A 72,089-nucleotide genomic window follows, 5' to 3' on the forward strand; every position below is an offset into this window, starting at 1 on the left:
TTTATTCTTTTCCTATGTATTCATACACCAATTATGGATATTTTGACCTTAAACATAATGTTATTAATATATTTATGAAATTTATATGCATTTTTCAATATATCCAAACATTTTCATATTTTTTTTTCATCCATATTCATGCATTTTCCAAGCATTTCCTTATTTGTATCTATATACAAGTGGTCCAATAAGAAACTTTAACCCTTGGGCCTTACCAAATAGAAATCAGAGCTACCACCCTTGTGGAATGGGTGCATATATATCAAACGAACACCAATAACAAACAATAAGAAAAGATGAAGCCAAGGAGATAAGGTGGGGAAGGAAGGTTTTCTAAGAAGTCTAGGAGATTTTTGAGTAAATTATTATTCTTATCAATTTTGGGAACATGAATCAGTATAAACCAAAATATTAAGGGTGAAAAAGGGAAAGAGGTCCTACGGAGGGGTAAGCTTTGAAGAGCAAGGAGAAGCCTCAATTGAGTTGATTCAGATCTCTTACCTACACCTACCAAAATGACACTTCATCTGTACTACATTAGGTAGGGTTCTTGTGGGTAGGAGATCCAAACTCATGGTGAATTCAGATCTCCTGTATAGCTATAGTGAGGCGGGTAGGAGATCCAAACTCCAATTGGGTAAGGGAAGAAAGACGCCATGTGACATGGCATGTTTTGTTTTAATATATACTAATAGATGTAATTAAATCACTAACAATTTTTTATGAGTTAAATTAGAAACAACCAGCACAATCAATTATTTTCCAATCTAGCTAAATCAAGTGTTTCATTTCTATAGATATAAATTGATCCAAAACCAAAAGAAATACTAAAAAGCAAGAAGAATCTTCATTCATACAAGAATGGGCTTGCCTACCATTTTCAAGCTTATACACTTATAATAAGAAGGGTAAATTTCTTAAACTACCTTTATGATTTAGCTAATTGATTAAGTGTATCCTTATTGTTTGAAAATTGACTAATGCTATCCCTACTGTTTCTGACAATTGACTAATACTTCCCTTACCATTAGTGTCCATTAACAAACAAAAAATATTATTTTACCCTTTATTCTTCTTCAAATTTTCAAAATAAAAGCTTCACTCTCCATTACTTCTAAACACGTTCAGCAACCCAAATTCAAGCCCTTAAAGGTCTATAATTCTCTTTGTTGATTTTTTCGTTTCTTCTCTTATTTCTGCTGAATTATCAATTTTACCATGTAATCGAGAACCCCTTTTGGTTCAATTACAGGTACTTAGTAGCATCTCTGAAAAGTTCATTAACGGTAGCCATGAAATGAGGCAAACGATCAAATATAAAAAATAAGTTGATGATTCCATGAAACATCAAAAGAAGAGTATTATTATGGGCAATAAATCAGGTTGAAAATCCTAACCAAAGAACAGAGGAAAACCACAGCTTGTCTAGGTGGGATCCGAAGACTACAAAGAAGCTAAATTCGGTAGAGGCTCTATTGCCGACTCCGATGAACACCCAGACGCTCATTACTTCATAGAAAAATGATTAAAAATGAAACCAAAAACTAAGAAAACGAATATGAGAAGATGCGTGATAATAGTATTGCCTTCGTGTAACCAGGGAACAGGGGATAAGAGTAATTTGGAAATGGTCGTCGGCGAGATGAAGGGGAAAGGGGAATGTTGGAAATGACTTGCGACCATTTCGACTAATGGATGGCCGCGTCGGAAGAGGGAGGGAGTGCCATCCATCGATGTGGCCATCGCCATCACCAACGGCAACGGTCGCTGCAACTACCGAGCGGCGGAGCGTGCGCAGGCGGGCAGAGATCTCTACCACCCTCCCCCTCCTTTTCTCTACTTTAGAAATCTGATCCTTTCAGATTGCATGTCCAAGCGCCGGTTTGGTTGGATGGACGAGAATGTAAAGGGCATGTCGTTCATGAGAAAATGTTGTTAGGTGCCGAAGCCAGATGTTAACGGGCATAGATTAGGAGCGAATGTTGTTAGGCATCAATAAAGAAGACGAGAGCCCGAAAGGCGCCAGCCTCAGCTGCCGGCCGCCGTGCCAGTAAAGCCTTCTCCACATTCCCTTGTTCAAAAGCAAGATACGATCTTGGGAAAGCCTTTCGAAGATATTAAAGCTCATTACATGTTCGGAAAGGAACTCGTCACTACCGGGTCTCTCGAAAGTTGGCCACCATACTGAATGTTCCTAAGGAGACTGAGAAAGGCGTGAAGAGTAGTCTACGTGTACGGCTACCTTTGTGGACTTTGGACTGGTTGGGCATGACTTCCTGGAGAACTTGGACGTGATGTGTGAAGCCCAAACCAAGCAACGCCTATATAAAGGATTCACCTCCAACCTAACAAGGTAAGAGAAATGATGTGCAATTTAGCTCTTGCAATTCTCTTATTTAGCTCTTTCGAAAAATTTCTGATTCACTAATTTAAGCATCGCATTTCCCACCCTAGGTAAAGAAACCCTGGCCACTTTGACATTGCCTCCTTACAGGTCTCTTTAGAAAAATAGATAGCTCATTAGTTTATTCAGCTTGGCATTTGAGTCACCTCCCTAACAAGTAAATTTTCCAACTCGACATCCGAGTCACCTCTTAGCAAGGAAATCTCCAGCTCGGCATTTGAGCTATCATCCAATAGGGAACTATCAAAACGCGCATAATCAATTGGCACCGTCTGTGGAAACTACGACAAAAGTTAAGTTCTCACATTCTAAAAAATTAAATTCTCACCTTCAAGATTTCTCAATTTTCATCTTTTAATTTATGATTCCATCAACCCAATTATATTTTTGAGCAGCACCAACATCAAGAACAAGAATCGATTATTGGAGGGCAGAGCATTCATGATAAACCTTGAGAACCCCCCTGTGACAATTAGTAGTAGCCACATTGAACTCAGCACTCCCAGTACCCTAGATAAATACACCACCACCTCATGTGAATGCCCCTTTCTTCGTTGTAAAGCCATCAACGATTCCCGTAGGGATTGAAGCACGACGGTTTTATGAGCTGAAGCAAGAATCTCCAGATGTGGGCACAGGACGAGTGGTGCATTCATATCACCGTAGAATAAATAGCAACAGAGCGACCTCGACAACCAGTAGTCTGACCGGAGTGAGGCCTTCGTGGTTCCTGCGGGAGTTGACGACCAACAGACTGTGGAGAAGCCCTATCAACCTCAACTCATTCTACATTTATTTTCAACAATAGTCAGCCTGGGTGAAGACTCATTAGTTTTGTTTTGCGAGTTTGCCTCTACAGGTCGGGCCCTTCGTAGCTCCCACGGGAGTTGGCGGCCAACGGATTGCACGGACGCCCTTGCAGGTCAAGCCTTCCAAGGCTCCTGTGCGAGCTGATGACCTATAATTAGCAGAGCTGCCCTCGCAGGTCGAGCTCCTTGTGGCTTAGTATGAGTAGATGATTAGCGGGTTGATGCAGTACAGCCGTGGCACCGAACTACCGGCCAATGCCGACAACAACATATGTATCAGCAACCATTACAAGGGGAGTAGAACATGAATGACTAGTTTGGGCAAGCTTCTGTGATCTGGCCCAAATTGTATCCCAGCCCGAATTGTGAAGCCTCACTACTAATCAAGCTCTGTATGGATTCTATGAGAGTTGGAAGCGAACTGGATGTGGAACTGGCCTCATAGGTCGGTTCCCGTGAGAGTAGGTGATCCACGGATAGCAGAGCCAACCCCTCTAGGTAAGCCCCCCATGACTCCGGTAGGAGTAGGCGACCAATAGTTCCAGGAGCAAGTTCAATACATGTACACCATGATCTCACGAGCACCTACCCAGGGAAGCCAATCCCAAGTGATGACATAGAAGTAACCACCTTTAAAACTCTGACAGAATGATTGTCCACCTCGGCAACCTGGTCAAACTGAGCTCTAAGGGAAATCCATACTGCTTTTAGCTAAGGCTCCCTCAAGCCGACATTGAAGCACATCGACAATAGGAAGACCAAACTCAGAAGGATGGCCCACCCGTTTATCTAGCTCGACAACACGCCTAAATCGATCTCAAAGGACATCAATATCTCACCATAAAAAAAAAGAGATAAAGGAAGGGAAGACTAGTTTGCTTTCAACACCATTATAGAATCATTGATCTCTTTATAGCCGACCTCTACCTCGGGTTCAAGCTCCTTATCAACCTTTTCGGCTACTTCTTCGAGAAACCGGCTCGAGGGATATTGCATCACATTCTACCTGAGTGGAGTGACCTGACGAGGTAGTCACATAGTTAGAACCCCCTCTTAAGGACTGCATGATGAGCTTCGGTCTTAAGGTACTTAGTCGGATTGCAGAACCCCTTGATGGTTGCATCCCTAATAAGGTAAATGTCCTCGGGGTACCAGTTCCACCTCTCCTTGAGCGGATGAATTCGCTCTCGTGCCTTGATAATTAAGATGACAAGGTTCCGCATAAGGCTGCATTCAAACACTTGGACTCTTCCGACCAAAGGAACAAATTGGACTGACGCCAACGGCTATGAGCTCATCAAATTGTCATTCTGGGCCAAAGGAACAATCTACTCCCTTCGTCGAGTTTCCCTCAACTTAGGAGTGTGGGTGGGGGGAGGGCAATTGATGAGGGTGGATTTAGCCCTCCAATGACATCATGACAAATGGCATCTCGAAACAGTTGGACGACACCTAGACACCACCTAGGCGATGACTTATTCTAGCCAAAGTGATGGAATTCTAGATCGCGATCCGACTTCACCACCGACTTAGCGACCTCGACCATAACTTAGGCTGTCTAGCAGCACCTTGTCTAGGACTGACCTATAGCACCTTGTCACCAGCCGAAGTGACCTCGATGCGAGGAGCGACCTCCCTTGAAGGCTTGCCAGCCTAATTGAGGTCCTGGTGGCGACTTGCGAAACGTGCTCGCCAACCAATTCTACATGCACAATCCGCCACTATCGGGTCTCTCAGAAGTTGGCCCCCATACCAAATTTTTCGAAGGAGATCGAGAAATGCATGAAGACTGGTCTATGTGTACAACTACCTCCGTGGAATTAGGATCGGTTGGGCACGACCTCTTGGAGAACTCGGACGCGATGCATGAAGCCCATGCCAAGCAACGCCTATATAAAGGCCTCACCTCCAACCTAACAAGGTAAGAGAAAAGCTATACAATTTATCTCTCGTAGCTTTCTTATTTAGCTCTCTCAAAAAATCTTCGATTCACTAACTTAAGCATCGGAGTGCCCACCTCGTGTAAAGAAACTTGGGGCACTCTGACATTGCCTCCTTATAGGTCTCTTTAGAAAAATAGATAGTTTGTTGGTTTATTCAGCTCGGCATTCGAGTCACCTCCACCCAACAAGTAAATTCTCTAACTTGACGTCCGAGTCACCTCTTAACAAGGAAATCTCTAGCTTAGTATCTGAGTTTCCATCCAATAGGGAGCTACAAAAACGTGCATCATCATTACCCAATGATGGTCCTAGCTACTGGGGTCTAGGGAGGGGTAGACTAAACATGTGGTGACACATGATATTTCCAACAGAGAATAATATCCCAAAAAATTGTCACATAAACCAATAGAATTTTTTTATAGATAAAAGATTCTTTTATTAAGAAATTACCAAACTATGTACATAAAGACATCATAAGAGGCCTGGTTGAATTTTGTGAATGAACAAATAAATAGCATTCTAATGGCTGGTTGAATTTTAGAACCAAGATTCTAAGATTCGAATTCTAGAATTGAACCCTGAAAATCCCATCTATTCAAATTCTAGAATGGAGCAAGTAGTATGCTTTATAGCATTTTCCTACTGATTATTTATGATGTTAGTTGTAATTGATGATTCACATTTTATTTATATAATTTATAACCATACAACTGGAGCTATTCTACATTTTCAATGTTACGTACTCTATAGTTTACACTTTTTGTATGGTCATTTGGTTAAACCATTAAATAAATTTCAATTAAAGCAATAGCCAGTAGAACTCTTTATATAAGTGTTTTTGACATCATTTTTTTGGTTCATGGTACTTAGGACTAGTGTTGAGACTATCGACCATAGCTTTCCCCTTGACCATTAGAAGTTGATCCGCCACCTGGAGATATCTCCTCTTGAGTAGTAGTAGTTAATTTGGCTACTCAGTATATAATGATGCATAATTGGTTTTAATGTTAGGTGATGGTTCAACATCATGAGTTAGAGATGGACTTAAGGTATATAGGTGGTGATTTCTCAACTGGTAATAACTGTTGCACTTGTGTTGGAACCTTTAGAGTGTCTGAGAATGTTGGAGGACATGGAATATGTATGAACTCAACTTTTCCATCACTTGTACAATTAATGATTGCATATCTTAGTGATGCAGTATGGGATTTGGACAAATTGAATAAACATTTACTAAGTTGGTTTTTAAAGACCCATCTTAGTTGGTATTTACCAAGATAGATTTATTGTAAGAGTTTTGTGTTTATTTATCTTGATTCACATTTACTAAGATAGTGTCATAACGGGATTTTCGAATTTGTCTTTAATTAGGAATTTCTTTTTGAAGAGATTTAGTAGTGTTCTAATAAGGAGAGTTCAATTAGATTAGGAAACTTCCTTATAAGAGGCATAAGGAAGTATATTTAAAGAGTATCTAGGCCAAAGATAAGGCACTTCTATTGATTTTTCATAATTACTTAATGAAGAATTGGTCTTCTTCTTTTTTGACTTTGGTTTTTTTTTTTTTTTGAAGTTTCTTTGAATGTGATTTATTTTCAAACTGCACCATTTAGTATAAAAGCATAAGTTTGATCATTCTTAGGATTATGACTCCTAAAAAGAAACAAGTGGCTCACATCATAGAGTAGTAACTCAACAACAAAACACAAAGAGAGGTGGCAGAATTGATAAGACAAGTTGATGCACTTGCTCGAGAGTTGAGATCGCTAGGTTATCGTTCTAAGACAGGGGATAATAGCTTTGATGCAAGTGCTTCCACTTGTTCTTTTTTATCATGAAGGCAAACATCCATATCAATTGTAGTTGTGGGTAGTGAACAAAAATGGTGAGAAATGAGTCTCAAGATTTATATCTCAAAGTTTTATAGAGGCTCCTACACTTGTTCTTTATCATCATTAAGGCAAACAACCAAGATAGTTGTAGTTGAGGGTGATGAATAGAAGTCGTGGAAAATAGATCTATAATTTGAATTCCCAAATTTTCATAGAGGTATAGATCCAAATGAATTCAAATATGATGAACTTATTGATTGGATTAATATTGTTGAGATTGTAACAAAGGTAGTTCTATTGATTTTTTTCTTAAGTATTTAGTTAATAATTGTTCTTCCTATTTATTTTGGCTTTAATTATTTTCTTTGAAGCTTATCTGGATGTGATTTGTATTCTAATTGTGCTACACAATCATTATAAGTAGTGAGATGAAGATAAAAAATCTTTAGAGTGGACAAAGATATTATCAAGATTGAAAAGAATTAGACCATCACTGCTCCTTTTTTATTAGATGATCCATCAACATATAAGATCTAGGTTGATAGCTTATTTAGACAAGATGAACCATCTATTGGGCTTTTCAACTACTATTAAAAGTACACTTTACAATAAAGTTTGTCAAGGCTTGTGTTTTGATGAGGGCCTAGGCTTAAACTTCACATTAAACTCACTAAGCTCAACAACCTACTTCATTAGTCTAGTCAACACCTCGAGCTTTTACAAAAATTGCCTAAGTGTCTAGTTAGTGAGTATAACAATGGGAGTTCAAATCAGTCCTCCACAAGATTCCCCCCACAACGTCCCACAGCACATCCCCGCCGTGTGTTGGGAACATCTCCCGATGATGACATCATCATTTCTGATGTCATCATCGAGAGATGTTCCCAACACACGGTGGGGATGTGCCGTGGGGGGCTGATTTGATCTCTAACAATGGAATGTATTAGAAAATAGGGTTGTATTTTTTTAGTTGAAATGATTAAGGCAAATGACAACTTCTCTATATTGGGGACCTAATTTTGAATGTACGGAGGATTCTATTGACATAGTAAACTGGCCTTTAAACTTCATCTTTATCTTGTACTACCACCAAATTGATGACTTCCTCTCTTGTTAATAGGTAGAGGTGCAACATGCCTCTTGGGTTCTGGTTGGGTTAGTAGAGGTGGTGAGCTAAGGTAATCTTTTAGTTCTTAAAAACTCTTTGCCACTCGTCCATCTACTAAAAGTCCTTTGCCTCTTGATACCTCAAAAGAATGATAAACGTTGGCCCACAAAATTGGACATAATTTGTTTAAAGTGACAACTTTTTTAGTGTGCCTCTCCATATCCTTCATAGTCTCGGGTGGTCCCATGTCCAAAATAGCCTGGATCTTCTCTAGGTTTGCCTTGATGCTAGGTTTGTTTTATGCGATTATTAACTCATATAATACGGTCTCAGTAAATCAAATATTCCAGTAAGGTTAGAAATATGAGATTGATGATCAGTTTATAATCACATAGAATGAATAAAATCAAATGGGGTAATCTTTTAGTTCTTAAAAACTCTCTCACACTCATCCATCTGCTAAAAGTACTTCTTTGCCTCTTGGTACCTCAGAAGAATGATAAACATTACCCCACAAAATTGGACATGAATTTATTTAAAGCCACAACTTTCTTGGTGTGCCTCTCCACATCCTTCATAGTCCAGGGTAGTTCACTACAAAGACTTTCAGAATAGCTAAGATCTTCTCTAGGTTTGCCTCGATGCCACAATGAGTTACCATGAACTCCAAAAATTTTCCTAAGATGACATTGAAGGCACACTTGCTTAGGTGGAGTCTCATATGATACTATCTTAGTAAATCAAATATTTTAGTAAGGTTAGAAATATGAGATTGAGTTAATAATTACATAGAACAAATAAAATCAATTGAGGCTCCATAAGGAAATAACATATAAAATTAAATTAAAAAGAATAAGAAATAAATAAATAATAAAAATATAATTAGGGGAATTCTCTCATGATGGTTTGTTTTTGATTTGTTTTGTTGATATTTTCTTAGTCAATTGAAGAATATTTTATTTGTGCTTGTGCTCATCAGAATCCCATGTAGGCCCCACCTATTGGACTTCAGCCAGTGCCTTGGGTCTTGGAGTCACTATTAAATCAAATATATTTTTGAAAACCATTCCTTGAGGTTCTATCACCTCTATTTTATTTTACTAATGGGTGGCGACTCCAAAACAGCCCAAGTGAGTTGTTTCCTAATGTTCACTTACGTACTAAGGTTCTCAATATATTAAGTTTAAGAGTTGGGAGGAAGTGAGTTCAGATAACTATTGTAGTATACTTATGTATATTTGTAAGGAACCGATTGAATGGGAACTTCCATTGATGTACCTAATGTGATCATTTTTGTTTTCTTTTCGTTTTAAAATTTCTTTTTGACTCTAAAATTTCTATGAGTGGACATATTTACATCAAATCATTGGAGGCTTGGGCTAATTTCAGGCTCAGAGTATATAGCTTGTTCTTTGTTTTCGATTCATTCCCTTTAATTACTTGCGAATAGTTTGTAATTTGTCTTATTTTTTCCTAACTTTGTGGTATTAACCTTAAATTAATTAGGAAATAATGGGCAATTTGATAATTTTACCACCCACTATGATTTTAGTTAATGGTGCTAAAATTGTGTATATTTTCCAAATCCAGGGTAATTGATTGTTACACTTGAAAGTTCAAGACCTTAGGCTATGTTTGGTTTAAAGGAAAAGGTAGGGAATGGAAGAGAAAGTCAGGGAAACCAATAAGGTTTGTAAAGGTTTCCCTACCTTTCCCTTACATGGTACTTATTTATAATTTACCATAATCTTTTATGGTCTCTGATGACCAAAATGATGAAATGTTTTGGTAAACCATAATATCATCATGAGATGAACCTTTTGATAGTTTTTTTTTTTTTTTTCTTTCTTTTAAGACTTTGAAGAGGGTTTTGGTGGTTTTTAAGGAACTGAAACGTATGGATGTAACTTGGGTGGGCTCAAACTGAGCCTGAACTGACAAAACAAGTAATTTTCTTGGGACTGGGCTTGGATATTTTTGGCCATCGGGGTTTGGGTTCAATTCAAAATTTTTTTGTTTTTTTTTTGTTTTTATTTTCTGACCTTATATGCATGCATACTTTCTATACGTATACATATTTGGTTAGATGCATATACCATGGCAGAAGTACTTGAGGATAGTGTTCATAAAGACATCTCTTGATAGCCTGATCGACCCGACAGGGTGGCTCAAGTGGAATGACGATTTTGCGTTAAGCACTTTGTATTATGGGGAGTTCTTGAACACCGGCCCTGGTGCAAGCACAAGTGGACGAATAAAGTGGGCAGGTTTTCACGTCATGAGCAAGGCTGACGCCCAAAAGTTCACCGTTGGGAGTTTCTTCGGTGGAAGCTCTTGAGTTGCAGCTGCCGGAGTTTATTAGCAACAAAAAGATGAACAGGGGTTCCATATGAAGAATGAAGGCTATAATAGGGTTTATTTTCAATTTTGGAGAGAGAGGACTAGGATTTCTTTAGGAAGAAGAAGAATGGGGTTTCAGTCGATTACCAAGAAGAGAAGGCGGAGAGATTTCTTTGGGTTTTCGATGCATTTTGCAGAAAAAGAGGAAGAGGGGCAGTTTTGTCATAAAAAGTGCATCAAAGGCATTTCCAATAACCCATTAAAAATATTCCAACTCTACTAACCCATTAAAAATATTCCAACTGTCACTGAGTCCTATCTAGCGTAACGATTGGCTAATGCCTTAATTAACCCATCCGTTAGATACTATTTTAAAGAAATACCTATTTTTATACAATAATTAAATATTTCTAAAAATAAAAATATAATAATTTTGGGTGGTCAGTATTCTGTAACTCTTTTTCCATGCATGAATTTGTTTTATTAGGCTTAGAGAATTAATTTGCATATAATTAAAGAGAGAATGGGAAATTTGCATATAATTAAAATTGATATTTTATTTTTATTTCTTTTCTAAACCTAGTAAAGCAAATTTATGCATGGAAAAAGAGTTACGGATAGAGGTGAGCAAAAAACGAAAAAACCAAACCGAAAATTGGTTAATCAAACTGGTTGGTTCGGTTTTAGTTTGGTGTTTGTAAAAAACTGAAGGTGCCAGTTTGGTTTTGGTTAACCAATTTAAAAAACCGGTGGTTAACTGAACTTATCGGTATATATGTTTTTCTATATATTTTCTATATATTTATGTATATTATATATATTTTACATACTATAAATTAATAAATATGCATTATATATAAAATATATATTTATAATATATTATATATTATTTATTATTTAAAATATAATATTATATATATTTATAATATTTATTATAATTATAATAAATATTATAAAGTCATAAAAACAGAAAAAAACCAACGACCAAACTGGTTAACCGATTAACCGACTAGTTTCGATTCGGTTCTGATTATTGGTTTTCCACTACCTATTTGATTCACAAAAAAGACCCACGATTCAGTTACCCGAACCACAAGCACCCCTAGTTACAGACCACCCAAAATTATTATATTTTTATTTTTTGAACTATTTAATGAATGCATAAAAATAGGTATTTCTTTAAAATAGTATATAACAAAGGTATTAATTAAGGCATTAGTCAATCGTTATACTAGATAGGACTTAGTGAGGCGGAATAGTTTTAATGGGTTAGTAGAGAGGGGAGTAGAGGGAAGTTAGTAGGAAATCCGGACTGTACGGTGGATGCACCTCATGTTTAATTGCCTTTTATGATATTACCTTGCAAAAGATGCCTTGTGTGTGCGATATTTTATAGAAGAGCTACTTTTTGTTGGGAATAGAGATCAAATTCTATTATTGCAAGTACAGAAGTATCTATTCACTAAGGGGGTGTTTTGTAGTGTAGATGAAAAGTTGGTAGGTATGTATTATTTCACATCACACCTTGTGGTAGAGACCAATTCATATCATACCAGAATCTATAATTGTTCTGGAATGTGAAATGTGGACAAATTGTACGACAGTCCACACTTTTTGATTTTATGTATCTTATATACATTTATGAATGATCTACATCAACATTGTAAGAAATGACCCAGAAATGGAACTATTCTGGCCACCGGTTTTCAGGTCGACGGTCCGACCATCCGGTTTGAATGAACGGCCTATTCTGACAAACAAATTAAAAGAATTCGTCCACGAAATAAACACAGTGTAATTTTCCCATAAAGAGGCATAATTTTATAATTTTACCTCGGAACATCCAGCTGATTTCCAAAACCATATAATTAGTTTAACATGGTCATTTCAAAATAGCAAGATGCTTTAAGAAAAACATTTGAAGAGACATGTACAGGAGCTTGTGGACAGAGGGGGTAGTGATTATTAATACAAGATATGCCTGGACTCAAGAAGCGACCAATTAATGCCAAAACACAAAGCACAGAGATAAATAAATGCATGCATGCATATGTTCCACAAGTGTTTCTTAAATTCTAGGAGAAAACATTGATCAAACTGTGTAATCCTGGTGGCTCCCTTTCCTCTGCTTTCTCTTACCTTTCATCCACTTGTATGTTAAGCGAATGCTATGGCTAAGAACGAGCAAGGTCATCAGGCCCAACCATGTGCTCACTGCTATTATCAATTGACGGTCCAGTTCTTTTAACACAGTACGTGGTGTCAAGGCTAATATCGAAAACAAGTAAGTTAAAGCCATTGATGTGACTGCAAGCCACATGATCACCATCAAAAACCACATAAAATACCTATGACTGAATGGTAATCCGCTTATCATAAATAAAATTATACTCAGAGAGGCAACGAAACTTGTTGTGTTGAAACGGAAAAGACGACGAAATGTTATATGGTCCTCGTGAGCCATTACAGACTTGCCTGCTTCAGGAATGCTTGGAGATGGAGCTAGTTCAGATGCATTACCACCATTATTTTTCAGCATGTCGTCTAGCGTCAAAACACCACCTGGGGGGTTTACTCCCACTTGAAAGGCCATGGTTGCAATCAATATCGCCACCACCATCAATGTGTTGCGCATATCTTCCATCCACGTTTTCTTCTTAAAAGTCTCATTATTTTCGGAGGTGTCTTGTTGTTCTGCCTGGTCGTCTGGATTCTTTCGGTCGACCAGGGGCTTATCACTTCGCCCTGTAAATCCAGTATCATATGGTGTTGGGAGTGTATCTCTGTCTCGTATTGATGCTGGAGGTATACTCCTAGCTCTTAAAGCTCCCACACTAAGAAGGGCCTCTTCGATTTCCACATCCTTCAGGTCTCTTGGACTTCTCATTAAAACATCCAAGGCCGTTAAGGAGTTGGCGTTCAAAGAGTTCACGTTAATTGCAGTTTTGCTAAGCAAAAATCTGATGGTCTGCACATTTGTCAACATAATATGGTTGAGATAAGGCTTGGACGAGGATGATGAATTATTTATCTGCTTAAGTAAAATTAACTAAAAAGTTAATCGGGTGAAGCAATGCTTTAATAATAGTAGTAGTAGTAATAATTTATTATTCTTATTATTCTTATTATTATAATTATTATTACTACTACTACTGCTACTATTATTATATCATAAATTTTTGCTATTTTATCTCTTTTTATATCATTTTATCATTTATTGACATCTTTTACACAATTTTACTATTTTTATCATTAAATGCTCTATTTTATATATTTAATTTTTATTACCATTATTGTTTTTTTGTTTTATTTTTTGTTATATTTATAATAGTTTTTACTATTTAATCATTTTTACATTATTTTTATTTTTATTGATACTATTTATTGATTTTTATCATATTTTATATTTTGTTTTATTTTTGTAATATTTTTACAATATCCTATTACTTTAATCATTTTATTTTACTTTTATTTACATAATGACTTTCAAGGGTAAATTTGTAAAATACAAACTTCTTAGACGTCACAGCATTCAAATTACTGAACAATCCCACCATATTCAGATGTTTGCAAAAGCAGAAAAGCAAAATTTCCTCCAAATGCTTTTAGAGCTTTTTCGAGGGTTTATTTGCTTTTCAAACTTTAGACTTTAGTTTACTGAACACCACCTAAGAAACCCAAAATCAGGTTAACATATAAATAGTAGAATTTCCCTTATCTGAAAGGAAGCCCACAACTTTTTTTCTCATGCGAAACAAGACATGCGACAACAAAAAACACTGATTAGATGAATGTTTTTATCAAGGACAATTTGATTGGGTTTGATGGATTAGTAAGACGTATTAATTGAATTGGATCAATGGAGATTTAGTGGTCTAAATTGCAAAGTATTTATTGGATTGGATTTATATTGGATTTGGTCACATTGAACCAATATTTGGTCCATTAACAGAAGATAAAGGGTACAGATGTTAATTAATGGATTAGATTGGTCCAAACATTGAATTGGATCAGTCCAAAATGGTTCAAAATATTCATCAAATTGAATTGGACCTAGTCTATAATGACTCATATTGGACCAGGTTGGGTTAAAACCAATATGTAGTTCATTGACAATCCTATCTCCACAACTCATGTCTATTTACTAACATGCATCTTTTCCCTAAAATACTTCTCGGGTGGGAATGATGACCGAGTGAGAGGACTCTTTGATTTTGGGTTAAGTCTTGAGTGAGTAAGAAGATTACTTACAATGAAAGGATGTGGTGTTGTTAGTTGTGACCAAGGACTAAAGTATCAATATTGAGTATCGAATCATACAACTTGGATATGGATACCGATATACTTTGGAAATGCATGGATACTAATGAAAATTATGAAAGTGCTTGAAAATGCTAGGAAAGCATATATAAATTTCATAAATATATTAATAACACTAAATTTAAAATCAAATAACTACAAATAATGAATAAATACGTAGACAATGTATTACTTTAACAGTATATATGAACAACTATATTATAATTAATATGTTGAGATGCATAAATGTCATATAATTACTTCTCCCTTTCTTTCCCTCCCGTCTTCTTCACACTGTTGGTTGCTAGGTGGACGTGGAAATAGGTTGAATTGTGAGATAAGTATTTATGTATTAGCCTTTGTATTTATCCAATATGGTTATATTAAATTAGGGCTATAATTGTCATTTCCGCAAATATAAGTATTTATAGGATAAGTGATTCAACAAACACTTGAACCTCCAGAGGTTTGACCTAAAATACTTATACCTACCCTCTCACTTTTCACACGACTTAAACCTCCCTTGTCAGAATAGGGGTGGCATTATATTTAACTGTATTAATGAAAAGACCATTTTGGCCTTCGAAATTCTTTAAATTTATAAAGAAAACCACCGAACTGAATAACGGAGCGTTTTTTTTTTTTTTTGACAAAACTAGCAAACATTGACTGTATTCTGAATCACTTCACCGTCTATTTTGTAATATCACTTCATCGTCCACTCTTTGTATTCTGAATCTCTGTATACACAGATAGTGGATGTTGACGTTAATCTGGAACCTGTTTGGCGGTACAGGAAGTGCAGACCTAATATGCTATAAAAGGACCAACAGCCATAGTGAGTACCCAGGGGAACAGAGTTCTGAATTCCCCAGTTTTGTAAGCAAAAAGAGGAACTCTGATCAATTGCTACCAGAGGGGGGATCTCGATCTTGTGCATCGATAGTTGTTCATACGCAAGCAAAGGGGCAATGAGGGGTTTACAAAAAAATTTGGACGGAAGACTATGGAAGGGAACTTTTTGTCTGATTACGTCACTCTACAGCGAGGTTGTCTGATTACGTCACTCTACGCAACTTTTAGGGTTTAATATCGTAATATATTTAAAAAAAATTAAAAAATAGGTTAAATTTTAAAAAATAATATCAACAAAACACAAAAATACTATTCATCTTCTTGCCATTTATTCACCAGAGCCGCCATCCGCCGCTGCGCAGAGGTGGTAGTGGCGGCAGCAGCGGATAGAGGAATGACCACCGGCGCCGCCGCCACATCTGCCTCCGGCCACCTCTAGCAACGTTGCCGAAGGTAAAGGCAGAGGTGAGCGGAGGCGGCAACGAGCGGCGGCGGCGGACGGTGAACAAACAGTAATTAAGAAGAATAATGTTTTGAAAAATTAACCTATTTTTGAAAATTTTTTAAATATATTACTTTTTTTTTATATTAAACCCCAAAATTGCCCTAAACATAAAAAGGAGTGTTACGCACTCTGAGCAATATTATTGATCTCGGAAGAAATTAAACGTCATAGATGTCTAACCAAAATCAAACCAAAGTTAGGGAAGCATGAAAGTCTTACATCAATCTGCCGATCAGCGACTGCAAGATGCAGGATTGTTTTGCCATCATCATCTTTGGAGTTCACGAACTCATAATCATCACCAGTTGAGTTCACCAACAGCTTTAGGGCGTCCAAGCGATCATTCTTGACGCAGAGGTGCAGGATGGTCTGCCGACGATCCACAAGCATCCGGGTCGCTTGGGGTCTCATCCGAACCAGCTCTTTTACCACCTCCACTCGGCCCTGAATCGCTGCCAGATGGAGAGGGGTGTTGCCATCCCGATCCCGAGCAAAACAAACTTCTGGATTGGCAATGAGCAGCTCTCTTACAAGCTGAAGATGCCCATTTGCGGAGGCCAAGTGAAGGGGTGTTTGTCGCCGTCGGATGTCAGGCTGGGTAGCAAGCCGAGGCTCGCAGCAGAGAAGCTCTCTACCGAAATCGACGTGACCCAGCACAGATGCTATGTGCAGAGCAGTTTCAGTGGGACAAGCCACACTGGCTCTATGGAGAATGAGCTCGTCCTCTTCAAGCAATCCGTGCAAGGAGTTCACACTCCCTTCCAAGGCTGCTTTCCGAAGCCTCTGCATTCTCTGCATCTCAAAAAGCTCTATCTCATCTCTCTTGATTTCCATTCTAACTATATATGTGATTAATTAATCAAACAAGTACTCACTATGAACCCACAATTGCCTTCTGCCTGCTCCAAATATATACTACTTCGGTGAGCTCATTGGGGATTTTTAAATAGGGTTATGAACACGAGATAAGTAATTATGATTGCGTCAACCAGCAGGTATCACCATCAGGTTTCATCCCGGATTTGAAGGTTCATCCTCACCCTCATCCCGAATTTGTATATTCACTGTACAGTTAGGATTTAGAAGTTTTAGAAAGCTCTGCATTTCCTTTTTAGATTAGGAAAGACATGATCGAATTTGTATATATATCATAAGATATCAATGAAAATGAGGGATATAAGGTTTTCGAAATTTTTCATGGTATCAGAGCCAGCATTACTGTTCGCTGCGCGACCGACGGTTATTGGCTGCAGATCTTGTTCCGACCACAACCTATTATCGACGACTCTGAGTCCCAGTTCCTAGAGGAGCTCCATCCGAAGCATTTATCTTCCCCTCGCTTTTTGTATCGCCTGTCTCACCTCCGTCGACACCTTGTCCAGCGCCGCAGGCTCTGTTACCTCGTCGAGTTTCCTCGTGTTCACCACCGTCGCCGGTTTCTTATTCGAGCTCGCGTCGAACTTCTTCACCGTCTGAACCGCTGCTCCGGAACGCAAGGCCTGGTTCATGACTTTGGGATCTCAAGGGCCAGGGCATTGGGCTTGGATTTGTGCAGGACGGCTGGTTCCCAGTCCTGAGTAAGGGCTCCAGAAACTCTGCTTGGCATCCTTGAGTTGATGGATAAAGAAAAGGCGACGATTTCTGATACCAGCACTAAAGTGCGAGTGAGGCAGGGGAGTGCTCTGTTATTTATTTCATTTTTTTAGACTCTCCACAGAGTAGGCCTCTTCCCATCTTCTTGGTTTTCGTTCTTTGCTACTTCGTTGATTGACTCTGGTGGCTTCTTCCCATCTTCTTGGTTTTCGTTCTCTACTGCTTCGCTGATTGACTATGGCATCTTCTGTGGTTTTTCTTCGTTTGTTTTAAGTTGCTCGAACTCCCGCAGCCATCTTTCCACAGTTTGTTCAGGTTTCAGTCTACTTTGTTCGCTCGAACTCCCGCTGCCATAGTAAGGAAGCTTCTTGGTCCTTCCGCTTCGACGACGCCTAGTTTTCGCTCGGCGTTGCGGGATCGGAGGAAACCAGACAGGAGCTCGGGTTTGACTCGGAATCGGCGGAATCACTTGTTCTGATTTCTTCGTGAGTCTCATTAGGATCGTCCATCTACGTGTTTCTTGCAATAATTAAGCAGCTCGGACGAATCTTGCTGACCGGCTACCATGGCTGCCAACAACGAAAGGATCGGTGAGAGCTCAAGTAAGTCTGAATGGGGGGGAGACAGACCCCGCGGTACGTCGGCCTGGCATGGAGCAGGTCGAGGAAAAGGGGGTGGACCCTTTGGTGGACGTGACCGAGGTTCAGCAAAAACTCATGCTGCTCAGTCATTGGTAGGGCATGAGGTGGCTGCTAATGCAGCCGTAACTGACGGAGACAGGACCGGACTGAACGGGCTTAATAACGAGTAATGGCAAACTCTTGTAAGAATGCTTGATGCTTACAAAACCCGGACTAATGAAAAACTCTCTGGTAAGACTTACTCCACTGAATGGATTGTTGACTCTAGGGCGTCACATCACATGACAGGGAATTTAAATGTGCTCGTCGACACCTATGATGTTGCACCTTGTCCTGTTAGGTTACCCAACGGTGCACACACCGAGGCCGTGAAAGAAGGCACCGTTGAACTTGGAAATAATTTTAAATTGCTGCACGTATTATATGTCCCAAAACTCATATGTAATTTATTGTCAGTAGGTCGGTTACTTCGTGACAAAGATTATATTGTGACGTTTACTAATAAGTTGTGTGTGATACAGGACCGCATCTCGAGGACTCTGATTGGTGTGGGTGAACAGCTTGATGGGGTCTATGTCTTCAAGGGTGTGGCGCCGGTTCGAGTTTACAAGACAGATGGAATTGGGTCATGCGATTTGTGGCATTGGAGATTGGGACACCCTCTTATCAAACGGTTAGCTTACTTCTTAATCTCAGTAATAGTAAGAACAAAACCTGTGATGTTTGTTTGAAGGCAAAACAAACTAGAGATGTTTTTATTCAAAGCAGCAATAAGGTGATTGATTGTTTTGCATTAATTCATTGTGACCTATGGGGTGCTTATAGAGTACCTACATCTTGTGGTGCGGTATATTTTCTAACAATTGTTGATGATTATTCTCGAGCGGTTTGGATTTATTTGCTGGCTGAAAAAAGTGAAGTTGGTAGAACATTCAAAAATTTTTGTGTCATGATTGAACGACAATTTAATAAGAAGGTTAAGGTGGTAAGAAGTGATAATGGAACATAGTTTAAATCCTTGAAGTCATATTTTGACGAGCAAGGAATTTTATTTCAAACTTCCTGCGTTGGGACACCACAACAAAATGGTCGTGTGAAGAGAAAGCATCGTCATATTTTGAATGTAGCTAGAGCACTCAGGTTTCAAGCACATATTCCGATCAATTTCTGGGGTGAGTGTGTTTTGATTGCAGGATAATAGATTAACCGGACAGCTTGGATCCTTCTTGGTGGTAAAACACCTTACGAGATGCTATTTGGACAAAGTCCTTCTTACAAACAGCTCCGAGTTTTTGGTTGCTTATGTTTCTCGCATACTAGGGACCGTGACAAGTTTGCCTCTAGGAGTAGGAAATGTGTCTTTGTTGGGTACCCTTTTGGGAAAAAGGGGTGGAAATTGTATAACCTTGAGTCTGGTGATTACTTTGCCTCACGAGACGTGGTGTTTAGTGAGGCCAAGTTTCCCTTTGCCACTCCGGAACATCAACCCTCTGTAACCAGTCCTCCCGTAGCCAAAGAAATAATTGGGTTGCCTTGGGCCACTCCTCTTGACATGGTATCTGAGTCACCTCATATAGAAGTCAGGGGGAGCGACATGATTGATGAAGGACATCCGAACACGGGTAATGATGAGGAGGCAGGTCCCCTTTATGAGACAAGGAGCCATACAGATTACAAAAATAATGAAACTCCAGCTGCTCCTCAGCCCACCACGGAGGTATTTGGCCGCAGACATCGAGAAAAGCGGACCCCCAGCTATTTACAGGACTTTGTCACACACTCAGCTCGTCGCTTAGACTCCTCCGCTGTTTCTCTTGCATCATCTCAGTGCTCAGGTACTCCTTATCCCATAACTCATTATATGACGTATGATAATTTTTCTGTGAAACACAGACATTTCTTGGCAGCTGTTACTACAGACCGAGAACCTACTCATTTCTCTGAGGCAATGACTGATGCTCTGTGGCGCGAGACTATGTGCCAAGAGATACAGGCTTTGGAAGACAATGAGACGTGGACCTTGGAAGACCTCCCACCTGGAAAAACGGCAATCGGGTGTAAATGGGTCTACAAAATCAAGTACAACTCTGATGGATCCATTGAAAGATTTAAAGCACGGTTGGTAGTCCTGGGCAACACTCAAGTTGAAGGTCTTGATTACAACGAGACCTTTGCCCCTGTGGCTAAAATGGTCACAATTCAAACCTTCTTAGCAGTTGTTGCGGCCCAACATTGGGAATTGCATCAGATGTATGTGCACAATACTTTTCTGCATGGTGATCTCCATGAGGAGGTCTATATGAAACCTCCTCCAGGTTTTTCGGCCTCTGGAACTGGAAAGGTATGCAAACTCTGGAAATCGTTGTATGGTCTACGGCAAGCCCCCCGGAACAGGTTCTCTAAATTAGGTACTGCCTTGAAAACTTTTGGGTTTGAACAGTCCTATTTCGATTATTCCTTATTTACATATCGCAAGAATGGGGTTGTCTTGCACGTCCTGGTTTATGTTGATGACTTAATCGTTGGTGGGAATAACCCAAAGTTCATACGCAAATTTAAACAGTATATGAACCGGTGTTTTCGCATGAAGGACTTGGGTGATCTTAAATGTTTTTTGGGCATCGAAGTGACTCGCGGATCATCGGGGATATTTCGTTGCCAAAGAAAATATCCACTTGATATTATTACAGAATCTGGCTTATTGGGATCCAAACCTGCTCACCTTCCTATTACTCAGAATCATAAACTTGCCCTTGCTGACAGAGCACTCCTGGATGACCCTGAACGATATCGACGTCTTGTGGGCCGTTTGATTTATTTAACCATTACACGGCCAGAGCTCAGTTATTGCATTCATGTCCTGGCTCAATTTATGCAGTGTCATCGTGTTGATCATTGGGATGCGGCATTTATGTGTGGTTTGTTATCTAAAAGGACGTCCTGGTCAAGGAATATTTTTGCACTCTAATAGTGATATGCAATTGTATGCCTATTGTGATTCTGACTAGGCGAGTTGTCCTCTAACTCGTCGCTCTCTTACTGGGTATTTTGTCATGTTTGGACATTCCCCTATCTCCTGGAAGACTAAGAAACAATATATTGTCTCCCGTTCCTCTACCGAGGCTGAATACGGTCAGTGGCTACTGCCAGTTGTGAGTTGAAGTGGCCAAAAGGTCGGCTGTCGTCTTTGGGTATATCTCATCCTCAACCTATACGCTTGTTTTGTGACAATCAAGCTGCTCTACACATTTTCGCAAACCCTATCTTCCATGAGCGAACCAAACATATTGAAGTTGATTGTCATTTCATTCGCAATGAGCTGCAAGCCGGCACCATTGCGCCTTCCTATGTCCGTACCGGTGAACAAGTTGATGACATTTTCACAAAGGCTCTCGGACAAAAATAGTTTGATTTTTTCCTTCCCAAGCTGGGCACTCGCAATCCTCATCGCTTTCATCCTGGATTTGAAATCTCATCCTCATCCTCATCCTGGATTTGTATATTCCCTGTACAGTTAGGATTTTAGAAGTTTTAGAAAGCTCTGTATTTCCTTTTTAGATTAGGAAATGCAGGATCGAATTTGTATATATATCATAAGATATCAATGAAAACGGGGGATCTAAGGCTTCCAAAATTTTTCATTTTCTTTGTTGTTGTTTTTATAAATAAATTAAAATCATTGATATAGAACAGATATGAAATACGTGAAAAATTCTTCAAAGAAAAGCGTACAAGTCGAATTTTAGGAAGAAAAATTCTTCATTAAACAATTAAAAGAAAATCAATAACAAAGAATTGCCTTATCCTTCCCCTATCTATTCTTTATATAAGCATAAGTCAGAAATCAAAGAACGTGTTTTTTGGTTTTAGATTAATTGCTATATATAGATTCCATTTCTATTGATAATAAATTAATTAATTATCTTAGAATAATTAATCAACTATTTAATTATTTTTATTAGGTAAGATACATTTTTCCAAAGCAATAATATAATGTTTACATTTGTTTTTAATCCCTTCTGTCATTAAATTGAATATAGGTTATCCGGTATTCCTATGTATCACAAGGACCCTGATAATAAACTTATAAATATTAACTTTATTATTTAAAAATTAAGCTTAGATGCATAATTAATGATACCGTGTACTTTGCATAATGGTGGCTCAACTAACAGATTACTTTATTGTATGAGCACAGAGGTTCCCACGCAACATATGATACAATAAGATTAAATCAACTTCTGTTGCCACAAGGTTTTAAAGGATTGATAGGATAGCAAAATTTAAATTGCATGTTGAGGGTTTCTGTTAATAGATACTTCTCTTCGACCTTATTAACAGAAACCCTCAACATGCAATTTAAATTTTGATGCACTTGTACAAAATTTAAATTTTTTGTTTTCACAATTCATTTCACCCTACTGAGAATTAATAACTTCCATTCATGGCTGGTTTTGAATGTAGACATCGATGAATGCAAGGAAGACAATAACTGCACACATGTGTGCACAAATACAGTGGGAAGTTACAATTGTTCGTGCCCCAAGGGGACTCACGGCGACGGCTTCAAGGGAGGATCTGGTACTGGTTGCATTAAAAACCAAAGCCGAGTGATTGAGATTGCTTTAGGTAATATTAATTATATTTTTCCAGTTCCATTTATAATTTATCTTAATTAAACTAACCGATCAAATTTATTTAATAAAATCCCGCTGTAAGCCTGTGACCACGTTGAAGCCAAAAATGTTTGTTCTTAAGTGAGCAAGTTGACTTGACCAAAAATGTGTGTTCTCAAGTCTCCAATAAGAATCTGGATTTCCTCCTCACATAATGGTCTTCACACCCACCTCGTAGCACTTGCAGCGGTAAACATACCAATGAATCACCTCTTATTAATAAAATAAAAATTTTATTTAAAAAAAAGATGACAAAGACGGGAAAAGGATAGCCATGCTCGTCCAGCCACGCATATAGAACACCAGTTGTTTTGTGGTCATCATGGATTATCTATATGCGCAGCTGGATGAGCTTGATCAGCAATGTGTTGTGGCCAGCAGATCCGAACTCCAAAAAGGACCCAGCCTGCTGGCCAAAAACAATAACACTCGCCTAGGTATAGAGAGCACCACTTCACCCACCAAACCCCTAAACACCAAAAAATGTCAAAAATGATGCAAACAATTATTTAAACAAACAGAAGCTCCCAGGACCAATACAAGCCAAACTAGCGACATCCCAAACCGCAATAACAATTGCAAAACCTTGCCACCTCTACTCCTTCCTCATGCACTCTTAGCACCCTGATTTCATTTTCTTAATTAAAACATCTACATAAACGTCCAAGAGACTTATCTAACTGTAGCCTGCTGGCACTCTTCCAATCTTGTAAGCATTCCCAATGGGGTCAAGGCAGGGATGGAGTAGTGTCTTGACTTATGGGGGCAACATACAATGAAAGGTGCCCCATCCCATGCATCGCACAGGCCCCCGCTAGTATGTTTTTAAAGGGGTCAATCTCATTTTCTACATATTTTACATACTAGTAAATGTGTAAGTGCATTTGCACGTGGCAGTATCTTTAAGACAAAACTATTTATAATTCATGGACAGTTTCTAAAGGGTTATAACATATAAGTGGGTAGTTACTGAACTGTTATGAGCGGGCAGTTTCTGATGTGAGAGTAAAAGACATATGCCCTCTTTATGCCAATTGTGTGCTTAGACAAGAGGGGTAGAAAACGTCCAAGAATATTCTAGAAAAAAGGGGAATTCGCTCATTATAGGTAGTATAGATTTTTCATCCATGTTTGTATTTTTATTATTTGATTGTGATGTCATAGGTTCAACCATTTCATCTGTTGGAAAAATAAAATGACTTGTTGACTTACCATTTTGGAGGGAAAATGTTTCTATTTTGAAATTGTTTGTTTTTCAATTGAAACACATGGTTAGGGGTATCAATGGGACCAGATTTGGTTTTGTCCCAGTCCGATTCAAAATCAATTTGAATGACAATCCTATAAGACATATTGAATTGGACGAGTCCTGACTTAATGGTCCAAAGTGTTTATTGGATTGGATTGGATCTAGTCCATCTGTAATGGATTTATATTGAATTTGGTCAAATTGAACCAGCAATATCTAGTCCACTGACAGAAGATATATAATTAGAGTACGGGTGTCAAAGGACCAAATTTGGGTTTGGGTTAGACCCAATCTAAAATACACCCAGTTTAAACAGATTCAACAGTCCAAACATTGAATTGGGCCAGTCCATAACGATCCAAAGTATTCATCAGATTGGATTGGACTGATCCATTTGCAATAGATTCATAGTGGACCAAATTGGATGGGATCAATATGCGATCCATTGACAGCCCTACACATGGCCAATCAATAGGCCCCTCTTTGTTGGTCTAGATTGTCATTTAAAAAATCTCCACGCTTGACCTGATTTCCTATACATAAATTAAATAATACTATAATTTTTACTTATCTATAAATTGGTTTGTTTATATGCAGTTGGAGGATCCTGCGTGTTGTTGTTCCTTATCATTGGTGTTACATGGAGCTGCTGGGTTTTTCAAAAACGTAAACTCAAACAGAAATTCTTCCAAGAAAATGGAGGTGTATTTTTAAATCAATTACTTGCTTTGCATGGAGACGATAGAGAGAGAAAGTTAAGGATATTTACTTCAGAGGAACTTAGAAAAGCAACTAACAATTACAATGAGAGCCGAATCATTGGTAAAGGAGGTTATGGCACGGTTTACAAAGGGACGTTACCAAACGAGAGAGATATTGCCATTAAAATATCCAAAGAGACAAACAAGATCCAAGTTAAAGAATTCATAAATGAGATTGTCATTCTTGCTCGTCTCAATCACGAAAATGTGGTGAAGCTATTAGGCTGTTGTTTAGAAACCCCTGTTCCAATTTTAGTTTATGAGTTTATTACAAGGGGGACCTTGTTTCACCGAATCCATGGCGATGGGAGACAAAAGTTTGTGCTCTCATGGGAGGATCGATTAAGAATAGCGGCAGAAACTGCAGGAGCACTTGCATATCTGCATTCAGCAGGTGATCCGCCAATCATTCATGGAGATGTCAAGTCTATGAACATACTCTTAGATGATAAATTCACTGCAAAAGTATCAGATTTTGGTGCTTCAAGATTGGTCCCCCTGAATCAAATGCAGTTATCTACGCTTGTACAAGGAACTTTTGGGTACATAGATCCAGAATATATGCAAACAAGGCAGTTATTCGACAAGAGTGATGTTTATAGCTTTGGTGCAGTCCTTGTGGAGCTATTAACAGGAAAGAAGATTTATTCTGATGACAGGCCTGAAGAACGGAAAAATATGGCAAAGTATTTTGTTTTGTCAATGAAACAGAACCGTCTCTTTGATGTCCTAGAAGATGAAGTGATGCATGGAGGAAATCATACACAACTTCAAGGAGTTGCTAATCTTGCAGAACAATGCCTACGATTGAACGGGGAAGAGAGGCCAACAATGAGAGAAGTTGCAGTGGAGTTAGACTACTTACGAGGACGTGGAGTTGGTAAGCACTCATGGGTGAAAGAGAACTATGATGAAGAATCTGTGCACTTGTTGGTCGAATCTTCTTTGGACTCTCAAATTGAAAGTTCTACCAGGGGAATTGACAGCTTAAAGAATCAAGTTATATTATCCCTAGATGGTGCGAGATAATTTGCTATAGTAGTTTGGATCTACTACACCACCGTTTTCCTCAATTTTCTCCTATACTTCCATTCAATCTGATATATATAGGTGTCTCCTTACACGTGTGTAAATATTCATTCATGTGAAACACACATGTCATGACACATGATCTGCAACACAGTAAATGGAAGCATATATAGAAGAATAGTGTATGAAAAAGGTGAGTGCAGGAGAAGTGTAGTGTTAGTGTTGTTTTTTTCCTTATTGTTATCTTCTTATGTTTTTGTATGTTCTTCTTTTGAGTTCAGTGTCAATGTTAGTGTTAGGAAATAAATTAAGAATAGGAGACGAGTAGTGTGTTAGTGTTGTGTTTTCCCTTATTGTTATCTTTGTTCTTGGATCTTACTTTTCAGTTCACTGTCAATGTTAGTATTAGGGTTGTGTTTTTCCTTATTGTTTATCTTTTTATGTTGTTCTTCTTTTCAGTTCTTTTTTAGTTTTTGTGTCATTAGTGATCACTTTTTATGTCCAACCGTATTGTGTTTCCAACAATAAATATATCTCAATTTTTAATATTGGTGATTATTTAAAGGAATGTTTTAAGAAGCAATCTTGAAATTCAACAACTTTTCCCTATAGGCTCAGTTTGGAAGGAGTACGAGTACAAATATGGGTATGTCAGACATTTTAATGCCCCTTTTTAGAGAATTCTAATAAAGGGGGTCTACTTGCAACTATGTTAGTTCAGGGGAGGTGATTGCACTCATCAAACTTGAGGGGGGGGGTTTCAGCAATTTACCCTTATTTTAATTTTATTTTCGTTATATATATATGTATATATATATAGATAGATAGATAGATAGATAGATAGATCGATAGATCGATAGATCGATAGATCAATTTTTAGTGTGGGCTAACCCAAGTGCATCAAATTTCAGTGTGGTTTGGACTCAGGCTGAATAGTTTGGGCTTGATCTCGGGCTTTAGGCCCAATTCTTAGGGTTGGGCCTAAGTAGAGCTAAAACCCAACCTAGCCTACCCGACTTGCACCCCTACTCACCGAACATTGAAACCCTCAACATGCAATTTAAATTTTGCTATCCTATCAATCCTTTAAAACCTTGTGGCAACAGAAGTTGATTTAATCTTATTGTATCATATGTTGCGTGGGAACCTCTGTGCTCATACAATAAAGTAATCTGTTAGTTGAGCCACCATTATGCAAAGTACACGGTATCATTAATTATGCATCTAAGCTTAATTTTTAAATAATTAAGTTAATATTTATAAATTTATTATCAGGGTCCTTGTGATACATAGGAATACCGGATAGCCTATATTCAATTTAATGACAGAAGGGATTAAAAACAAATGTAAACATTATATTATTGCTTTGGAAAAATGTATCTTACCTAATAAAAATAATTAAATAGTTGATTAATTATTCTAAGATAATTAATTAATTTATTATCAATAGAAATGGAATCTATATATAGAAATTAATCTAAAACCAAAAAACACGTTCTTTGATTTCTGACTTCAAAAACATATTTTCAATTGGTTATTTAAAATTATATTTCATCAATCATATAAGGATCTATGCTTATATAAAGAGTAGATAGGGGAAGGATAAGGCAATTCTTTGTTATTGATTTTCTTTTAATTGTTTAATGAAGAATTTTTCTTCCTAAAATTCGACTTGTTTAATTGTGCACATCCATCTGATGCAATTTCCAATGTTGGGCCGCAACAACTGCTAAGAAGGTTCGAATTGTGACCATTTTAGCCATGGGGGGCAAAGGTCTCGTTGTAATCAAGACCTTCAACTTGAGTGTTGCCCTGGACTACCAACCGTGCTTTAAATCTTTCAATGGATCCATTAGAGTTGTACATGATTTTGTAGACCCATTTACACTCGATTGCCGTTTTTCCAGGTGGGAGGTCTTCCAAGGTCCACGTCTCATTGTCTTCCAAAGCCTGTATCTCTTGGCACATAGTCTCGCACCACAGAGCATCAGTGATTGCCTCAGAGAAATGAGTAGGTTCTCGGCCTGCAGTAACAACTGCCAAGAAATGTCTGTGTTTCACAGAAAAATTATCATACGTCATATAATGAGTTATGGGATAAGGAGTACCTGAGCATTGAGATGATGCAGGAGAAACAGCAGAGGAGTCTAAGCGACGAGCTGAGTGTGTGACAAAGTTCTGTAAATAGCTGGGGGTCCGCTTTTCTCGATGTCCGCGGCCTAATAACTCCGTGGTGGGCTGAGGAGCAGCTGGAGTTTCATTATCTCTGTAATCTGTATGGCTCCTTGTCTCATCAAGGGGACCTGCCTCCTCATCATTACCCGTGTTCGGATGTCCTTCATCGATCGTGTCGCTCCCTCTGACTTCTATATGAGGTGACTCAGATACCATGTCAAGAGGAGTGGCCCAAGGCAACCCAATATTTTCTTTGGCTACGGGAGGACTGGTTATAGAGGGTTGATGTTTCGGAGTGGCAAAGGTAAACTCGGCCTCACTAAACACCACGTCTCGTGAGATGAAGTAATCACCAGACTCAAGGTCATACAATTCCCACCCCGTTTTCCCAAAAGGGTACCCAACAAAGACACATTTCCTACACCTAGCGGCAAACTTGTCACGGTCCCTAGTATGCGAGAAACATAAGCAACCAAAAACTAGGAGCTGTTTGTAAGAAGGACTTTGTCCAAATAGCATCTCGTAAGGTGTTTTACCACCAAGAAGGATCCAAGTTGTCCAGTTAATCAAGTATCCTGCAATCAAAATACACTCACCCCAGAAATTGATCGGAATATGTGCTTGAAACCTGAGTGCTCTAGCTACATTCAAAATATGACGATGCTTTCTCTCCACACGACCATTTTGTTGTGGTGTCCCAACGCAGGAAGTTTGAAATAAAATTCCTTGCTCGTCAAAATATGACTTCAAGGATTTAAACTCTGTTCCATTGTCACTTCTTACCACCTTAACCTTCTTATTAAATTGTCGTTCAATCATGACACAGAAATTTTTGAATGTTCTACCAACTTTACTTTTTTCAGCCAGCAAATAAATCCAAATTGTTCGAGAATAATCATCAACAATTGTCAGAAAATATACCGCACCACAAGATGTAGGTACTCTATAAGCACCCCATAGGTCACAATGAATTAATGCAAAACAATCAGTCACCTTATTGCTGCTTTGAATAAAAACATCTCTAGTTTGTTTTGCCTTCAAACAAACATCACAGGTTTTGTTCTTACTATTACTGAGATTAAGAAGTAAGCTAACTGTTTGATAAGAAGGGTGTCCCAATCTCCGATGCCACAAATCGCATGACCCAATTCCATCTGTCTTGTAAGCTCGAACCGGCGCCACACCCTTGAAGACATAGACCCCATCAAGCTGTTCACCCACACCAATCAGAGTCCTCGAGATGCGGTCCTGTATCACACACAACTTATTAGTAAACGTCACAATATAATCTATGTCACGAAGTAACCGACCTACTAACAATAAATTACATATGAGTTTTGGGACATATAATACGTGCAGCAATTTAAAATTATTTCCAAGTTCAACGGTGCCTTCTTTCACGGCCTCGGTGTGCACACCGTTGGGTAACCTAACAGGACAAGGTGCAACATCATAGGTGTCGACGAGCACATTTAAATTCCAAGTCATGTGATGTGACGCCCTAGAGTCAACAATCCATTCAGTGGAGTAAGTCTTACCAGAGAGTTTTTCATTAGTCCGGGTTTTGTAAGCATCAAGCATTCTTACAAGAGTTTGCCATTGCTCGTCGTTAAGCCCGTTCAGTCTGGTCCTGTCTCCGTCAGTTACGGCTGCATTAGCAGCCACCTCATGCCCTACCAATGACTGAGCAGCATGAGTTTTTGCTGAACCTCGGCCACGTCCACCAGAGGGTCCATCCCGTTTTCCTCGACCTGCTCCATGCTAGGCCGACGTACCGCGGGGTCTGTCTCCCCACCATTCAGACTTACTTGAGCTCTCACCATTCCTTTCGTTGTTGGCAGCCATGGTAGCCGGTCAGCAAGATTCGTCCGAGCTGCTTGATTATTGCAAGAAACACGTAGATGGACAATCCTAATGAGACGAAGAAATCAGAACAAGTGATTCCGCCGATTCCGAGTCAAACCTGAGCTCCTGTCTGGTTTCCTCCGATCCCCAACGCCGAGCGAAAACCAGGCGTCGTCGAAGCGGAAGGACCGAGAAGCTTCCTTACGATGACAGCGGGAGTTTGAGCGAACAAAGTAGACTGAAACCTGAACAAACTGTGGAAAGATGGCAGTGGGAGTTCGAGCAACTTAAAACAAACGATGAAAAACCACAAAAGATGCCAGAGTCAATCACCGAAGTAGTAGAGAACGAAAACCAAGAAGATGGGAAGAAGCCGCTAGAGTTAATCAGCGAAGTAGCAGAGAACAAAAACCAAGAAGATGGGAAGAGGCCTACTCTGTGGAGAGTCTAAAAAAATGAAATAAATAACACAGCACTCCCCTGCCACACTTGCACTTTAGTGCTGGTATCAGAAATCGTTGCCTTTTCTTTATCCATCGACTCAAGGATGCCGAGCAGATTTCCTGGAGCCCTTACTCAGGACTGGGAACCAGTCGTCCTGCACAAATCCAAGCCCAATGCCCTGGCCCTCCGAGATCCCAAAGTCATGAACCAGGCCTTGCGTTCCGGGGCAGCGGTTCAGACGGTGAAGAAGTTCGACGCGAGCTCGAATAAGAAACCGGTGACGGTGGTGAACGTGAGGAAACTCGACGAGGTAACAGAGCCTGCGGCGCTGGACAAGGTGTCGACGGAGGTGAGACAGGCGATACAAAAAGCGAGGGGAAGATAAATGCTTCGGATAGAGCTCCTCTAGGAACTGGGACTCAGAGTCGTCGATAATAGGTTGTGGTCGGAACAAGATCTGCAACCGATAACCGTCGGCCGCGTAGCGAACAGTAATGCTGGCTCTGATACCATGAAAAATTTCGGAAACCTTAGATCCCCCATTTTCATTGATATGTTATGATACATATACAAATTCGATCATGTCTTTCCTAATCTAAAAGGAAAATGCAGAGCTTTCTAAAACTTCTAAATCCTAACTATATAGGGAATATACAAATCCGGGATGAGGATGAGGATGAGCCTTCAAATCCAGGATGAAAGCGATGTGGATTGCGAGTGCCCAGCTTGGGAAGGAAAAAATCAAATCGTTTTTGTTCAAGAGCCTTTGTGAAAATGTCGTCAACTTGTTCACCGGTACGGACATAGGAAGGCGCAATGGTGCCGGCTTGCAGCTCATTGCGAATGAAATGACAATCAACTTCAATATGTTTGGTTCGCTCATGGAAGATAAGGTTTGCGGCAATGTGTAGAGCAACTTGATTGTCACAAAACAAGCGTATAGGTTGAGGATGAGATATACCCAAAGACGACAACAGACCTTTTAGCCACTTCAACTCACAACTGGCAGTAGCCATTGACCGGTATTCAGCCTCGGCAGAGGAACGGGAGACAGTATGTTGTTTCTTAGTCTTCCAGGAGATAGGGGAATGTCTGAACATGACAAAATACCTAGTAAGAGAGCGACGAGTTAGAGGACAACTCGCCTAGTCGGAATCACAATAGGCATACAATTGCATATCACTATCAAAGCGCAAAAATATTCCTTGACCAGGACGTCCTTTCAGATAATGAACCACACATAATGCCACATCCCAATGATCAACACGAGGACACTACATAAATTGAGCCAGGACATGAATGCAATAACTGAGCTCTGGTCGTGTAATGGTTAAATAAATCAAACGGCCCACAAGACGTCGATATCGTTCAAGGTCATCCAGGAGTTCTCCATCAGCAAGGGCAAGTTTATGATTTTCTTTGGCAAAGAAATATCCCCGATAATCTGTGACTCACTTCGATGCCCAAAAAATATTTAAGAATACCCAAGTCCTTCATGTGAAAACACTAGTTCATATACTGTTTAAATTTGTGTATGAACTCCGGGTTATTCCCACCAACGATTAAGTCATCAACATAAACTAGGACGTTCAAGACAACCCCATTCTTGCGATATGTAAATAAGGAATAATCGAAATAGGACTTTTCAAACCCAAAAGTTTTCAAGGCAGCACCTAACTTAGAGAACCAGTTCCGGGGGGCTTGCTGCAGACCATACAACGATTTCCGGAGTTTGCATACCTTTCCAGTTCCGGAGGCCGAAAAACCTAGAGGAGGTTTCATATAAACCTCCTCATGGAGATCACCATGCAAAAAAGTATTGTGGACATCCATCTGATGCAATTCCCAATGTTGGGCCGCAGCAACTACTAAGAAGGTTCGAATTGTGACCATTTTAGCCACAGGGGCAAAGGTCTCATTGTAATTAAGACCTTCAACTTGAATGTTGCCCAAGACTACCAACCGTGCTTTAAATCTTTCAATGGATCCATCAGAGTTGTACTTGATTTTGTAGACCCATTTACACCCAATTGTCTTTTTTCCAAGTGTGAGGTCTTCCAAGGTCCATGTCCCATTGTCTTCCAAAGCCTGTATCTCTTGGCGCATAGCTTCGCACCACCGAGCATCAGTCATTGCCTCAGAGAAACGAGTAGGTTCTCGGCCCGCAGTAACAACTGCCAAGAAATGTCTTTGTTTCATAGAAAAATTATCATACGTCATATAATGAGTTATGGGATAAGGAGTACTTGAGGACTGAGATGATGCAGGAGAAACAGCGGAGGGGTCTAAGCGACGAGCTGAGTGTGTGACAAAGTCCTGTAAATAGTTGGGGGTCCACTTTTCTTGATGTCCGCGGCCTAATACCTCCGTGGTGGGCTGAGGAGTAGCTGGAGTTTCATTATCTCTGTAATTTGTATGGCTCCTTGTCTCATCAAGGGGACCTGCCTCCTCATCATTACCCGTGTTCGGATGTCCTTCACCGGTCGTGTCGCTCCCTCTGACTTCTATATGAGGTGACTCAGATACCATTTTAGGAGGAGTAGCCCAAGGCAACCCAATATTTTCTTTGGCCACGGAAGGACTGATTACAGAGGGTTGATGTTCCGGAGTGGCAAAGGGAAACTCGGCCTCACTAAACACCACATCTCGTGAGACGAAGTAATCACCAGACTCGAGGTTGTACAATTTCCACCCCTTTTTCCCAAAAGGGTACCCAACAAAGACACATTTCCTACTCCTAGCGGCAAACCTGTCATGGTCCCTATTACGCGAGAAGCATAAGCAACCAAAATCTCTAAGATGTTTGTAAGAAGGACTTTGTCCAAATGGCATCTCGTAAGGTGTTTTACCACCAAGAAGGGTCAAAGGTGTCCGGTTAATCAAGTATCCTGCAGTCAAAACACACTCACCCTAGAAATTGATCGGAATATATGCTTGAAACCTGAGTGCTCTGGCTACATTCAAAATATGACAATGCTTTCTCTCCACACGACCATTTTGTTGTGGTGTCTCAACGCAGGAAGTTTGAAATAAAATTCCTTGCTCGTCAAAATATGACTTCAAGGATTTAAGCTCTGTTCCATTATCACTTGTTACCACCTTAACCTTCTTATTAAATTGTCGTTCCATCATGACATAGAAATTTTTGAATGTTCTACCAACTTCACGTTTTTCAGCCAGCAAATAAATCCAAACTGCTCGAGAATAATCACCAACAATTGTCAGAAAATATACCGCACCACAAGATGCAGGTACTCTATAAGCACCCCATAGGTTACAATGAATTAATGCAAAACAATCAGTCACCTTATTGCTGCTTTGAATAAAAACATCTCTAGATTGTTTTGCCTTTAAACAAAATCACAGGTTTTGTTCTTACTATTATTGAGATTAAGAAGTAAGCTAACCGTTTGATAAGAAGGGTGTTCTAATCTCCGATGCCACAAATCACATGACCCAATTCCATCTGTGTGTAAGCTCGAACCAATGCCACACCCTTCAAGACATAGACCCCATCAAGTTGTTCACCCGCACCAATCAGAGTCATCAAGACGCAGTCTTGTATCACACACAACTTATTAGTAAACGTCACAATATAATCTGTGTCACGAAGTAACCGACCTACTGACAATAAATTACAATTGAGTTTTGGGACATATAATATGTGCAGCAATTTAAAATTATTTCCAAGTTCAACGGTGCTTTATTTCACGGCCTCAGTGTGCGCACCGTTGGGTAACCTAACAGGACAAGGTGCAACATCATAGGTGTCGACGAGCACATTTAAATTCCCTATCATGTGATGTGACGCCCCAGAGTCAACAATCCATTCAGTGGAGTAAGTCTTACCAGAGAGTTTTTCATTAGTCTTGGTTTTGTAAGCATAAAGCATGCTTACAAGAGTTTGCCATTGCTCGTCATTAAGCCAGTTCAGTCCGGTCCTGTCTCCGTCAGTTACAGCCGCATTAGCAGCCACCTCACGCCCTGCCGATGACTGAGCAGCATGAGTTTTCGCTGAACCTTGGTTACATCCGCTAGAGGGTCCACCCCCTTTTCCTCGACCTGCTCCATGCCCGGTCGACGTACAACGGGGTCTATCTCCCCACCATTCAGACTTACTTGAGCTCTCACCGTTCCTTTCGTTGTTGGCAGCCTTGGTAACCGGTCAGCAAGATTCGTCCGAGCTGCTTGATTATTGCAAGAAACACGTAGATGGACGATCCTAATGAGACTCACGAAGAAATCAGAACAAGTGAGCCCGCCGATTCCGAGTCAAACCCGAGCTCCTGCTTGGTTTCTTCTGATCCCGCAACGCCGAGCGAAAACTAGACATCGTCAAAGCGGAAGGACCGAGAAGCTTCCTTATGATGGCAGCGAGAGTTCGAGCGAACACAGTAGATTGAAACCTGAACAAACTGTGGAAAGATGGCAGCGGGAGTTCGCGCGACTTAAAACAAACGAAGAAAAACAACAGAAGATGCCTGAGTCAATCAGCGAAGCAGCAGAGAACGAAAACCAAGAAGATGGGAAGAAGCCACCAGAGTCAATCAGCGAAGTAGCAAAGAACGAAATCCAAGAAGATGGGAAGAGGCCTACTCTGTGGAGAGTCTAAAAAAATGAAATAAATAACAGAGCACTCCCCTGCCTCACTCGCACTTTAGTGCTGGTATCAGAAATCGTCGCCTTCTCTTTATCCATCGACTCAAGGATGCCGAGCAGATTTCCTGGAGCCCTTACTCAGGACTGGGAACCAATCGTCCTGCACAAATCCAAGCCCAATGCCCTGGCCCTCCGAGATTCCAAAGTCGTGAACCAGGCCTTGCGTTCCGGGGTAGCGGTTCAGACGGTGAAGAAGTTCGACGCGAGCTCGAATAAGAAACCGGCGACGGTGGTGAACGCGAGGAAACTCAACGAAGGAATAGAGCATGCGGCGCTCGACAAGGTGTCAACGGAGGTGAGACAGGCGATACAAAAAGCAAGGGGGAAGATAAATGCTTCGGATGGAGGTCCTCCAGGAACTGGGACTCAGAGTCGTCGATAATAGGCTGTGGTCAAAACAAGATCTGTAGCCGATAACCGTTGGTCGCGCAGCGAACAGTAATATTGGCTCTGATACCATGAAAAATTTCAGAGGCCTTAGATCCCCCGTTTTCATTGATATCTTATAATATATACAAATTCGATCCTGCTTTTTCTAATCTAAAAAAGAAATACAGAGCTTTCTAAAACTTCTAAATCCTAACTGTACAGGGAATATACAAATCCGGGATGAGGATGAGGATAAACCTTCAAATCTTAGATGAAAGCGATGAAAGCCTTGAAAAAAAATTCACCTAATAGAATGCCCCATAGACTTTTATAACTGAATTAAGATATGTCGCCATGCTCATGGATTGCTAGAAATTTGCTACCCTCCAATGTATATTCGGTGTAGCATCTTTATGTAGCATCTTCATCACTTAACTCACCCCAAAAAATAGTGGTGACCAACAAAAAATATTTGTCAACCCTGAAAGCAGCAGTTCTCACCATCACCTTGCTTTCATCTTTCACCATTAATTATCTAAACTCACGTCATTATTGAAGATGCAACGAAAATAATTAATTCTCTTCTGTTATTAATTAATTAATACTTCACTACAGATGAGGCCTGACGAAATCCAATTGATGAAAGCCTGACGAATGCAAACAAGGCAGTACTACATTCACCATTCAGCCACCAGCCCACAGATCTAAATCCACTGCTGCTGCTCAAAATTTAGAAAAAAACAAATATTTTATAATAAAACACACTGGACTATATAAACTCTTTAACCAGTAGCACCATTGCTAGAGTACGTTACCCAATGTTTTCTTTTTTCTTTTTTTTTTTTTTCAATTTGCCAACTTTCCTTATAGCATTAGTATGCAATAATGCCCATCATTAGCTAATAATGTGCTTTATCTTAATTTAACGCGCTCAATTCAGCGTGCTCACCCGAGCGTGCCTAGCTACTAGATAACATGTACTTGATCTGACGACTTTATTCGATAACAAATCACTTTATTCGATAACCAGGCATTGATCGTGTAGTAGCTCCTTCATGGAACCTGATGGTGATACCCGCTGCTTGACGCAATCATAATTACTTATCTTATGTCCGGAGAATTCATAACTGTTAGGATTAAGCTCTGAATTACCGATTAATTAGTATGACAAACAAGAAAATAATTGAGAAATATATGAATTATAAAGTAAATAATAAGAGCAAAAGAAAGGTAAAGATGGCACCAGATTTATGTGGTTCGGTCAAAGAGATCTACATCGACGGGAAAAGAAAGACTTGCTTCGGCTTGAGGATCTTTCTTTGTGTCACCACTTGCCTGATGTTTCTGCTTATTTTGCAACTTGAAACATTCAAGCTTAACATGACCGTTCTTTTTGCAGTAGTTGCAAGTCAAATTACGATGCTTTGACTTAGACCGACCCTTTGACTTACTGCTGCCACTTCTTTCAGATGGCCTGCCACGAACAATGAGACCCTCGGTTGTAGAGTTACTTGGGTTATTGCTCAGTTGATTATCAATCAGTTCGCGTTGTAACAATGCATTCTTTACATCTTCAACTGTAATCTCCTCATGCCCATACTATAAGGTCTCTCTAAAATGCTTATATGATGCAGGTAAAGAACATAAAAGAGTGATAGCCAGATCTTCATCATCAATTACAACATCAATATTTTGTAGATCCATGACAATCGAGAAAAACTCATCAAGATAGGTTTTAATCAGTTACCTTCCTGAAAATGATGGTCTTTAAGTCTGCTTTTCAACAGAAGTCGATTGGTGACTGTTATGGTCCCACATGTAGGATCTCATCATGGGTTGGTCCACGGGGAGAAAGCCCTGCTTTCCCTTGCGCCTTCCCTTGCGTGCAGACCCTATTGCGGAAACTGAATGGGTGATTTGTCCAAGAGACCACTCGAACTCTCCTTACTCTTTTCTTGACTGGAAAACTGAATGCCTTTATTTCAATTCGTGGCTCCTTAAATAGGAGATTACAGAAGAAAATTCCTAATTAAACTCAAACTCCAACTTGAACTCAAACTCCCAATTACCTACTCCTAATGGTAACACAACTCTTACTTAAGATAAAGATAAGGATAAGATAAGATAAGGGATAAGGGATAAGATTGGGATAAGGGATAAGATAGGGATAAGGGATAAGGGATAAGATAGGGATAAGGGATAAGGGATAAGGGATAAGGGATAAGGAATAAGATAGGGATAAGGGGTAAGGAATGGTGTAGCTGGCGGCGCGTTGGCAAGCAAAGCTGATGTGGTAAGATAAGTGTGGACCCACCTTGATGAGCTATCATGTGGGCCCCGCCCTACTGCTGCTACCGGGCGGTGCGTGCGTCTCGCGATGCTGCTGCAGTGCGGTGCGTGTTGCTGCCGTGCGGTGCGTGCTGCTGCACTGCCGGGCGATGCGTGCTGCACGCTGCCGGGCGGTGCGTGCTGCGCGCTGCCGGGCGGTGCTTGCTGCGCGCTGCCGGGTGGTGCGTGCTGTGCGCTGTCGGGCGGCGCGTGCTACTGTGCGGCACTGCTGGGCGGTGTCTGCTGCTGTGCGGCCTGCTGTGCGTGCTGCTGCCTATGGCTGCGCCGCAGTGCACTGCCGGTCGGTGTGTCCATAACATTACACCCCTCCTGGACAACGAGCTTGTCCTCAAGCTCGAATTCCGGATACGTGGCTTGGAACTCTACCAATGGATTAAACGGCTGAACACTATCTCTCAGTCCCCCAACAGTAGGAACAACAGGGATTGCCCCGTAGCTTAGTGCATAAGGCTGGCTCTGTCCACATGGCTCAAATCTAGAAGGCATAAGGAGGATGTCTGCACCAGCAGTTATTCGATAGCCCATTTTCACAGAGAAACCAACCCAACCCCTGACTTTGTCATGGTGTTGACGCTTAGAATGTTTGAGAAGCTGTTCCCAGTCAGGTTTTCTAGTGACCAACATGACTAGTTGCACCTCCGGGTCCACCATCCAAGGAATGGTCTCAGCAACGAGATCAACACCCTTCTAATGGTCAAGCCTGCCAATGACCCTAATCAGAGGAACATTCTCTCGAAGAGGAAGAACAATCTCCCTTTGTAGAGCTGCTTTGCATTGAGGCTTGCCAGTCTGAAGAGTCTCCGCAGAGTAATTGGTGTAGCCATCCGATGCCAGGTAAACATCTAACTGTGGGTTCCCTTCGTTTGCATCAATCTCATTCATGATGCCCTTCAGCTTCCAATCACACTCATTTATTATTGGGTGCAGACCCCAGCCACCTTCTTTAGTTTTCAGCTCCCAGGCGTAACCATGGCTTACAGTGACTCCACGATCTGCTGTTTTCAGGCCAGCTACAAGGACATTGAAGTGTTCCCCACCTCTTGGGTCATGTAGTTCGAAGTAGTTTTGTGGAAGATCCACATAACGAAAACCGCGTACTGGACCACGACCCCGGTGTACTATGTTGTGGATCATAGGGACACACCGGGTATACTTACAGAAGAGAACCTCAAGAGCACCCTTCCCAAAGAGAACTATGCGTTTTAAAATATCCTCTCGGTCTCCCCCATATATATTTTTCTCAATATTGCGAAACATAGGGCTGTCCATGAACACAAAATCCATAACATCAATATAAGCTTGAAAGAAAGTTACCTCCATATCCTGCCCATCCAACTTATATCTCTTGCGCACTCCTGTTTCTTGGGCTTCTGCATAGTTACCATACCGTGGTGCCACAACCATAACTCTATGTCCACGCTGAGCCAAAGCCTTCGGTAAAGCCCCAGCAACATCGCGAAGCCCACCTGTCTTCGACAAAGGAGCGCATTCTGTAGGTGCCAATATAATGTTCGTGACATTGTCCTCGGCCAAAGGAGGAGACCTTACAGTTTCATCCTCCGTGCGTTGATCCTTGGGAATAACTGCGGTTGTAGGGGTAGCGGTCTGCTATTCGCTGGATGCCTCTGCCCAGTCCGGACGACGACTGTTTGTGTTGGTGATTCCCTCAGAACTAATCTCTTTGTTGGAGAGGAATGCTTCCAGGCAGCGTCATAGCTCTCGGACATCTTCCTTGACTTCACGAACCTCCATGCTGGTTTCTGCTAGCCTATGTTCCAGTTCGTTGACCTTGGATGATAGCTGCTCCATATCGCCCGTGACGTTTAGCTCTGATACCAAATGTTATGGTACCGCGCGTAGGATCTCATCACGGGTTGGTCCACGGGGAGAAAGCCCTGCTTTCCCTTGCGCCTTCCCTTGCGTGCAAACCCTATTGTGGAAACTGAATGGGTGATTTGCCCAAGAGACCACCCGAACTCTCCTTACTCTTTTCTTGACTGGAAAATTAAATGCCTTTATTTCAATTCGTGGCTCCTTAAATAGGAGATTACAGAAGGAAATTCCTAATTAAACTCAAACTCCAACTTGAACTCAAACTCCCAATTACCTACTCCTAATGGTAACAGAACTCTTACTTAAGATAAGGATAAGGATAAGATAAGATAAGGGATAAGGGATAAGATAGGAATAAGGGATAAGATAGGGATAAGGGATAAGGGATAAGATAGGGATAAGGGATAAGGAATAAGATAGGGAGAAGGAATGGTGTAGCTGGCGGCGAGTTGGCGAGCATAGCTGATTTGGTAAGATAAGTGTGGACCCACCTTGATGAGCTGTCATGTGGGCCCTGCCCTACTGCTGCTGCCGGGCGGTGCGCGCGTCTCGCGATGCTGCTGCCCTGCAGTGCATGCTGCTGCACTGCCGGGCGGTGCGTGCTGCCAGGCAGTGCGCGCTGCGCGCTGTCGGGCGGCGCGTGCTGCCGGGCGGTGCCTGTTGTTGTGCGGCGCCTGCTGCCGCAGTGCGCTGCCGGTCGGTGTGTCCATAACAGTGACACTCATTGTCATATAGAGTGACTCCAACTTGAGCCACAATTCTGCTGTAGAGGTTTCTTTAGCAACTTCACGAAGAACCTCGTTCGATAAGCACAAATGAATAGCCGACATGGCTTTCATATCAATCTCCTCCCACTTTTCGTCGGACATGGATTCAGGCTTTTTCTTTTGCCCCTCCAAGGATTTCTCCAAGCTGTTCTGAATCAGAATCGCTCTCATCTTGAGTTTCCATAGACCAAAATTCACAGATCTATCAAATTTCTCAATGTCAAACTTCATTGATGCCATTAGTAACAAAATTAATCGGTAAATAATCCCGAAAAAAAAACATTGCTCTGATACCAGTTTGTTAGGATTAAGCTCTGAATTACCGATTAATTAGTATGGCAAACAAGAAAATAATTGAGAAATATGTGAATTATAAAGCAAATAATAAGAGCAAAAGAAAGGTAAAGATGGCACCAGATTTACATGGTTCGGTCAAAGAGACCTACATCCACGGGAGAAGAAAGAAAAAACTTGTTTATTCATGTGCTTGATGAGAGAACTACAAACTGAACACCTTACTAGTGCCGAAATGCCTTTAACAAAGCCTTGAAGCACTCAAAAGCATAGACGACTGCTTTGATCTAGTGTGAGAGAACCCTTAATGGTAGCAGTGAAGAAGAAAACCGATCCCAAACAGAATAGGAGCAGATCTTGCCGAAAGATGGCGATGGAGTTCTCCCAATCTCTTCAGCTTTCTAATGCTCTCTCTCCATCCTTCTACTACTCCCTGGAAGCTCCCCTTTTATAGAAGAAAATAGGGAACATGCCCCCTAGAATTCTGGCAAAAAAATGGAGGGGCTGAATTTGATGAATCAAAATAAATGGAGCAGTTTTTGGTGGAATTGAAATGGTAGAGCAATAATTGTGGCTGTTGAAATCTCAGCAGCCACACCAAACGACATCTTTTATTGTAACTGTTGAATTTCGCAGCCACACCAAACGTCTAACAATAACTCTATTTGAATTCCCCAATGAGCTCACCGAAGTAGTATATATTTGGAGCACGCAGAAGGCAATTGTGGGTTCATAGTGAGTACTTGTTTGATTAATTAATCACATATATAGCTAGAATGGAAATCAAGAGAGATGAGATAGAGCTTTTTGAGATGCAGAGAATGCAGAGGCTTCGGAAAGCAGCCTTGGAAGGGAGTGTGAACTCCTTGCACGGATTGCTTGAAGAGGACGAGCTCATTCTCCATAGAGCCAGTGTGGCTTGTCCCACTGAAACTGCTCTGCACATAGCATCTGTGCTGGGTCACGTCGATTTCGGTAGAGAGCTTCTCTGCTGCGAGCCTCGGCTTGCTACCCAGCCTGACATCCGACGGCGACAAACACCCCTTCACTTGGCCTCCGCAAATGGGCATCTTCAGCTTGTAAGAGTGCTGCTCATTGCCAATCCAGAAGTTTGTCTTGCTCGGGATCGGGATGGCAACACCCCTCTCCATCTGGCAGCGATTCAGGGCCGAGTGGAGGTGGTAAAAGAGCTGGTTCGGATGAGACCCCAAGCGACCCGGATGCTTGTGGATCGTCGGCAGACCATCCTGCACCTCTGCGTCAAGCATGATCGCTTGGAAGCCCTAAAGCTGTTGGTGAACTCAACTGGTGATGATTATGAGTTCGTGAACTCCGAAGATGATGATGGCAACACAATCCTGCATCTTGCAGTCGCTGATCGGCAGATTGATGTAAGACTTTCATGCTTCCCTAACTTTGGTTTGATTTTGGTTAGACATATATGACGTTTAATTTCTTCCGAGATCAATAATATTGCTCAGAGTGCATAACACTTCTTAACCGTCTACGATGGAAAAAAAAACAGGGAGCTCCAGGAGATGTTAATATGTTCGAAACTGTCTTTTTTTTTTTTTTTTTTTAAAAAAACGGTAGAAATCGAGAAGGTGTGGTTTAGACGTGGACTTTCTGGATACTTTGCTAAAAACAGTGGTACCAAATTAAAACTCCTAACAGCAAGTTTCTAACAAAAAAATATATAGTTTTCTGAGAAAAAGTGCTTCCAACATCCATGCCAAACATATAACAGTAGGTTCCAATAAAGAGGTTGATAATTATAACAAGGTTAAACCTTCTTTTTATGTTTAAGGCAACTTTTAGGGTTTAATATAAAAAAAAATAATATATTTAAAAAATTTTAAAAAATAGGTTAATTTTTCAAAACATTATTCATCTTCTTCTTCTAACTTACTGTTTGTTCACCATCCGCCGCCTCTTACAACGTTGCTAGAAATGGCCGGAGGCAGAGGTGGCGGCAGCGCCGGTGGTCATTTCTCTACCCGCTGCTGCCGCCACTATCACCTCTGCCTCCGGCCACCTCTGGCAACGTTGTTGGAGGCGGCGGGCAGCAGTGGCAAGTAGTAGCGGGCAGCGGCGGATGGCGGCTCTAGTGAACATGAATAATATTTTTGTGTTTTATTGATATTATTTTTAGAAATTTAACCTATTTTTTAAATTTTTTTAAATATATTACGATATTAAACCCAAAAAGTTCCCTTCCATAGTCTTCCGTCCAAATTTTTTTGTAAACCCCTCATTGCCCCTTTGCTTGCGTATGAACAACTATCGATGCACAAGATCGAGATCCCCCCTCTGGTAGCAATTGATCAGAGTTCCTCTTTTTGCTTACAAAACTGGGGAATTCAGAACTCTGTTCCCCTGGGTACTCACTATGGCTGTTGGTCCTTTTATAGCATATTAGGTCTGCACTTCCTGTACCGCCAAACAGGTTCCAGATTAACGTCAACATCCACTATCTGTGTATACAGAGATTCAGAATACAAAGAGTGGACGATGAAGTGATATTACAAAATAGACGGTGAAGTGATTCAGAATACAGTCAATGTTTGCTAGTTTTGTCAAAAAAAAAAAAAACGCTCCGTTATTCAGTTCGGTGGTTTTCTTTATAAATTTAAAGAATTTCGAAGGCCAAAATGGTCTTTTCATTAATACAGTTAAATATAATGCCACCCCTATTCTGACAAGGGAGGTTTAAGTCGTGTGAAAAGTGAGAGGGTAGGTATAAGTATTTTAGGTCAAACCTCTGGAGGTTCAAGTGTTTGTTGAATCACTTATCCTATAAATACTTATATTTGCGGAAATGACAATTATAGCCCTAATTTAATATAACCATATTGGATAAATACAAAGGCTAATACATAAATACTTATCTCACAATTCAACCTATTTCCACGTCCACCTAGCAACCAACAGTGTGAAGAAGACGGGAGGGAAAGAAAGGGAGAAGTAATTATATGACATTTATGCATCTCAACATATTAATTATAATATAGTTGTTCATATATACTGTTAAAGTAATACATTGTCTACGTATTTATTCATTATTTGTAGTTATTTGATTTTAAATTTAGTGTTATTAATATATTTATGAAATTTATATATGCTTTCCTAGCATTTTCAAGCACTTTCATAATTTTCATTAGTATCCATGCATTTCCAAAGTATATCGGTATCCATATCCAAGTTGTATGATTCGATACTCAATATTGATACTTTAGTCCTTGGTCACAACTAACAACACCACATCCTTTCATTGTAAGTAATCTTCTTACTCACTCAAGACTTAACCCAAAATCAAAGAGTCCTCTCACTCGGTCATCATTCCCACCCGAGAAGTATTTTAGGGAAAAGATGCATGTTAGTAAATAGACATGAGTTGTGGAGATAGGATTGTCAATGAACTACATATTGGTTTTAACCCAACCTGGTCCAATATGAGTCATTATAGACTAGGTCCAATTCAATTTGATGAATATTTTGAACCATTTTGGACTGATCCAATTCAATGTTTGGACCAATCTAATCCATTAATTAACATCTGTACCCTTTATCTTCTGTTAATGGACCAAATATTGGTTCAATGTGACCAAATCCAATATAAATCCAATCCAATAAATACTTTGCAATTTAGACCACTAAATCTCCATTGATCCAATTCAATTAATACGTCTTACTAATCCATCAAACCCAATCAAATTGTCCTTGATAAAAACATTCATCTAATCAGTGTTTTTTGTTGTCGCATGTCTTGTTTCGCATGAGAAAAAAAGTTGTGGGCTTCCTTTCAGATAAGGGAAATTCTACTATTTATATGTTAACCTGATTTTGGGTTTCTTAGGTGGTGTTCAGTAAACTAAAGTCTAAAGTTTGAAAAGCAAATAAACCCTCGAAAAAGCTCTAAAAGCATTTGGAGGAAATTTTGCTTTTCTGCTTTTGCAAACATCTGAATATGGTGGGATTGTTCAGTAATTTGAATGCTGTGACGTCTAAGAAGTTTGTATTTTACAAATTTACCCTTGAAAGTCATTATGTAAATAAAAGTAAAATAAAATGATTAAAGTAATAGGATATTGTAAAAATATTACAAAAATAAAACAAAATATAAAATATGATAAAAATCAATAAATAGTATCAATAAAAATAAAAATAATGTAAAAATGATTAAATAGTAAAAACTATTATAAATATAACAAAAAATAAAACAAAAAAACAATAATGGTAATAAAAATTAAATATATAAAATAGAGCATTTAATGATAAAAATAGTAAAATTGTGTAAAAGATGTCAATAAATGATAAAATGATATAAAAAGAGATAAAATAGCAAAAATTTATGATATAATAATAGTAGCAGTAGTAGTAGTAATAATAATTATAATAATAAGAATAATAAGAATAATAAATTATTACTACTACTACTACTATTATTAAAGCATTGCTTCACCCGATTAACTTTTTAGTTAATTTTACTTAAGCAGATAAATAATTCATCATCCTCGTCCAAGCCTTATCTCAACCATATTATGTTGACAAATGTGCAGACCATCAGATTTTTGCTTAGCAAAACTGCAATTAACGTGAACTCTTTGAACGCCAACTCCTTAACGGCCTTGGATGTTTTAATGAGAAGTCCAAGAGAACTGAAAGATGTGGAAATCGAAGAGGCCCTTCTTAGTATGGGAGCTTTAAGAGCTAGGAGTATAATGAAAACGTGGATGGAAGATATGCGCAACACATTGATGGTGGTGGCGATATTGATTGCAACCATGGCCTTTCAAGTGGGAGTAAACCCCCCAGGTGGTGTTTTGACGCTAGACGACATGCTGAAAAATAATGGTGGTAATGCATCTGAACTAGCTCCATCTCCAAGCATTCCTGAAGCAGGCAAGTCTGTAATGGCTCACGAGGACCATATAACATTTCGTCGTCTTTTCCGCTTCAACACAACAAGTTTCGTTGCCTCTCTGAGTATAATTTTATTTATGATAAGCGGATTACCATTCAGTCATAGGTATTTTATGTGGTTTTTGATGGTGATCATGTGGCTTGCAGTCACATCAATGGCTTTAACTTACTTGTTTTCGATATTAGCCTTGACACCACGTACTGTGTTAAAAGAACTGGACCGTCAATTGATAATAGCAGTGAGCACATGGTTGGGCCTGATGACCTTGCTCGTTCTTAGCCATAGCATTCGCTTAACATACAAGTGGATGAAAGGTAAGAGAAAGCAGAGGAAAGGGAGCCACCAGGATTACACAGTTTGATCAATGTTTTCTCCTAGAATTTAAGAAACACTTGTGGAACATATGCATGCATGCATTTATTTATCTCTGTGCTTTGTGTTTTGGCATTAATTGGTCGCTTCTTGAGTCCAGGCATATCTTGTATTAATAATCACTACCCCCTCTGTCCACAAGCTCCTGTACATGTATTTTCAAATGTTTTTCTTAAAGCATCTTGTTATTTTGAAATGACCATGTTAAACTAATTAAATGGTTTTGGAAATCAGCTGGATGTTCTAAGGTAAAATTATACCTTTGTTTTTCCTTGATAGAAGTAAAATTATGCCTCTTTATGGGAAAATTACACTGTGTTCATCTCGTGGACGAATTCTTTTAATTTGTTTGTCAGAATAGGCCGTTCATTCAAATCGGATGGTCGGACCGTCGACCTGAAAACCGGTGGCCAGAACAGTTCCATTTCCGAGTCATTTCTTACAATGTTGATGTAGATCATTCATAAATGTATATGAGATACATAAAATCTAAAAGTGTGGACTGATTCAGTCCATACAATTTGTCCACATTTCACATTTCAGAACAATTGTGAATTCTGGTATAAACACCCCTTTAGTGAATAGTAGTTCTGTACTTGCAACAATAGAATTTGACCTCTATTAACAACAAAAAGTAGCTCTTTTATAAAATATTGCACACACAAGTTATCTTTTGCAAGGTAATATCATAAAAGGCAATTAAGCATTTGGTGCATCCACCGTACAGTCCGGATTTCCTACTAACTTCCCTCTACTCCCCTCTCTACTAACCCATTAAAATTATTCTGCTTCCCTAAGTCCTATCTAGTGTAACGATTGACTAATGCCTTAATTAATCCCTCCGTTAGATACTATTTTAAAGAAATACCTATTTTTATGCATTCATTAAATAGTTCTAAAAATAAAAAAATAATAATTTTGGGTGGCCTGTAACTAGGGGTGCTCATGGTTCGGGTAACTGAACCGTGGGCCTTTTTTGTGAATCAAACAAGTAGTGGAAAACCGGTAATCAGAACTGAATCAAAACCAGTCAGTTAATTGGTTAATTAGTTCGGTCGTCGGTTTTTTTTTGTTTTTTTGACTTTATAATATTTATTATAAATATAATAAAAATTATAAATATATATAATATTATATTTTAAATAATAAATAATATATAATATATTATAAATATATATATTTATATATAATGCGTATTTATTAATTTATAATATGTAAAATATATATATATATATAATATACATAAATATATAGAAATTATATAGAAAAACACGTATACCGATCAGTTCAATTAACCACCGGTTTTTTAAATTGGTTAACCGAAACCAAACTACTACCTTCGGTTTTTTAAAAACACCAAACTGAAACCGAACCGAGCAGTTCGATTAACCAATTTTTTGGTTCGATTTTTTCATTTTTTGCTCAACCCTATCTGTAACTCTTTTTCCATGCATGAGTTTGCTTTACTAGGTTTAGAAAATAAATAAAAATAAAATATCTATGCCTAGTAAAGCGAATTCATGCATGCAAAAAGAGTTACAACCACCCAAAATTATTATATTTTTATTTTTAGAAATATTTAATTATTGTATAAAAATAGGTATTTCTTTAAATAGTGTCTAACGGAGGGGTTAATTAAGGCATTAGCCAATCGTTACGCTAGATCGGACTTAGTGACAGCTGGAATAATTTTAATGGGTTAATAGAGAGGGGAGTAGAGGGAAGTTAGCAGGAAATCCGGACTGTCCACCGTATTGGAAATGCCTTTGATGCACTTTTTATGACAAAACTGCCTCTCTTCCTCTTTTTCTATAAAATGCATCAAATACCCAAAGAAATCTCCATCTAGCAGCAGTCCAAGGCCAAGTGGAGGTGGTAAAAGAGCTACTTCGGCTAAGACCCCAAGCGACCCGAGCCCTTGTGGATTGTCGGCAGACTATTCTAAACCTCTGCGTGAAACATGACCGCTTAGAGGCGCTTAAGCTGCTGGTGAATTCAACTGGTGATCACGAATTTGTGAACTCCAAAGATGATGATGGCAACACAATCCTGCATCTTGCAGCAGCTGATCGGCAGATTGATGTAAGCTTTTCATGCTTCTTACCTAACTTCGATCGCTTTTGATTTTGGTTAGATATACACGACATTCGTTTAATTTTCTTCCAAGAGCAATATCAATTGGCATATTGCTTGAAACCCATTATTCATTAATTAAGTGGATTCCACTAACAGATTTGAAAATCAAGAGTGGGTTATGACCTTCTGGGTTGCACATGCGCAATTTGTTTGATTTTGAAACTAAAATATATCAAGTTGTAATACTTGCTAGTCGTAGACTCACATTAAGCTAATAATGTTTGATGAAATGTCGAACACTTACTGTGCAGACCATTAGATATCTGCTTAGCGAAACCGCAATTAAAGTAAACGTTTTGAACGTCAACTCCTTCACGGCGTCGGATGTTCTGACAAGAAGTCCAAGAGACATGAGAGACATGGAGATAGAGGAGGTTCTTCGAGGTTCCGGAGCTTTAAGAGCTAGGGAAATCCCGCCGGCAGCACGAAATGGCAATGATATTATATGGGCCAATCATCACCTCCATTTTCTTCAGGCTGATGAACATGATCGACAAGCTCCCGCACATGGCCAACCAGCTGCCTCGAAAACGGGAACTACTACCACCCATTTCGGAAAGCAAAAAGAGAGGGTTAAGGAGGTGGAGAAGGCACTGATCGTGGTGGCAATATTGATTGCAACCATCGCTTTTCAAGTCGGAGTAAATCCTCCTGGTGGTGTTTGGCAAGACAATAGCCAGAAATTTGATGCTTCAGCTGGAATTATTGCACCACCACCTCAACCAGATTATCAATACAATGCCGGGAAGTCCATATTGGCCTATGGTCCTAATCCTCGGAAAGAATTCTGGCGACTCTACCGCTGCAATACCACGGGTTTCATTGCATCTCTAAGCGTAATCCTACTGATCCTTAGTGGATTGCCGTTGAAGAGTAGGATTTACATGTGGGTGATGATTGGAACAATGTGGGTTGCCATCACGGCTATGGTATTGACGTACTTGTTTTCCATAATTGCCTTGACACCAACTGGTAAACATGACCTGGATCGTCAACTGAAAGTAGCAGTTATCACTTGGTTGACCCTGATGACCTTGCTTATCCTCAGTCACGGCATTCAATTGATATTTACATGGATGAAAAGTTGGGGAATGTGGAGGTCCCGCAGAGGTGGAAACCATGGCAACAGAGTCTGATGCTTCGTCCGGGAAAGGAGTAGTTCTGAAACTTGAGCTTGTCTGCTATGTATCTTAGTTATTTGATTGCTTGTTGAATGAAACTAGCTAATTGTATCAACAGTCAACACTCTCTTTTTACAAAAATTATTTCTTAATCTCTTCAAATGTTCAGTAAGAAAAAAAGGGAAAATTGCAGATTATTCTCACTTTCGTCCCCCAACTTTAAAATGTGTCAATCCAATATCAAATTTTCAAAACGTGCTAATTTAATACCTACGTTAAACATGTAAAAGGACACAAATACCCTTCGGGTGTCATCTAATTTTCTTTGTTAATCAATGCTTCTCATGTACAGGCAGAAGCAATTGCAATCAGGAAAGATTTGTGGCTTCACGAGGGTGTTGGATGAATCGGATTGCCAAAGCCTGGTTGCTGGTTTGAAAGATTTGAAGTTGGACATGACTTCTTCTTAACCAAACAACACACACATCATATCTTGTATCTCGATTCCTTGCCTGATTAGGTTCTTTTTAGAGGGATTTCTATCTAGCCCCAAACCCCAAACCAAGGCATTGACTTTAGAGGGACTTCTATTTAGCACCACAGTTTAGGGGTTTAGATTGCAATACATTTGGTTTCTTTTACCTCTCCATTTGCCATCCTATCAGCAATATTGTTAACTGATCTTGGAGTCTATATGTATATTTTCCTTTCCCCATTGCTACCGTTGTGATTTCGCTTAATATGTGTCTATGCGGATTCTGCTTACTTAGCCATCCTATAATGAAACGAGAGTTCCTTTCCACTAAAATTTCTTTGTAGTGCATTGATTTTCCAACTACAGCCTATATTTTAGCCTCAGGAGATTCTCCATAACCAACCGGTCCTCAGTGTGGGGCGAGTAAAATTCCCTTAATGAACAGGATCACATAAACCCAACAAAATGGTGCCAGTGTGATCTCTGAGCACTCCTTCCACCCGTAGACTTAGGGTTACCTAGAAAACTACTTTTGAAGTTAAGCTTCATCATCCCAGTTTCTGGTGCAGTCTGCTCTTGAATCGTTGCTGTTCATTGATTAGCTAAACCAGCCACTTCTTCCAAGTATCTACAATAGTCTCTATAGAGAAACCTATGAATCTTTAACCGGGCTTACAACGAGCTACTTTGATTGTAATTAGAACAGTTGTATTTATGATACATGCTTCATATGTTTCATGAACACAGATTGGGAAATCAGGATCTGATGTGTGTCTAGAAGTCCAGTTCGGTAAGCTGAAAAAGGACTTACAGACTATATCCCTGAAAATTGTATAAAAGTTAAACTTTGTAACAAGGAGATTCCTCAAGAATCCATGGGGTGTTAGAATCTGAGATGCACCCTAGCATGGACACTTACATTCATTTGGGACAATCCATTCTGTGTTACTTGATCTTTTGGCTGAAATTTGGATTGCTTCCATATTTATGGCTGAAATTTTACTTTGATTTTCTATTGGGAAATTTTAGATTTTGAAGTTTGAATAATAGTTATCCAACACACTTGAACACTAAGATGGTATTCTATGTATAGAATTGTTAAATGGTGCTTGCTTAAAGTTGATCAACTGTTCTCACATTCCTTTTTTCAAATGGCATATGAATCACTTCACTGAATGGTCCATCAGCAGCAGCCCCTTGTGAATTTTCATATCATCCTTAACTTTGTGGTGGTTATTTAGTGATCTTCTTTTCATTTTTTGATCAATGTTCAAGTTGCTTAGTCTTGTATACCGATTCATGTGTGGAAGGATAAGTTTATCCTTAGTCTTGATCAATGCTCAATGTTCTCATTTCATTTGCACTATCATACATCTGCACCAATGAAAATGGATTTGCACTGCAAAGAAACCATGCTTTAACATTTAAATATGCTAATACCTAAATATTTTGGCTTACCAATTTGACTAGTTGACAACAGGGAATTTGTGAGACCTTCCCTTGAGCAACACCAGTCTTGTATAAATAGTGACAATAAAAAATTGGGTTTGTAATGCAGGTGTGCAAGGAACGAGGGATCAAATTATCTGGAGCCTTAGCCGCTGCTGGATTGATTGCCGCACATTCATCTAAAGACCTCCTCAATCACCACCCGGAGAAGTACGCTGTTGTTACTCTCATTGACTGCCGAAGCCTTTTGGACCCAGTTCTCCAATAGCTGTCATCTTCGTAAGCTCTTCTGACTTCAAATACATAGTACAGGAAATGATCATGCATTGTTTAATACGAAGAATAAAAGAAAGCAGTTTGAAATGTCTCTAACAATTAATACAGACAGCATCGATCTGGAAAAAATTAGGATAAATATACCCAAGAATAGAGATTGGCAACAACAAATTATGGTTAAATTAAGGTTGTGGCTGTTTGGGGATTTAATTAGATAAATAAATGATAGAAAATTTATGAACAAATAAATATTCTTTTTTTTGCAATGTTTGGGGATTTAATTAATCAACAATCTGGATTCATATTTTCTGAGTGGCCATTGTTGTGTAATTTATGCACAGTTAATTCAGGCAAATGTACCTTAGTCAAATGTGTGTATAATGATGAGAAAACTGTCGATCCCACAGAGACTAGATTACAGTACCAAATCAATTTTAAACTAACCTAAGTTGAACTCGTGAATCAATTGAATGAATAAAAACTAAAAGAATTAATGCAAATCGAAGAACTTAATAAAAACTGAATTGATGGATGAATGCAGATAGGGTTTAGATTTCATTAAATCAAGGTTATGTAATTGCCTATTTCATCCAACTCAAGACTGAAATTATCCTAAGGTATAATAAAGTTATTTGCATGTGATGGTGGATTTTCCTAAATTAATTAATAATCTTTCTTAAGTTATATTAATCCTTTATTAATCCAATTCTACCATCAAATTTCTAAGTGGTTGTCAAAAGGAAAAATAAGCATTAATCTCTTTGGAAAACTCTAATCGTAGAAGGGGATTTGACTCACTAAACTTCCTTGGTTCCCACACATGAGCTAATCATCTTTCGATATCATAGTCTATCATGCAATTTTTATTGCCTAGGGATCTAATTCATAACAATCCTTTGATTAGTCATGCATGAATCATCAAATCATTAAAAGATTGGCCAGTTCTTTTAAAGCATTAAGCATAGCAAAAATAATTCCTCATGCAAATAATAAATGTCTTGAATTGAATTAAACAAATAATTATATAATCTTAAGATCAAAATCCATCTAAACCCTATGTAAGAGAATTTAGCTAGACATCATTAAATTCAACATACTCAAGAAATTTAAAGTGGAAACACAGCAAAAACACATCAAATAATGAATAGAATAACAAGAAAACTTTAGCCTTTGAAGGTAGAAGACAAGTGCAACAACTAAGCATTTCTCCTTCTTGAATTCGGATTCTTCTTCTCCTTCTCTGGCATGCTGAAATTACTTCCTCTTCTCTTCTGATTGGTTGAGTCTACTTCCTCTTCTCTTGTCTGCTGAATTCTCTCTAAGGATGTGCCCCCCGAAACTTGTAATTGCACTTGGTTGGCGGCGAAATTAGGTTGAGTGATAAACACAAGAGTTGTAGCCCCAATCTGAGTTGTAGGCAAAAAGTCATTGTTGCATGGTCCTTCCTCTATGATTATCTTGATCAATTAAATCAAACTCCTCCTTAAAATTGCACAATTAAGCTCCAAATCATCTTGCAAGACTATTTCATCATAATTAGTGCAATACCATGCTAATTTCAAAAACATTATTACCAAAATCATCAAGTTAGAGGTATGAAAATATGTACAAATATAGGCTTATCAAATACCTCCAAACTTAGCTTTTGATCGTCCTTGGTCAAAATATGAATAAATACTTAAACTCATGAATTAATCATGCTTTGCTTATCTTGATTTTCCAAAGTATATGCCTCAAAGATTATATAAGGTATACAACTTAGAAAGCATTCAAAATACCATCCAAGAATTATCATGAATCTTAAGCTAAAAAAATCTCATCATGAAAATTGAAGTGTGTGTGTGTGTGTGTTTGTGTGTGTGTGTGTGTGTGTGTGTTTGTGTGTGTGTATGTGTGTGTTTTGTCAATTTTTGAGTGCCATGCATGCTTCTTAGTTTAAATTATGCAAACCAATGGAACTTTGAAATTTTTGGATATTCCATAGGTTTGCTCTTCATAGTCCTTCTCCACTAATGTAGACAATCATAAAACTTTATTTCAATAGGTCTTTATTAAGCTTGTAATGTGAGGCCTAGGTAGGGTCTAACAAAGAAAAGATAAGGAATTACAAAGCAAAAGAGCATAAAAGGATATGCACATATAAATGTACTCTCTAGATATACCCATATTCTTTATTTTTCACATGTATTACAACCCCCAAATTTATTTCTTTTAATTTTCTTGGGTAGTGAATAAACTTTTCAACACATAATTTTAGGCTCATGATATATTTCTGAAGTCTCTTTTCTTTCTTCCTCAACACTTTTTTTTTCTTTTTCTTTCTTCTTCCCTTCTTTCATTCATCGACATCATTGTGCAAATTTAAGCTCTCTTAAAGGGTAGATCATGGTTTTCCGGGTTTGACAGGTTAAGTACAATGAGTGTTAAAGAAAAGAATTCGAATGGTGGCAAATCATATGCTTTGAAAATGCTCAAAAGGGTAACTAAGGATTGAAATATATCAATGTTGGCTTGAAAATGCTCAAACGATTCAAATATGGCCTAAATCATCTCCAAAGTAATATGTTGTCTAGGATTTCGCCTCAAAGGTTAATCAAACAAGTTCTAGAATATCACATAATGATCATATTGTTCCATATAACTCACATAATCATTCACCAAGTTGCACACAATTCACAAGATCATGGCATAATGTGCTCAAGAATTTCAACTTTCATTATACAATAGAGTTAACACAAGAATCAGTCAATCCTCAAGATTAGCATTTATCTTCCTTTTCTAAGTCATATTCGATTTCAATCAAGAATTTATCTTAGGCTTTTATTCATCAAGAAAAATCCAGCAATCACAAACTTAAGCTAAAGCATATTTCGAAAAAAAAAATTCGTGCATTCATACCATGCTTATGCTCTCGGGTTCACAAAAATTTTCGCAAATATTGCAATCTCCTCCCCCCAAACTTAAATTTAACATTGTCATCAACTTAAAGAAGAACCTTATCCTCAACTGTGAATTCTTTCTTTTTAAGGTGTGCATCATGCCATGCCTTTGTTCTTTCTTTATAAATTCTAAAATTCTCATAAGCTTGGTGCCACCATTCTTCAAGTTCATTCAATTGCATCTTTCTTTGTTTACTTGCAACTTGCAAATCAAAGTTAAGCAGTTTCATTGTCCAATATGCTTTATGCTCTAATTCAACAGGGAAGTGACAAGCCTTACCAAACACCAACCAATAAGGAGACATTCCAATGGATATTTTGAAAGCTGTCCTATAAGCCCAAAGTGCATTATCAAATTTCATTGACCAACCCTTCCTAGATAAGCTCACAGTCTTTTCCGAAATACTTTTCAATTCCCTATTTGAAATTTCTACTTGTTCACTAGTTTGGGGATGATAGGGGGTAGCAATCTTATGGGTTACACCATATTTAATTAATAAATTATCAAACTATTTATTGCAAAAGTGTTTACCTCCATCATTAATGATAGCCCTTAGTGTACCTTATCTAGTAAAAATATTTTTTTTTCAATAATTTGATTACAACCTTAGCATCATTAATGGGACATGCAATTGCTTCCATCCATTTATTCACATAATCAACAACAACAAGTATATACTCATTATTAAAGGATTTTGGAAAAGGACTCATGAAATCAATGCCCCAAACATAAAAAATATCACAAATAAGAATATTGTTTAGGGGCATCTCATTTTTCCTTGATATATTACTTGTTTGTTGGCATCGATCACAAAAACTTACATAGGCATAAGCATCATTGAATAATGTCGGCCAATAAAATCCACTTTGTAAAACCTTCGCCGCCGTCTTGGATGGTCCATGGTGTCCACCTGCTTCTTTGTCATGACAAAAGCTAACTATACTTCGCACCTCTTCCTTTGGTATGCATCTTCTCACCATGCCATCTGCACAAATCTTGTATACATACGGTTCCTCCCAAAGATAGTGACTTACATCAGATAAAAATTTCTTCTTTTGATGAAAAGAAATGTTAGGCACAACTCGTCACATACAAGAAAATTAGCAAAATCAGCATACCACGGTTCATCATTATCATGCACAAAACATAATTTCTCATCAAGAAAATCATCATGCAAAGGGTGTTCATCCATGCTCTCCACATACTCCCCGTCCAATCTAGACAAGTGATCAACTACCATGTTTTCGATGCCTTTCTTGTCTATGATTTCTAGGTCAAATTCTTGTAACAATAAAATCCATCTTATCAACCTAGGTTTTGCATCTTTTTTAACAAATAAATACTTCAATGCAGAATGATCAGTATAGACAATCACTTTAGACAAGATCAAATAAGTTCTAAATTTTTCAATAGCAAATATTACAATAAGTAGTTTTTTTTTTCAGCTGTTGTATAATTTTTTTTGTGCCTCATTCATGATTCTACTTTCATAATAAATGGTATGAAATTTCCTATCTATTCCTTGTCCTAAAACTGCACCTACAGTATTATCACTTGCATCGCACATGATCTCAAAAGGCAAATTCCAAATGGGGGCCAAAACTATAGGATCTTGGATCAATTTCTCTTTTAAACATTTAAATGCATGCAAACAAACACTATCAATCACAAACGATGTGTCCTTCACTAAAAGATTAGTTAGAGGCGTAGCAATTTTAAAAAAGTCCATAATGAATCTTCTATAAAAACCTACATGTCCCAAAAAACCTCTAACTTCTTTCAACGATTTTGGAAGGAGAAGTTTTTCAATTAACTCAATTTTAGCTCTATCCACTTCAATACCCAAAGTATTGGATTGGCACGTTTCAAATACATAGTACAGGAAATGATCATGCATCGTTTAATAGAAAGAATAAAAGAAAGTTGTTTGAAAAGTCTCAAACTACATCATCGATCTGGAAAAATTAGGATAAATATACACAAGAATAGAGATTGGCAACAACAAATTATGGTTAAATTAAGGTTGTGGCTGTTTGGGGATTTAATTAGAAAAATAAATGATAGAAAGTTTATAAACAAATAAATATTCTTTTTTGCAATCTTTGGGGATTTAATTAATCAACAATCTTGACTCATATTTTCTGAGTGGCCATTGTTTTGTAATTTATGCACAGTTAATTCAAACAAGTGTACTTTACTCAAATGTGCGTATAATAATGAGAAAAGTATCAATCCCACAGAGATTAGATCACAGTACCAAATCAATTTTAAGCTAACCTAAGTTGAATTCGTGAATAAATTGAATGAATAAAAATTAAAAGAATTAATGCAAATCGAAGAACTTAATAAAAACTGAATTTATGGATGAATGTAGCTAAAGTTTAGATTTCATTAAATCAAGGTTATATAATTGCCTATTAAATCCATCTTAAGACTGGAATTACCCTAAGGTTTATTAAAGTTATTTGCATGTGATGGTGGATTTTCCTAAATTAATTAATAAGTTTTCTCAAGTTATATTAATCCTTTATTACTCCAATTCTACCATCAAATTTTTAAGTGGTTGTCAAAAGGAAAAATAAGCATTAATTTATTTGGAAACCTCTAGTCGTAGAAAAGGATTTAATTCACTAAGCTTCCTTGATTCCCACACATGTGCTAATCATCTTTCGTTATCATAGTCTACCATGCAATTTTTATTGCCTAGGGATCTAATTCATAACAATCCTTTGGTTAGTCATGCATGAATCATCAAATCATTAAAAGATTGGCCAGTTCTTTTAAAGCATTAAGCATATCAATAAAAATTCTACATGCAAATAATAAAGGTCTTGAATTGAATTAAACAAATAACTATATAATCTTAAGATCAAAATCCATCTAAACCATAGGTAAGAGAATTTAGCTAGATATCATTAAATTCAACATACTCAAGAAAATTAAAGGGAAAACATAGCAAGAACACATCAAAAAATGAATAGAAATTTCTTCATCTTCTCTTCTGATGTGTTGAGACTGCTTCCTCTTCTTTTCTCTACTGAATTCTCTCTAAGGATGTTCCCCCTTGCCTTGAGACTATGATCCTTTTTATAGTGCAGCCTCCCCTCAATTGCTTCTCAATGCAGAATCCTAATTCAACACAAATTAGGCTTCTTAGTCTTTATCTCAGTTGAATTCCTATCTCTTCTGCATTGCCAACTGCCAGACCCGAAACCTGTAGCTCGAATTTCACTTGGTTGGTGACGGTATTAGGTTGAGTAATAAACACAAGAGTTGTAGCCCTATCTCTCATCTTTAATTATCTGTTTGAATCATCTCAATCCGAGTTATAGGTAGAAAGTTATGCCAAAATACGATAACTATATCAAAACAGGAAATTTCCCAATTTTTGTGCATGCATATCAAATCCGATTTCAATGGATTATCTCCTTCATGGCTACATCATGGAGCATCATTGCTGCATGATCCTTCCTCTATGATTATCTTGATCAGTTAAATCAAACTCCTCCTTAAAATTGCACAATTAAGCTCTAAATCATCTTGCAAGACAATTTCATCATAATTAGCGCAATACCATTCTAATTTCAAAAACATTATTACCAAAATCATCAAGTTAGAAGTATGAAAATATGTACAAATATAGGCTTATCAAATACCCCCAAACTTAGCTTTTGATCGTCTCAATCAAAATATGAATAAAATCATACTTAAGCTAATGAATTGATCATGCTTTGCTTATCTTGATTTTCCAAAGTATATGCCTCAAAGATTATATAAGGTATATAACTTAGAAAGCATTCAAAATACCATTCAAGAATTATCATGAATCTTATGCTAACAAAATCTCATCATGAAAATTGAAATGTGTGTGTGTATGTATTTGTGTATTTTGTCAATTTTCAAGTGTCATGCATGTTTTTTAGTTCAAATTATGCAAACTAATGGATCTTTGAAATTTTTGGATATTCAATAGGTTTTTTCTTCATAGTTCTTCTCCACTAATGTAGACAATCATAAAACTTTATTTCAATAGGTCTTTATTAAGCTTGTAATATGAAGCATAGGTAAGGTCTAACAAAGAAATGATAAGAAATTACAAAGCAAAAGAGCATAGAAGGATATGCACATATAAATGTACTCTCTAGATATCCCTATATTCTTTATTTTTCACATGTATTATAACCCCCAAACTTATTTCTTTTGATTTTCTTGGTTAGTGAATAAACTTTTCAGCGCATAATTTTAAGCTCATGATATATTTCTGAAGTTTATTTTCTTTCCTTTTCAACACTTTTTTTTTTCCTTCATCTTTCCTTCTTTCATTCATCAACATCATTGTGCAAATTTAAGCTCTTTTAAAGGATAGATCATGGTTTTTCGGGTTTGACAAGTTAAGTACAATGAGTGTTAAAGAAAAAAATTCAAATGGTGGCTAATCATATGCTTTGCATATGTCATTCTTTTGAAAAGACTCAAAAGGGTAAGGATTGAAATATATCAAGGTTGGCTTGAAAATGCTCAAACGAGCCAAATATGGCCTAAATCATCTCTAAAGTATGTTGTCTAGAATTTCACCTCAAATGCTAATCAAACAAGTTCTAGAATATCACATAATGATCATATTGTTCCATATAGCTCACATAATCATTCACCAAGTTGCACAAAATTCACAAAATCAGAGCATAATGTGATCAACAATTTCAACTTTCATTATACAATAGAATTAACACGGGAATCAACCAAGCCTCAGGATTAGCATTTATCTTCCTTTTCCAAGTCATATTCGATTTCAGTCAAGAATTTATCATAGGCTTTTAGTCATCAAGAAAAATCCAGCAATCACAAACTTAAGCTAAAGCATATTTTGAAAAAAAAAATTAGTGTAATTATACCATGCTCATGCTTTCGAGTTCACAAAAATTTTCACAAAAATTGCAATCTCCTCCCCCCAAACTTAAATTTAACATTGTTCTAAATGTTAAGTAAATTAAAGAGCAAAAAGAAGGGAAAGAAACTTCTTTTCGAGTTGGTCTTGATTTCAACTATACATGCTGAAATTTCCTATCCATAGACTCCAAAGTTGCAACCTACCTTACATCAATCAAAAGAGAAGAAAGAAACAACAATAACAAGAGAAAGTAAAAATTAAAACAAAACTTAAAAGTAAATAAAGAAACATGAAACAACTAGAAATCATAAAGTGCATAAATAAAAAATATAATTCCAAGTTATTGTCGCTAGCTTGACTCGGTTTCCATTTTCATAGATCTTTCAAGTGAATGGTGGACTTGAAGAAATGATTATGTCCACCATCAATGTAAGGCTTCAATCTTTGCCCATTGACTTTGATAGTTCCCTTATTTCTTTAGATACTTCAATTGCACCATGAGGAAAAACTTTAGTTACTATGTATGGATCACTCCATCTTGACTTTAGTTTGTTGGGAAAAAGCTTCAATCTAGAATTATAAAGAGGAACATTGTATTCAAATGTGAATTCTTTCTTTTTAATGTGTGCATCATGCCATGCCTTAGTTCTTTCTTTATAAATTCTAGAATTCTCATAATCTTGGTGCCATCATTCTTCAATTTCATTCAATTGCATCTTTCTTTGTTCACCTACAACTTGTAAATCAAAGTTAAGCAATTTCATTGCCCAATATGTTTTATGCTCTAATTCAACAATGAAGTGACAAGCCTTACCAAACACCAACCTATAAAGAGACATTCAAATGGGTGTTTTGAAAGCTGTCCTATGGGCCCAAAGTGCATCATCCAATTTCATTGACCAATCCTTCATAGATAAGCTCACAGTCTTTTCCAAAATACCTTTCAATTCCCTATTTGAAATTTCTACTTGTCCACTAGTTTGGGAATGATAAGGGGTAGCAATAATTTGATTACAACCTTAGCATCATTAATGGGACATGTAATTGCTTACACCCATTTACTTACATAATCAATAGCAACAAGTATATACTCACTATTGAAGGATTTTGGAAAAGGACCTATGAAATCAATGTCCCAAAAATAAAAAATATCACAAATAAGAATATTGTTTAGGGGCATCTCATTTTTCCTTGATATATTACCTGTTCGTTGGCATCGATCACAAGAACTTACATAGGCATAAGCATCCTTGAATAATGTAGGCCAATAAAATCCACCTTGTAAAACATTTGCTGTCGTCTTGGAAGGTCCATGGTGTCCAGCTACTTCTTTGTCATGACAAAAGCTAAGTATACTCCGCACCTCTTCCTTTGGTATGCATCTTCTCACCATGTTATCTACACAAATCTTGTATAGATACGGTTCTTCCCAAAGGTAGTGACTTACATCAGATAAAAATTTCTTCTTTTGATAAAAAGAAATGTTAGGGGGAAACTTGTCACCTACAAAAAAAATAGCCAAATCAGCATACCACGATTCATCATTATCATGCACAAAATATAATTTCTCATTAGGAAATTCATCATGCAAAGGGTGTTCTTCCATGCTTTCCACATATTCCTCGTCCAATCTAGACAAGTGATCAACTACCATGTTTTTGATATCTTTATTGTCTTTGACTTTTAGGTCAATTTTTTGCAACAATAAAATCTATATTATCAACCTAGGTTTTGCATCATTTTTAACAAGTAAATACTTCAATGCAGAATGGTCAGTATAGACAATCACTTTAGACAAGATCAAATAAGGTCTAAATTTTTCAATAGCAAATATTACAGCAAGTAGTTTTTTTTTTTTTTTTTCAGTTGTTGTATAATTTCTTTGTGCCTCATTCATGGTTCTACTTGCATAATAAATGGTATGAAATTTCCTATCTATTCTTTGTCCTAAAACTGCACCTAAAGTATCATCACTTGCATCACACATGATCTCAAAAGGCAAATTCCAAATGGGGGCCGAAACTATGGGAGCTTAGATCAATTTCTCTTTTAAACAATTAAATGCATGCAAACAAGCACTATCAATCACAAACGGTGTGTCCTTCACTAAAAGATTAGCAATTTTAGAAAAGTTCTTAATGAACCTTCTATAAAAACCTGCATGTCCCAAAAAACCTCTACTTTCAATGATTTTGGGGGGGGGGGAGTTTTTCAATTAACTCAATTTTAGCTCTAACCACTTCAGTACCTTTAGAAGATACTTTATAGCCTAAAATAATTCATTCCTTAACCATAAAATGACATTTTCCCAATTAAGAATAAGTTTAGATTCATCACAACTGTTAAACACCGAAGACAAACTATGCAAGCAATGCATCGAATGAAGATCCAAAAATAGAAATGTCATCCATAAATATCTCCATAAAATCATCAATGAAATCCAAAAATAGAGACATCATGCATCTTTGAAAAGTAGTAGGGGCATTGCACAAACCAAAAGGCATTCTCCTAAATGCAAATGTTCCATAAGGGCATGTAAAGGTAGTTTGCTCTTAGTCTTCAGGAGCAATGTAATTTGGTGATAACTAGAATAACCATAAAAAAAACAATAAAATTCCTGACCAGCAAGTTTTTCAATCGTTTGATCAATAAAAGGAAGGGGGAAATGATCTTTTCTAATAGCATCATTCAATTTCCTATAGTCGATACATACCCTCCAACCTGTTACTGTCCTTGTAGGGATTAATTCATTATTTTCATTTTCAACTATAATGGTCCCAGCCTTTTTGGCACAACTTGCACAGGACTTATCCAAAAAGAATTAGAAATAGGAAAGATAATACCTGAATCAAGCCATTTTATCACCTCTTTCTTTAATACCTCTTTCATATTAGGATTTAACCTCCTTTGGGGCAGCACCATAGGCTTGAATCTTTCTTCCATCATAATTTTGTGCATGCAAACTAATGGACTTATTTCTTGAATGTCACCAATGCTCCATCCAATCACCCTTTTGTGCTCCCTAAGCACTCTTATCAAATTTTCTTCTTCAAGACCTATCAAGTAAATAGATTGGCTAAGAAATAATACTTTTCACACCACATGTACTATGGGTGGAAAGGTTACAAGCCTTATAATTGATAGCAGGAATTGTGAGAATGTTATAGCGGAAGTATCCATCCACAAACTGAACCTAAAAACTCAACTACACCCTCACCCTACAAACTTGCATGGCTAAAAAGAAAGAATGAAGTTTCAGTCACACACCAATGTCTAGCAAGCTTTTCTACTACTAATAATTATAGTGGTCATGTGTAGTGTGGTGTTGTATGCATTGATGCTTGCCATTTGCTACTTGGGTGCCCATGGTAATTTGATGTTACATAGTCCATGACGAACGAAAGAACACCTACTCCTTTGAGTTTAAAGGGAAAATGTTGATTTTATATCCATCACAAGAGAATATACCTAAACCAAAACCCGAGGAGGGTTCTAGCCTTTTTGCCATGATTGAATTCACAAGTGCCTTAAAGGAGATGGGTGTTGCATATGCTTTAATTGACAAGGAGTTTGAGATGAAAGGTGTGAAGGTTAAAGAGAAGGTGTGGCCATTCTCCTCAACAATATCTCTTGAAAAGAAACTTATTAATTGGAATGAACCTCCAATTTATGATTAAGAACCAATTACTAAGGAGGAATATGCCATCATTCATTATGAATTTCAATATGATGAAGATAATATTTATCTTCTTGGAGATTATGATCACATTGTCTACATGCATGTCTATGAAAATCCTTATTGGAAAGCACTCTTGCAATGCTCAAAAGGGTCAATAAAAGAATATTCAGGTTCTGTGAAGTGAAAGCAATTTAAGATATACAATGGAGAAATCTCAATTCGTACTGGAGACTTACATTACCAATTATCTATCAAAGGGTTAGAAATAAAGAAGCATGGTAGAAGTGCTGTTGGCAGTCTCTTAAATGGTAACATGAATCCGAGGTCGGATTCTCTACAACCCAGGGAGAAACTGGCACAATACGGAAACAAAACACATTGGGGAAAACTTCAAAGAAAAGAGCAGATGTTGAACTACTAGGAAGAAAAATTCTTTACTGAATATTTAAGAGAAAATTAAATATTAAAAAATGTTTTAGCCTTCCCCTAGCTACTCTTTATATACGCATACACCCTTATGACTCATATAAAAAAGATTCCTAATTTATGAAAACACTCCATAATAGAATTCTACTAAAACTCTTCAAAAAGAAAGTCCTAATTGAATAAAAATTCAGAAATCATGATCTAATACTAATTTGATAATTAAGAACTATAATAGAAGTCCTACACTGGCACTAGCTTAGTAAATTCAAACTAAGATAGAAATTGCGTGTTGGCGCTATCTTGGTAAATTCGAACTAAGATGGAAATTCTGTGTAGGCAAAACTTAGTAAATTTGAAACAGAATAGAAGTTCTATGCTGGTGCTAACTTGGTAATTTCGAACTAAGATAGAAGTTTCATGCAAGTGCCAACTTGGTAATTGATTACTCGGTTGGATCAGTGACACTATCCAAGCTTCTTACGTATTTTGGAGTGGTCCCAACTTGCATAGAATTTATTGGCCTTCTCCTGTACTGCATCGTCCTCTCTGGTTGGGGGGAATCCATCCTCAGATTCAAATCATTATTTGACTGATCACCAACATATAGTACCAAGTGTTTGATATTGAAAATATCATGGGACGTATATGGCCACATAGATTTACTCTATAAGTATTCTCATTGATGACTTCAACTATCTCGTATGGTTCAACCTTCCTTGGTGCCAACTTTCCACGTTGTGCAACCAATAAGTGTTCCTCTATTAAATGGCCCAAACATAGCCTCCCACACCAAATTCTAATTTTCTCCTATATGCATGTACTAAGATGGGTCTTTCAAAACCAATTTTGTAAATATTTACTCAGTTGATCCGAATCTTGTACTGTATCAGTAGGCTTGCTCTATTATTTTAGTAAATATATCATCCTAGATTAATTGCTATATATAGATTCCATTTATATTGATAATAAATTAATTAATTATCTTAGAATAATTAATCAACTATTTAATTATTTTTATTAGGTAAGATACATTTTTCCAAAGCAATAATATAATGTTTACATTTCTTTTTAATCCCTTCTATCATTAAATTGAATATAGGCTATCCGATATTCCTATGTATCACAAGGACCCTGATAATAAATTTATAAAAAAATAAATATTAACATAATTATTTAAAAATTAAGCTTAGATGCATAATTAATGATATTGTGTACTTTGCATAATGATACCGTGTACTGTATGGAGTAAGGGGAGAGAATTTTCGCCAAGCACAGAGGTTCCCAAGCAACATATGATACAATAAGATTAAATCAACTTCTGTTGCCACAAGGTTTTAAAGGATTGATAGGATAGCAAAATTTAAATTGCATGTTGAGGGTTTATATTAATAGATACTTCTTTTCGACCTTATTATTTGATATTTTAATAATTGACATGTGGCATTAATTAAATAGAATTAAACTATATAAAACAAGAAAAATCTATACTGCCGAAGATATGCATGATACAAGAAAGGCGTTGACATGTGACATTAATTAAATTAGGATTAATCACCCCATGTGATATAGATGCATGTATTAAAAGAAAAAAAAAACAAAGGCATGTCAAAAATCTATCAGAAAATTTCATAAGAATGATAACAAATAAATTAATATGGATAAAGATAAAAATGAAAAAGTATAGGTATATTTTAGAATCATGGAAATGATGGATTTTAAAATAAAACTCAACTTTATAGTATAGAAATTATATGATTGATGGAATATAATATTAAATAACCAATTGAAATTATGTTTTTGAAGTCAGAAATCAAAGAACATGTTTTTTGGAATTAGTTTTGAAAACAAAATTCAAATACACAATTAATTAAGAGCATGTTTATTTTTATATTTTAGTTTTGAAAAATAATTTATATTTGAACTAATTGATTGGTGCAGTATAGGAGAAGGACAATACGTTTTATGCAAGCTGGGACTATTCTAAGACACATAAGAAACAGAAATGATGCTACTGACCCATCTTAGTAAAAATTTACCGATATAGCATCATCACGGAAATTCTATCTTAGTACGTTCTTACCAAGTTGACGCCATTTTAGAATTTTTATCTTAGTTCATTTTTACCAAGATAGCATTATTATTTCGAGTTTATATTCAATTAAGACTTTCCTTTTGAAGGATTTTAGTAGGATTCTATTTTGGACCCGGTTCTCCATAGCTGTCATCTTGGTAAGCTCTTCTGACTTCAAATACATAGTACAGGAAATGATCATGCATTGTTTAATACGAAGAATAAAAGAAAGTTGTTTGAAATGTCTTCAACTATTAAAACAGACAACATCGATCTGGAAAAAATTAGGATAAATATACCCAAGAATAGAGATTGGCAACAACAAATTATGGTTAAATTAAGGTTGTGGCTATTTGGGGATTTAATTAGAAAAATAAATGATAGAAAATTTATGAACAAATAAATATTCTTTTTTTGCAATGTTTGGGGATTTAATTAATCAACAATCTTGACTCATATTTTCTGAGTGGCCATTGTTGTGTAATTTATGCACAGTTAATTCAGGCAAGTGTACCTTAGTCAAATGTGCGCATAAGGATGAGAAAAGTATCGATCCCACAGAGACTATATCACAGTACCAAATCAATTTTAAACTAAACTAAGTTGAACTTATGAATCAATTGAATGAACAAAAACTAAAAGAATTTATGCAAATCGAAGAACTTAATAAAAACTGAATTGATGGATGAATGCAATTAGGGTTTACATTTCATTAAATCAAGGTTATATAATTGCCTATTTAATCCAACTTAAGACCAAAATTACTCTAAGGTATACTAAAGTTATTTGCATGCGATGGTGGATTTCCCTAAATTAATTAATAAGCTTTCTCAAGTCATATTAATCCATTTCTACCATCAAATTTCTAAGTGGTTCTCAAAAGAAAAAATAAGCATTAATTTCTTTGAAAACCTCTAATCGTAGAAGGGAATTTGACTCACTAAGCTTCCTTGATTCCCACACATGAACTAATCATCTTTCGATATCATAGTCTATCATGCAATTTTTATTGCCTAGGGATCTAATTCATAACAATCCTTTGGTTAGTCATGCATGAATCATCAAATCATTAAAAGATAAGTCAGTTCTTTTAAAGCATTAAGCATAGCAATAAAAATTCCTCATGCAAATAATAAAGGTCTTGAATTGAATTAAACAAATAACAATATAATCTTAATATCAAAATCCATCTAAACCCTAGGTAAGAGAATTTAGCTAGACATCATTAAATTCAACATACTCAAGAGAATTAAAGGGGAAACACAACAAGAACACATCAAAGAATAAATACAATAACAAGAAAACTTTAGCCTTTGAAAGTAGAAGACAAGTGCATCAACTAATCCTTTCTCCCTCTTGAATTCAGATTCTTCCTCTCCCTCTCTGGCATTCTGAAATTGCTTTCTCTTCTCTTCTGATGTGCTGAGACTACTTCCTCTTCTCTTCTCTGCTGAATTCTCTCTGAGGATGTGCCCCCTTGCCTTGAGTCTATGGTCCTTTTTATAGTGCAGCATCCCCTTAATTGTTTTTTAATGCAGATTCCTAATTCAACACAAATTAGGTCTCTTTGTCTTTATCTCAGTTGAATTCCTATCTCTTCTCACTGCCAACTGCCAGACCCGAAACTTGTAGCTTGAATTGCACTTGGTTGGCGGCGGAACTAGGTTGATTGATAAACACAAGAGTTATAGCCCTATCTCTTACCTTTAATTATCCATTTGAATCACTTCAATCCGAGATGTACGAAGAAAGTTATGTCCAAAATAAGAGAACTATATCAAAACAGGAAATTTCCGATTTTTGTGCATACATATCAAATGTGATTTCAATGGATTCTCTCCTTCATGGCTACATCATGGAGAATCATTGCTGTATGGTCCTTCTCCTATGATTATCTTGATCAATTAAATCAAACTCCTCTTTAAAATTGCACAATTAAGATCCAAATCATCTTACAAAACAATTTCATCATAATTAGTGCAATACTATACTAATTCCAAAAACATTATTATCAAAATCATCAAATTAGAGGTTTGAAAATATGTACAAATATAGGCTTATCAAATACCCCCAAACTTAGCTTTTGATCGTCCTCAATCAAAATATGAATAAAATCATACTTAATCTCATGAATTGATCATGCTTTGTTTATCTTGCTTTTCCAAAGTATATGCCTCAAAGATTATATAAGGTGTATAATTTAGAAAGCATTCAAAATACCATCCAAGAATTATCATGAATCTTATACTAACAAAATCTCATCATGAAAATTGATGTGAGTGTGTGTGTGTGTGTGTTTTGTCAATTTTCGAGTGTCATGCATGTTTCTTAGTTCAAATTATGCAAACCAATGGATCTTTGAAATTTTTGGATATTTCATAGGCTTGTTCTTCATAGTCCTTCTCCACTAATGTAGACAATCATAAAACTTTATTTCAATAGGTCTTTATTAAGCTTGTAATGTGAGGCCTAGGTAGGGGCTAACAAAAAAATGATAAGGAATTACAAAGCAAAAGACCATAGAAGGATATGCACATATAAATTTATTCTCTAGATATCCCCATATTCTTTATTTTTCACATGTATTACAACCCCCAAACTTATTTCTTTTGATCTTCTTGGGTAGTGAATAAACTTTTCAGCACATAATTTTAAGCTCAAGATATATTTCTGAAGCCTCTTTCCTTTCTTTCTCAATACTTTTTTTTTTCTTTTTCTTTCATCTTCCCTTCTTTCATTCATCAACATCATTGTACAAATTTAAGCTCTCTTAAAGGGTAGATCATGGTTTTTTGGGTTTTACAGGTTAAGTACAATGAATGTTAAAGAAAAGAATTCGAATGGTGGCTAATCATATGTTTTGCATGTCATTCTTTTGAAAATGTTCAAAAGGGTAACTAAGGATTCAAATATATCAAGGTTGGCTTGAAAAGGCTCAAATGATTCAAATATGGCCTAAATCATCTCCAAAGTTTTATGTTGTCTAGGATTTCGCCTCAAGGTTAATCAAACAAGTTCTAGAATATCACATAATGATCATATTGATCCATATATCTCACATAATCATTCACCAAGTTGCACAAAATTCACAAGATCATGGCATAATGTGCTCAAGAATTTCAACTTTCATTATACAATAGAGTTAACACGAGAATCAATCTATTCTCAGGATTAACATTTATCTTCCTTTTCTAAGTCATATTTGATTTCAATCAAGAATTTATCTTAGACTTTTAGTCATCAAGAAAAATCCAACAATCACAAACTTAAGCTAAAGCATATTTCGAAAAAAAAAAAATAGTGCAATCAAACCATGCTCATGCTCTCGGGTTCACAAAAATTGCAATCTCCTCCCCCCAAACTCAAATTTAACATTGTCCTCAATGTCAAGTAAATTAAAGAGAAAAAAGAAGGGAAAGAAACTTCATTTCGAGTTGGTCTTGGTTTCAGCTATACATGCTGAAATTTCCTGTCCATTGACTCCAAAATTGTAACCTACCTTACATCAATCAAAAGAGAAGAAAGAAACAACAATAACAAGAAAAATAAAAAATTAAAACAAAACTTAAAAGGAAATAAAGAAACATGAAACAACTAGAAATCCTAAAGTGCATAAATGAAAAATTTTCTAAATTATAGTCGTTAGCTTGACTCTGTTTTCATTTTCATAGATCTTTCAAGTGAATGGTGGAGTTGAAGAAAGCATTATGTCCACCATCAATGTAAGGTTTTAATCTTTGCCCTTCATTAGATATTCAATTGCACCATGAGGAAAAACTCTAGTTACTATGTATAGACTACTCCATCTTGACTTTAATTTGCCGGGAAAAAGCTTCAATCTAGAATTATAAAGAAGAACCTTGTCTTCAACTGTGAATTCTTTCTTTTTAATGTATGCATCATGCCATGCCTTGGTCATTTTTTTATAAATTCTAAAATTCTCATAAGCTTGGTGCCACCATTCTTCAAGTTCATTCAATTGCATCTTTCTTTGTTCACCTATAACTTGCAAATCAAAGTTAACCAGTTTCATTGCCCAATATGCTTTATGCTCTAATTCAATAGGGAAGTGACAAGCCTTACCAAACACCAACCTATAAGGAGACATTCCATTGGGTGTTTTGAAAGCTGTCTTATGGGCCCAAAGTGCATCATCCAATTTCATTGACCAATCCTTCATAGATAAACTCATAGTCTTTTCCAAAATACCTTTTAATTCCTTATTTGAAATTTCTACATGTCCACTAGTTTGGGGATGATACGGGGTAACAATCTTATGAGAAACACCATATTTAATTAATAAATTATCAAATTGTTTATTGCAAAAGTGTTTACCTCCATCACTAATGATATCCCTCGATGTACCAAATCTAGTAAAAATATTTTTTTTTCAATAATTTGATTACAACCTTAGCATCATTAATGGGACATGCAATTGCTTTCACCCATTTACTCACATAATCAACAACAACAACTATATACTCATTATTAAAGGATTTTGGAAAAGGACCTATGAAATCAATGCCCCAAACATAAAAAATATCACAAATAAAAATATTGTTTAGGGGTATCTCATTTTTCCTTAATATATTACATGTCCATTGGCATCGATCACAAGAACTTACATAGGCATAAGCATCCTTGAATAATGTAGGCCAATAAAATCCACTTTGTAAAACCTTCGCCGCCGTCTTGGATGGTTCATGGTGTCCACCTGCTTCTTTTTCATGACAAAAGCTAAGTATATTCCACACCTCTTCCTTTGGTATGCATCTGCACAAATCTTGTATAAATACGGTTCCTCCCAAAGGTAATGACTTATATCAGATAAAATTTTTTTCTTTTGATGAAAAGAAATGTTAGGGGGCAACTCGTCACCTACAAGAAAATTAGTAAAATCAGCATACCACGGTTCATCATTATCATGCACAAAACATAATTTCTCATCAGGAAATTAATCATGCAAAGGGTGTTCATCCATTCTCTCCACATACTCCCCGTTCAATCTACACACGTGATCAACTTCCATGTTTTCGATGCCTTTCTTGCTTTTGATTTCTAAGTCAAATTCTTGCAACAATAAAATCCATCTTATCAACCTAGGATTTGCATCTTTTTTAGCAAATAATATTTTATTGCAGAATGGTTAGTATAGACAATCACTTTAGATAAGATAAAATAAGGTCTAAATTTTTCAATAGCAAATATTATAGCAAGTAGTTTTTTTTTTTTTCTGTTGTTGTCTAATTTCTTTGTGCCTCATTAATGGTTCTACTTGCATAATAAATGGTATGAAATTTCATGTATATTCTTTATCCTAAAACTGCACCTAAAGTATCATCATTTGCATTACACATGATCTCAAAAGGCAAATTCCAAATGGGGGCCGAAACTATGGGAGTTTGGATCAATTTCTCTTTTAAACAATTAAATGCATGCAAACAAGTGTTGGGAGAATCACGAAATCAAGCAAACTCTAACAAAGTTTCAAAACAGCAGAAATAATATTTTTCTCCCTCTTTGTGTGAATCTGTTAGGAAACAATTTAGTAGAGCTTAAAACCAAAGAACAAGCACACAAGAACACAACCAAATTTACGTGACAGGCACGAACCCGGTAGTATCAACTCCGCGCGTGCCACCTCAGCCCTGCCTGTAACGACTGTGGCAGGCTGACAGTGGCGGTTGTACCCGCCTTATCAAAGGCCAGCAGGCCTGATGCAATGAAATTCTGTTATAAGGAGCCTATTCTCAGAAAACTGGTATCTTTTGGATTACTTGCACTATCTCACTCTTAGCCTTCATCCTCTCATTGCTTCTTACACAGAATACTAACTTAATCGTCGGAGTGTTCCCGCCGGGCAAACCCCCCAGGGATTCTTCTTCTTCCTCATCTCAGGTACCTTTCGGAAGCCACGCGAGTGCCAGCTAGGAGTGACCGGATCGCGTACCATCAACTCTGATTATCACAAAACAAGACATACTTCTGTTGCTTGAAACCAAGCTTTCTTACGAACTGCTTCATCCATAACAATTCTTTACAAGGTTCTGTTACTGCAATAAACTCTGCCTCTGCTGTAGAAAGAGCAATACACTTCTACAACCTTGACTGCCACGAAACAGCACCACTAGAGAAAATAATCAGATAACTTGGAGTAGACTTATGAGAATCCTCATCTCCTGCCATATCTGAATCTGCGTATCCAACTAACACTGGTTTACCACTGCCAAAACTAAGTGTTAAATTGGAAGTACCTCAAAGATATCTCATTATCCACTCTACTACATCCCAATGCTTTCTTCCTGCCATATCTTCCTTCTCTTTATCTATTGAAGGGACTTGATCTGAACTTAACTTAAAGGGGTTAGATAAAGGAGAAGAAACTACTTTAGCTTTATCCATATGGAACCTTTCAAGTACCTTGTTAATGTACCGTTCCTGTGACATGTACAACTTCTTCTTTTTCCTGTCTCAACAAATTCGAATGCCAAGAATTTGTTTTACTGGTCCCAAGTCCTTCATGGCAAAGGACTTACTTAACTGCTTCTTCAAA

The 72,089-nt window shown here is 37.6% G+C and overlaps 3 protein-coding genes and 4 pseudogenes across 3 annotated transcripts; 4 read left to right on the forward strand and 3 right to left on the reverse strand.

Moving 5' to 3' along the window:
- Positions 1 to 12,369: 12,369 nt before the first annotated feature.
- Positions 12,370 to 16,964, reverse strand: LOC104601633 (uncharacterized). The gene is made up of 2 exons (XM_010265056.2): positions 16,315 to 16,964; positions 12,370 to 13,404 (listed from the first exon to the last, which is right to left on the reverse strand). The coding sequence occupies exons 1-2, from the start codon at positions 16,927 to 16,929 to the stop codon at positions 12,529 to 12,531; spliced, it is 1,491 nt and encodes a 496-aa protein (XP_010263358.2). The 5' UTR covers positions 16,930 to 16,964; the 3' UTR covers positions 12,370 to 12,528.
- A 442-nt stretch (positions 16,965 to 17,406) lies between these two features.
- LOC104601696 (multiprotein-bridging factor 1c pseudogene) lies at positions 17,407 to 17,701 on the reverse strand (annotated as a pseudogene).
- A 12,893-nt stretch (positions 17,702 to 30,594) lies between these two features.
- LOC148790016 (multiprotein-bridging factor 1c pseudogene) lies at positions 30,595 to 30,893 on the forward strand (annotated as a pseudogene).
- Positions 30,894 to 34,854: 3,961 nt separating this feature from the next.
- LOC104601697 (multiprotein-bridging factor 1c pseudogene) lies at positions 34,855 to 35,549 on the forward strand (annotated as a pseudogene).
- Positions 35,550 to 38,108: 2,559 nt separating this feature from the next.
- Positions 38,109 to 39,777, reverse strand: LOC104601698 (granule-bound starch synthase 2, chloroplastic/amyloplastic pseudogene; annotated as a pseudogene).
- A 1,491-nt stretch (positions 39,778 to 41,268) lies between these two features.
- LOC104601699 (uncharacterized) lies at positions 41,269 to 46,241 on the forward strand. The gene is made up of 2 exons (XM_088893853.1): positions 41,269 to 42,170; positions 45,339 to 46,241. The coding sequence occupies exons 1-2, from the start codon at positions 41,556 to 41,558 to the stop codon at positions 46,062 to 46,064; spliced, it is 1,341 nt and encodes a 446-aa protein (XP_088749979.1). The 5' UTR covers positions 41,269 to 41,555; the 3' UTR covers positions 46,065 to 46,241.
- Positions 46,242 to 48,022: 1,781 nt separating this feature from the next.
- Positions 48,023 to 49,524, forward strand: LOC148790017 (uncharacterized). Its single transcript, XM_088893854.1, has 2 exons — positions 48,023 to 48,157; positions 48,463 to 49,524. Exon 2 carries the CDS (start codon positions 48,562 to 48,564, stop codon positions 49,345 to 49,347), a length of 786 nt encoding a protein of 261 aa, XP_088749980.1. The 5' UTR covers positions 48,023 to 48,157; positions 48,463 to 48,561; the 3' UTR covers positions 49,348 to 49,524.
- The last annotated feature ends 22,565 nt before the right edge of the window (positions 49,525 to 72,089 follow it).

Source organism: Nelumbo nucifera, chromosome 8 (genome assembly GCF_055504915.1).
Source record: "Nelumbo nucifera cultivar China Antique chromosome 8, China Antique-T2T, whole genome shotgun sequence".
Taxonomy (NCBI): domain Eukaryota; kingdom Viridiplantae; phylum Streptophyta; class Magnoliopsida; order Proteales; family Nelumbonaceae; genus Nelumbo; species Nelumbo nucifera.

Bases quoted from the DNA above. Each gene is read 5' to 3' on its own strand.
- LOC148790017 (XM_088893854.1), top strand. From the start codon at position 48,562: ATGAGAGACATGGAGATAGAGGAGGTTCTTCGAGGTTCCGGAGCTTTA.
- LOC104601699 (XM_088893853.1), top strand. From the start codon at position 41,556: ATGGAAATCAAGAGAGATGAGATAGAGCTTTTTGAGATGCAGAGAATG. The intron at 42,171-45,338 runs GTAAGACTTTCA...ACAAATGTGCAG, and splicing joins TCGCTGATCGGCAGATTGAT to ACCATCAGATTTTTGCTTAG.
- LOC104601633 (XM_010265056.2), bottom strand. From the start codon at position 16,929: ATGGAAATCAAGAGAGATGAGATAGAGCTTTTTGAGATGCAGAGAATG. The intron at 13,405-16,314 runs GTAAGACTTTCA...ACAAATGTGCAG, and splicing joins TCGCTGATCGGCAGATTGAT to ACCATCAGATTTTTGCTTAG.